The 72,089-nt window shown below is 46.2% G+C and overlaps 1 long non-coding RNA gene across 2 annotated transcripts; it reads right to left on the bottom strand.

Annotated features, from left to right (window-relative positions):
- Nucleotides 1-15,309: 15,309 nt before the first annotated feature.
- On the bottom strand, nucleotides 15,310-54,312 carry LOC136794800 (uncharacterized). 2 transcript variants are annotated; one of them, XR_010842013.1, is made up of 3 exons: nucleotides 54,036-54,312; nucleotides 22,258-22,350; nucleotides 15,310-15,415 (listed from the first exon to the last, which is right to left on the bottom strand). It is a non-coding gene; the product is annotated as an uncharacterized lncRNA (long non-coding RNA). The 2 variants fall into 2 exon arrangements; XR_010842012.1 differs by lacking the exon at nucleotides 15,310-15,415 and adding an exon at nucleotides 17,370-17,449.
- Nucleotides 54,313-72,089: the final 17,777 nt, after the last annotated feature.

The raw sequence follows: 72,089 nt of genomic DNA, 5'->3' as shown, positions 1-72,089 counted from the left end.
TTCCTTGGCCAATATTCCATCTGTACATGTCCCAGTTCTTCTTTGTTCAGTCATCTGGTGATGGACTTTTTGGGTGCTTCCGTGTCTTCGCTGTTGTAATACTGCTGCAGTGCAGATTTGCCTGCCCGTGCCTTTACAATTGTGTCTTCTTAGGTTACAGGCCCAGGAGTGGGCCTGCTGGATCATCTCGTCGCTCAATGTTTACCTTGTAAAGGCACCTCCATTCTGTTCTCATTAGTGGCTCTTACCAGGTTAAGTGCCACTTTAGGTTGAGGGTATGCACTTCTCCACAAGCCCTTCAGCATTTATTGTTTGTAGTTTTGTTGCTGATGGTGCCTCTGACTGGTGTGAGCTGATACGTCTTTGTGGTTGGACTTGCATGCGTCTCACAAACCCTTGAAGTTGAGCTTTTAGGGATGTCCTTTTTTTCTTCAAACTGCGTGTACAGCTTACATCATCAGATTCTTTTCTTGAAATATGTGTCACATTTTGAAATATTTTGGCCAATACCTCTCTGAAGACCTGTTGAGGGCAGGTTTCATTTCGAGCCCCCCACTACTTGTGCATATGAAGTGACCATTAGCACAGGTTTGCAAGCTGCTGTTGCAGGTAACGGTCAGAGGGCGGCAGCATTTCTGCGTCTCCACTCTGGTAACTAGTGAAACAGACCTTCCTGCCAGTGGCGTTCCTCGGTTCTAAATTACAGTGGAATGTGTCTGGGGAAATCCCCCAAAGCTGATGTCTCCTTACTTACATTTGGTTTTAAAATCGAATTTATATTTTTCAACGGAGTACTATTCCATTGTGTACATGGACCCCTTCTTCTTGCTGCATTGTTCTGTGGATGGACATTTTGGTTTCGTCCTAGCCTTGCCTACGGTACATGTTGCTGCAGTGCAGGATGGCCAGCCTGTGTCTTTTTGATTTTGTGCTACTGAGGGGATAGGCCCATTAGTGGGCCTATCCGATCACATGGTAGCTCAATTTGTACCTTTAAACGCACCTCCATTCGGTTCACACTACTGGCTGTTACCGGGTTACATCCCACGAGCAGCTAGAGAGTACAGAGTTCCCTAAAATCCCCTCAGCACTTACTCTTTGTGGACTTTGTTGCTGATGGTCATTCTGACGGCTGTGGGTGAACGTTTCTGTAGACTGGATTGGCATGGCTTTATTCATTCCTGAGGTGGAGCATTTTTCCATGCCCTTTTATTTCACACAAGAAAAAGAAAGAAACAGAAGACAAAGTGTGCATAAATTATGCCTCTTGAAATTGTCGTTTTCAAAGGTGCAACTCTTTTGAGTTTTTTTCTCGATTTACGACCCAATGATTTGTTTTGAGGGCAGGTGTCCTTTACAGGCCTGCAATTATGTGGAACATCAAGTGACCATCAGCGCCGGGTTAAAAGCTGCTGTTTTGAGAAACGGCCACAAGGCGGCAGCAGTTCTCCTTTACCAATTCAGCTAACGAAGGCAACAGAGCCTCCATGGAAGTCGTGTTCTAGGTTGTAAATTAGAATGGAGTGTGCCAGGAGAAAGCCCCTTAGGTTTGTGTCTCACTACTTCTCGCTGGTTTTTTAATTTAATTTTTCTTTTTTATCACAGCAAGTTTGATTACAATGTTATGCTTGTTGTCGGTGTGAAAGGTGTGGCTCTTTTACACAGAAACATATATCTATTCTTCTTTGGATCCTTCTCCCGTGTAGCTTATGACACAATGTTGAGTACTCTTCCCTTGGTATTCCGTAGGTTTTTGGTGATTATACCTTTCACCTGTGTTTGTATAGCTCCGTTAAACCCGATTTGCTGATGTATACAACCCTCACACCTTTCCATTGGTGAACCACAAGTCTGTCTATTGAATCTGTGATTGCGTTTTTCTGTGGAAATATCTTCAGTGATATCCATTTGGAGGTAACACCTACAAGTGATATCATAGGATATGTGTCTTTTGCTTTCTGACTTACTGCAAGTTCCGTGTTTAACTCTAGCCTCACCTGTGGTGCTGCTAATGCCATTGTTTCATGTTTTTCCTTGGCCAATAGTCCATCTGTAAATGTCCCAGTTCTTCTTTGTTCAGTCACCTGGTGATGGACTTTTTGGGTGCTTCCGTGTCTTCGCTGTTGTAATACTGCTGCAGTGCAGATTTGCCTGCCCGTGCCTTTACAATTGTGTCTTCTTCGGTTACAGGCCCAGGAGTGGGCCTGCTGGATCATCTCGTCGCTCAATGTTTACCTTGTAAAGGCACCTCCATTCTGTTCTCATTAGTGGCTCTTACCAGGTTAAGTGCCACTTTAGGTTGAGGGTATGCACTTTCTCCACAAGCCCTTCAGCATTTATTGTTTGTAGTTTTGTTGCTGATGGTGCCTCTGACTGGTGTGAGCTGATACGTCTTTGTGGTTGGACTTGCATGCATCTCACAAACCCTTGAAGTTGAGCTTCTAGGGATGTCCTTTTTTTCTTCAAACTGCGTGTACAGCTTACCTCATCAGATTCTTTTCTTGAAATATGTGTCACATTTTGAAATATTTTGGCCAATACCTCTCTGAAGACCTGTTGAGGGCAGGTTTCATTTCGAGCCCCCCACTACTTGTGCATATGAAGTGACCATTAGCACAGGTTTGCAAGCTGCTGTTGCAGGTAACTGTCAGAGGGCGGCAGCATTTCTGCGTCTCCACTCTGGTAACTAGTGAAACAGACCTTCCTGCCAGTGGCGTTCCTCGGTTCTAAATTACAGTGGAATGTGTCTGGGGAAATCCCCCAAAGCTGATGTCTCCTTACTTACATTTGGTTTTAAAATCGAATTTATATTTTTCATCGGAGTACTATTCCATTGTGTACATGGACCCCTTCTTCTTGGTGCATTGTTCTGTGGATGGACATTTTGGTTTCGTCCAAGCTTGCCTACGGTACATGTTGCTGCAGTGCAGGATGGCCAGCCTGTTTCTTTTTGATTTTGTGCTACTAAGGGGATAGGGCCATTAGTGGGCCTATCCGATCACATGGTAGCTCAATTTGTACCTTTAAACGCACCTCCATTCGGTTCACACTACTGGCTGTTACCGGGTTACATCCCACGAGCAGCTAGAGGGTACAGAGTTCCCTAAAATCCCCTCAGCACTTACTCTTTGTGGACTTTGTTGCTGATGGTCATTCTGAAGGCTGTGCGTGAACGTTTCTGTAGACTGGATTGGCATGGCTTTCTTCATTCCTGATGTGGAGCATTTTTCCATGCCCTTTTATTTCACACAAGAAAAAGAAAGAAACAGAAGACAAAGTGTGCATAAATTATGCCTCTTGAAATTGTCGTTTTCAAAGGTGCACATCTTTTGAGTGTTTTTCTCGATTTACGACCCAATGATTTGTTTTGAGGGCAGGTGTCCTTTACAGGCCTGCAATTATGTGGAACATCAAGTGACCATCAGCGCCGGGTTAAAAGCTGCTGTTTTGAGAAACGGCCACAAGGCGGCAGCAGTTCTCCTTTACCAATTCAGCTTACTGAGGCAACAGAGCCTCCATGGAAGTCGTGTTCTAGGTTGTAAATTAGAATGGAGTGTGCCAGGAGAAAGCCCCTTAGGTTTGTGTCTCACTACTTCTCGCTGGTTTTTTAATTTAATTTTTCTTTTTTATCACAGCAAGTTTGATTACAATGTTATGCTTGTTGTCGGTGTGAAAGGTGTGGCTCTTTTACACAGAAACATATATCTATTCTTCTTTGGATCCTTCTCCCGGGTAGCTTATGACACAATGTTGAGTACTCTTCCCTTGGTATTCCGTAGGTTTTTGGGGATTATACCTTTCACCTGTGTTGGTATAGCTCGGTTAAACCCGATTTGCTGAAGTATACAACCCTCACACCTTTCCATTGGTGAACCACAAGTCTGTCTATTGAATCTGTGATGGCGTTTTTCTGTGGAAATATCTTCAGTGATATCTATTTGTAGGTAACACCTACAAGTGATATCATAGGATATGTGTCTTTTGCTTTGACTTACTGCAAGTTCCGTGTTTAACTCTAGCCTCACCTGTGGTGCTGCTAATGCCATTGTTTCATGTTTTTCCTTGGCCAATATTCCATCTGTACATGTCCCAGTTCTTCTTTGTTCAGTCATCTGGTGATGGACTTTTTGGGTGCTTCCGTGTCTTCGCTGTTGTAATACTGCTGCAGTGCAGATTTGCCTGCCCGTGCCTTTACAATTGTGTCTTCTTAGGTTACAGGCCCAGGAGTGGGCCTGCTGGATCATCTCGTCGCTCAATGTTTACCTTGTAAAGGCACCTCCATTCTGTTCTCATTAGTGGCTCTTACCAGGTTAAGTGCCACTTTAGGTTGAGGGTATGCACTTCTCCACAAGCCCTTCAGCATTTATTGTTTGTAGTTTTGTTGCTGATGGTGCCTCTGACTGGTGTGAGCTGATACGTCTTTGTGGTTGGACTTGCATGCGTCTCACAAACCCTTGAAGTTGAGCTTTTAGGGATGTCCTTTTTTTCTTCAAACTGCGTGTACAGCTTACCTCAGCAGATTCTTTTCTTGAAATAGGTGTCACATTTTGAAATATTTTGGCCAATACCTCTCTCAAGACCTGTTGAGGGCAGGTTTCATATCGAGCCCCCCACTACTTGTGCATATGAAGTGACCATTAGCACAGGTTTGCAAGCTGCTGTTGCAGGTAACAGAGAGAGGGTGGCAGCATTTCGGCGTCTCCACTCTGGTAACTAGTGAAACAGACCTTCCTGCCAGTGGCGTTCCTCGGTTCTAAATTACAGTGGAATGTGTCTGGGGAAATCCCCCAAAGCTGATGTCTCCTTACTTACATTTGGTTTTAAAATCGAATTTATATTTTTCAATGGAGTACTATTCCATTGTGTACATGGACCCCTTCTTCTTGCTGCATTGTTCTGTGGATGGACATTTTGGTTTCGTCCAAGCCTTGCCTACGGTACATGTTGCTGCAGTGCAGGATGGCCAGCCTGTGTCTTTTTGATTTTGTGCTACTGAGGGGATAGGCCCATTAGTGGGCCTATCCGATCACATGGTAGCTCAATTTGTACCTCTAAACGCACCTCCATTCGGTTCACACTACTGGCTGTTACCGGGTTACATCCCACGAGCAGCTAGAGGGTACAGAGTTCCCTAAAATCCCCTCAGCACTTACTCTTTGTGGACTTTGTTGCTGATGGTCATTCTGACGGCTGTGGGTGAACGTTTCTGTAGACTGCATTGGCATGGCTTTCTTCATTCCTGATGTGGAGCATTTTTCCATGCCCTTTTATTTCACACAAGAAAAAGAAAGAAACAGAAGACAAAGTGTGCATAAATTATGCCTCTTGAAATTGTCGTTTTGAAAGGTGCAACCCTTTTCAGATTTTTCCTCGATTCACGACCCAAGGAGTTGTTTTGAGGGCAGGTGCCCTTTACAGGCCTGCAATTATGTGGAACATCAAGTGACCATCAGCGCCGGGTTAAAAGCTGCTGTTTTGAGAAACGGCCACAAGGCGGCAGCAGTTCTCCTTTACCAATTCAGCTTACTGAGGCAACAGAGCCTCCATGGAAGTCGTGTTCTAGGTTGTAAATTAGAATGGAGTGTGCCAGGAGAAAGCCCCTTAGGTTTGTGTCTCACTACTTCTCGCTGGTTTTTTAATTTAATTTTTCTTTTTTATCACAGCAAGTTTGATTACAATGTTATGCTTGTTGTCGGTGTGAAAGATGTGGCTCTTTTACACAGAAACATATATCTATTCTTCTTTGGATCCTTCTCCCGGGTAGCTTATGACACAATCTTGAGTACTCTTCCCTTGGTATTCCGTAGGTTTTTGGTGATTATACCTTTCACCTGTGTTTGTATAGCTCCGTTAAACCCGATTTGCTGATGTATACAACCCTCACACCTTTCCATTGGTGAACCACAAGTCTGTCTATTGAATCTGTGATTGCGTTTTTCTGTGGAAATATCTTCAGTGATATCCATTTGGAGGTAACACCTACAAGTGATATCATAGGATATGTGTCTTTTGCTTTCTGACTTACTGCAAGTTCCGTGTTTAACTCTAGCCTCACCTGTGGTGCTGCTAATGCCACTGTTTCATGTTTTTCCTTGGCCAATATTCCATCTGTACATGTCCCAGTTCTTCTTTGTTCAGTCATCTGGTGATGGACTTTTTGGGTGCTTCCGTGTCTTTGCTGTTGTAATACTGCTGCAGTGCAGATTTGCCTGCCCGTGCCTTTACAATTGTGTCTTCTTCGGTTACAGGCCCAGGAGTGGGCCTGCTGGATCATCTCGTCGCTCAATGTTTACCTTGTAAAGGCACCTCCATTCTGTTCTCATTAGTGGCTCTTACCAGGTTAAGTGCGACTTTAGGTTGAGGGTATGCACTTCTCCACAAGCCCTTCAGCATTTATTGTTTGTAGTTTTCCTGCTGATGGTTCCTCTGACTGGTGTGAGCTGATACGTCTTTGTGGTTGGACTTGCATGCGTCTCACAAACCCTTGAAGTTGAGCTTTTAGGGATGTCCTTTTTTTCTTCAAACTGCGTGTACAGCTTACATCATCAGATTCTTTTCTTGAAATATGTGTCACATTTTGAAATATTTTGGCCAATACCTCTCTGAAGACCTGTTGAGGGCAGGTCTCATTTCGAGCCCCCCACTACTTGTGCATATGAAGTGACCATTAGCACAGGTTTGCAAGCTGCTGTTGCAGGTAACGGTCAGAGGGCGGCAGCATTTCTGCGTCTCCACTCTGGTAACTAGTGAAACAGACCTTCCTGCCAGTGGCGTTCCTCGGTTCTAAATTACAGTGGAATGTGTCTGGGGAAATCCCCCAAAGCTGATGTCTCCTTACTTACATTTGGTTTTAAAATCGAATTTATATTTTTCAACGGAGTACTATTCCATTGTGTACATGGACCCCTTCTTCTTGGTGCATTGTTCTGTGGATGGACATTTTGGTTTCGTCCTAGCCTTGCCTACGGTACATGTTGCTGCAGTGCAGGATGGCCAGCCTGTGTCTTTTTGATTTTGTGCTACTGAGGGGATAGGCCCATTAGTGGGCCTATCCGATCACATGGTAGCTCAATTTGTACCTTTAAACGCACCTCCATTCGGTTCACACTACTGGCTGTTACCGGGTTACATCCCACGAGCAGCTAGAGAGTACAGAGTTCCCTAAAATCCCCTCAGCACTTACTCTTTGTGGACTTTGTTGCTGATGGTCATTCTGACGGCTGTGGGTGAACGTTTCTGTAGACTGGATTGGCATGGCTTTATTCATTCCTGAGGTGGAGCATTTTTCCATGCCCTTTTATTTCACACAAGAAAAAGAAAGATACAGAAGACAAAGTGTGCATAAATTATGCCTCTTGAAATTGTCGTTTTCAAAGATGCAACTGCTTTGAGTTTTTTTCTCGATTTACGACCCAATGATTTGTTTTGAGGGCAGGTGTCCTTTACAGGCCTGCAATTATGTGGAACATCAAGTGACCATCAGCGCCGGGTTAAAAGCTGCTGTTTTGAGAAACGGCCACAAGGCGGCAGCAGTTCTCCTTTACCAATTCAGCTAACGAAGGCAACAGAGCCTCCATGGAAGTCGTGTTCTAGGTTGTAAATTAGAATGGAGTGTGCCAGGAGAAAGCCCCTTAGGTTTGTGTCTCACTACTTCTCGCTGGTTTTTTAATTTAATTTTTCTTTTTTATCACAGCAAGTTTGATTACAATGTTATGCTTGTTGTCGGTGTGAAAGGTGTGGCTCTTTTACACAGAAACATATATCTATTCTTCTTTGGATCCTTCTCCCGTGTAGCTTATGACACAATGTTGAGTACTCTTCCCTTGGTATTCCGTAGGTTTTTGGTGATTATACCTTTCACCTGTGTTTGTATAGCTCCGTTAAACCCGATTTGCTGATGTATACAACCCTCACACCTTTCCATTGGTGAACCACAAGTCTGTCTATTGAATCTGTGATTGCGTTTTTCTGTGGAAATATCTTCAGTGATATCCATTTGGAGGTAACACCTACAAGTGATATCATAGGATATGTGTCTTTTGCTTTCTGACTTACTGCAAGTTCCGTGTTTAACTCTAGCCTCACCTGTGGTGCTGCTAATGCCATTGTTTCATGTTTTTCCTTGGCCAATAGTCCATCTGTAAATGTCCCAGTTCTTCTTTGTTCAGTCACCTGGTGATGGACTTTTTGGGTGCTTCCGTGTCTTCGCTGTTGTAATACTGCTGCAGTGCAGATTTGCCTGCCCGTGCCTTTACAATTGTGTCTTCTTCGGTTACAGGCCCAGGAGTGGGCCTGCTGGATCATCTCGTCGCTCAATGTTTACCTTGTAAAGGCACCTCCATTCTGTTCTCATTAGTGGCTCTTACCAGGTTAAGTGCCACTTTAGGTTGAGGGTATGCACTTTCTCCACAAGCCCTTCAGCATTTATTGTTTGTAGTTTTGTTGCTGATGGTGCCTCTGACTGGTGTGAGCTGATACGTCTTTGTGGTTGGACTTGCATGCATCTCACAAACCCTTGAAGTTGAGCTTCTAGGGATGTCCTTTTTTTCTTCAAACTGCGTGTACAGCTTACCTCATCAGATTCTTTTCTTGAAATATGTGTCACATTTTGAAATATTTTGGCCAATACCTCTCTGAAGACCTGTTGAGGGCAGGTTTCATTTCGAGCCCCCCACTACTTGTGCATATGAAGTGACCATTAGCACAGGTTTGCAAGCTGCTGTTGCAGGTAACTGTCAGAGGGCGGCAGCATTTCTGCGTCTCCACTCTGGTAACTAGTGAAACAGACCTTCCTGCCAGTGGCGTTCCTCGGTTCTAAATTACAGTGGAATGTGTCTGGGGAAATCCCCCAAAGCTGATGTCTCCTTACTTACATTTGGTTTTAAAATCGAATTTATATTTTTCAACGGAGTACTATTCCATTGTGTACATGGACCCCTTCTTCTTGGTGCATTGTTCTGTGGATGGACATTTTGGTTTCGTCCTAGCCTTGCCTACGGTACATGTTGCTGCAGTGCAGGATGGCCAGCCTGTGTCTTTTTGATTTTGTGCTACTGAGGGGATAGGCCCATTAGTGGGCCTATCCGATCACATGGTAGCTCAATTTGTACCTTTAAACACACCTCCATTCGGTTCACACTACTGGCTGTTACCGGGTTACATCCCACGAGCAGCTAGAGGGTACAGAGTTCCCTAAAACCCCTTCAGCACTTACTCTTTGTGGACTTTGTTGCAGATGGTTATTCTGACGGCTGTGAGTGAACGTTTCTGTAGACTGGATTGGCATGGCTTTATTCATTCCTGATGTGGAGCATTTTTCCATGCCTTTTTATTTCACACAAGAAAAAGAAAGAAACAGAAGACAAAGTGTGCATAAATTATGCCTCTTGAAATGGTCGTTATCAAAGGTGCACATCTTTTGAGTGTTTTTCTCGATTTACGACCCAATGATTTGTTTTCAGGGCAGGTGTTCTTTACAGGCCTGCAATTATGTGGAACATCAAGTGACCATCAGCGCCGGGTTAAAAGCTGCTGTTTTGAGAAACGGCCACAAGGCGGCAGCAGTTCTCCTTTACCAATTCAGCTTACTGAGGCAACAGAGCCTCCATGGAAGTCGTGTTCTAGGTTGTAAATTAGAATGGAGTGTGCCAGGAGAAAGCCCCTTAGGTTTGTGTCTCACTACTTCTCGCTGGTTTTTTAATTTAATTTTTCCTTTTTATCACAGCAAGTTTGATTACAATGTTATGCTTGTTGTCGGTGTGAAAGATGTGGCTCTTTTACACAGAAACATATATCTATTCTTCTTTGGATCCTTCTCCCGGGTAGCTTATGACACAATGTTGAGTACTCTTCCCTTGGTATTCCGTAGGTTTTTGGTGATTATACCTTTCACCTGTGTTTGTATAGCTCCGTTAAACCCGATTTGCTGATGTATACAACCCTCACACCTTTCCATTGGTGAACCACAAGTCTGTCTATTGAATCTGTGATTGCGTTTTTCTGTGGAAATATCTTCAGTGATATCCATTTGGAGGTAACACCTACAAGTGATATCATAGGATATGTGTCTTTTGCTTTCTGACTTACTGCAAGTTCCGTGGTTAACTCTAACCTCACCTGTGGTGCTGCTAATGCCATTGTTTCATGTTTTTCCTTGGCCAATATTCTATCTGTACATGTCACAGTTCTTCTTTGTCCAGTCATCAGGTGATGGACTTTTTGTGTGCTTCCGTGTCTTCGCTGTTGTAATACTGCTGCAGTGCAGATTTGCCTGCCCGTGTCTTTCCAATTGTGTCTTCTTAGGTTACAGGTCCAGGAGTGGGCCTGCTGGATCATCTCGTCGCTCAATGTTTACCTTGTAAAGGCACCTCCATTCTGTTCTCATTAGTGGCTCTTACCAGGTTAAGTGCCTCTTTAGGTTGAGGGTATGCACTTCTCCACAGGCCCTTCAGCATTTATTGTTTGTAGTTTTGTTGCTGATGGTGCCTCTGACTGGTGTGAGCTGATACGTCTTTGTGGTTGGACTTGCATGCGTCTCACAAACCCTTGAAGTTGAGCTTTTAGGGATGTCCTTTTTTTCTTCAAACTGCGTGTACAGCTTACCTCATCAGATTCTTTTCTTGAAATAGGTGTCACATTTTGAAATATTTTGGCCAATGCCTCTCTCAAGACCTGTTGAGGGCAGGTTTCATTTCGAGGCCCCCACTACTTGTGCATAAGAAATGACCATTAGCACAGGTTTGCAACCTGCTGTTGCAGGTAACGGTCAGAGGGCGGCAGCATTTCTGCATCTCCACTCTAGTAACTAGTGAAACAGACCTTCCTGCCAGTGGCGTTCCTCGGTTCTTAATTACAGTGGAATGTGTCTGGGGAAATCCCCCAAAGCTGATGTTTCCTTACTTACATTTGGTTTTAAAATCGAATTTATATTTTTCATCGGAGTACTATTCCATTGTGTACATGGACCCCTTCTTCTTGGTGCATTGTTCTGTGGATGGACATTTTGGTTTCGTCCAAGCTTGCCTACGGTACATGTTGCTGCAGTGCAGGATGGCCAGCCTGTGTCTTTTTGATTTTGTGCTACTAAGGGGATAGGGCCATTAGTGGGCCTATCCGATCACATGGTAGCTCAATTTGTACCTTTAAACGCACCTCCATTCGGTTCACACTACTGGCTGTTACCGGGTTACATCCCACGAGCAGCTAGAGGGTACAGAGTTCCCTAAAATCCCCTCAGCACTTACTCTTTGTGGACTTTGTTGCTGATGGTCATTCTGAAGGCTGTGCGTGAACGTTTCTGTAGACTGGATTGGCATGGCTTTCTTCATTCCTGATGTGGAGCATTTTTCCATGCCCTTTTATTTCACACAAGAAAAAGAAGGAAACAGAAGACAAAGTGTGCATAAATTATGCCTCTTGAAATTGTCGTTTTCAAAGGTGCAACTCTTTTGAGTTTTTTTCTCGATTTACGACCCAATGATTTGTTTTGAGGGCAGGTGTCCTTTACAGGCCTGCAATTATGTGGAACATCAAGTGACCATCAGCGCCGGGTTAAAAGCTGCTGTTTTGAGAAACGGCCACAAGGCGGCAGCAGTTCTCCTTTACCAATTCAGCTTACTGAGGCAACAGAGCCTCCATGGAAGTCGTGTTCTAGGTTGTAAATTAGAATGGAGTGTGCCAGGAGAAAGCCCCTTAGGTTTGTGTCTCTCTACTTCTCGCTGGTTTTTTAATTTAATTTTTCTTGTTTATCACAGCAAGTTTGATTACAATGTTATGCTTGTTGTCGGTGTGAAAGGTGTGGCTCTTTTACACAGAAACATATATCTATTCTTCTTTGGATCCTTCTCCCGTGTAGCTTATGACACAATGTTGAGTACTCTTCCCTTGGTATTCCGTAGGTTTTTGGGGATTATACCTTTCACCTGTGTTGGTATAGCTCGGTTAAACCCGATTTGCTGAAGTATACAACCCTCACACCTTTCCATTGGTGAACCACAAGTCTGTCTATTGAATCTGTGATGGCGTTTATCTGTGGAAATATCTTCAGTGATATCTATTTGTAGGTAACACCTACAAGTGATATCATAGGATATGTGTCTTTTGCTTTCTGACTTACTGCAAGTTCCGTGTTTAACTCTAGCCTCACCTGTGGTGCTGCTAATGCCATTGTTTCATGTTTTTCCTTGGCCAATAGTCCATCTGTAAATGTCCCAGTTCTTCTTTGTTCAGTCACCTGGTGATGGACTTTTTGGGTGCTTCCGTGTCTTCGCTGTTGTAATACTGCTGCAGTGCAGATTTGCCTGCCCGTGCCTTTACAATTGTGTCTTCTTAGGTTACAGGCCCAGGAGTGGGCCTGCTGGATCATCTCGTCGCTCAATGTTTACCTTGTAAAGGCACCTCCATTCTGTTCTCATTAGTGGCTCTTACCAGGTTAAGTGCGACTTTAGGTTGAGGGTATGCACTTCTCCACAAGCCCTTCAGCATTTATTGTTTGTAGTTTTGTTGCTGATGGTGCCTCTGACTGGTGTGAGCTGATACGTCTTTGTGGTTGGACTTGCATGCGTCTCACAAACCCTTGAAGTTGAGCTTTTAGGGATGTCCTTTTTTTCTTCAAACTGCGTGTACAGCTTACCTCATCAGATTCTTTTCTTGAAATAGGTGTCACATTTTGAAATATTTTGGCCAATACCTCTCTCAAGACCTGTTGAGGGCAGGTTTCATATCGAGCCCCCCACTACTTGTGCATATGAAGTGACCATTAGCACAGGTTTGCAAGCTGCTGTTGCAGGTAACGGTGAGAGGGTGGCAGCATTTCGGCGTCTCCACTCTGGTAACTAGTGAAACAGACCTTCCTGCCAGTGGCGTTCCTCGGTTCTAAATTACAGTGGAATGTGTCTGGGGAAATCCCCCAAAGCTGATGTCTCCTTACTTACATTTGGTTTTAAAATCGAATTTATATTTTTCAACGGAGTACTATTCCATTGTGTACATGGACCCCTTCTTCTTGCTGCATTGTTCTGTGGATGGACATTTTGGTTTCGTCCAAGCCTTGCCTACGGTACATGTTGCTGCAGTGCAGGATGGCCAGCCTGTGTCTTTTTGATTTTGTGCTACTGAGGGGATAGGCCCATTAGTGGGCCTATCCGATCACATGGTAGCTCAATTTGTACCTTTAAACGCACCTCCATTCGGTTCACACTACTGGCTGTTACCGGGTTACATCCCACGAGCAGCTAGAGGGTACAGAGTTCCCTAAAATCCCCTCAGCACTTACTCTTTGTGGACTTTGTTGCTGATGGTCATTCTGACGGCTGTGGGTGAACGTTTCTGTAGACTGCATTGGCATGGCTTTCTTCATTCCTGATGTGGAGCATTTTTCCATGCCCTTTTATTTCACACAAGAAAAAGAAAGAAACAGAAGACAAAGTGTGCATAAATTATGCCTCTTGAAATTGTCGTTTTGAAAGGTGCAACCCTTTTCAGATTTTTCCTCGATTCACGACCCAAGGAGTTGTTTTGAGGGCAGGTGCCCTTTACAGGCCTGCAATTATGTGGAACATCAAGTGACCATCAGCGCCGGGTTAAAAGCTGCTGTTTTGAGAAACGGCCACAAGGCGGCAGCAGTTCTCCTTTACCAATTCAGCTTACTGAGGCAACAGAGCCTCCATGGAAGTCGTGTTCTAGGTTGTAAATTAGAATGGAGTGTGCCAGGAGAAAGCCCCTTAGGTTTGTGTCTCACTACTTCTCGCTGGTTTTTTAATTTAATTTTTCCTTTTTATCACAGCAAGTTTGATTACAATGTTATGCTTGTTGTCGGTGTGAAAGATGTGGCTCTTTTACACAGAAACATATATCTATTCTTCTTTGGATCCTTCTCCCGGGTAGCTTATGACACAATGTTGAGTACTCTTCCCTTGGTATTCCGTAGGTTTTTGGTGATTATACCTTTCACCTGTGTTTGTATAGCTCCGTTAAACCCGATTTGCTGATGTATACAACCCTCACACCTTTCCATTGGTGAACCACAAGTCTGTCTATTGAATCTGTGATTGCGTTTTTCTGTGGAAATATCTTCAGTGATATCCATTTGGAGGTAACACCTACAAGTGATATCATAGGATATGTGTCTTTTGCTTTCTGACTTACTGCAAGTTCCGTGTTTAACTCTAGCCTCACCTGTGGTGCTGCTAATGCCACTGTTTCATGTTTTTCCTTGGCCAATATTCCATCTGTACATGTCCCAGTTCTTCTTTGTTCAGTCATCTGGTGATGGACTTTTTGGGTGCTTCCGTGTCTTCGCTGTTGTAATACTGCTGCAGTGCAGATTTGCCTGCCCGTGCCTTTACAATTGTGTCTTCTTCGGTTACAGGCCCAGGAGTGGGCCTGCTGGATCATCTCGTCGCTCAATGTTTACCTTGTAAAGGCACCTCCATTCTGTTCTCATTAGTGGCTCTTACCAGGTTAAGTGCCACTTTAGGTTGAGGGTATGCACTTCTCCACAAGCCCTTCAGCATTTATTGTTTGTAGTTTTGTTGCTGATGGTGCCTCTGACTGGTGTGAGCTGATACGTCTTTGTGGTTGGACTTGCATGCGTCTCACAAACCCTTGAAGTTGAGCTTTTAGGGATGTCCTTTTTTTCTTCAAACTGCGTGTACAGCTTACATCATCAGATTCTTTTCTTGAAATATGTGTCACATTTTGAAATATTTTGGCCAATACCTCTCTCAAGACCTGTTGAGGGCAGGTTTCATTTCGAGCCCCCCACTACTTGTGCATATGAAGTGACCATTAGCACAGGTTTGCAAGCTGCTGTTGCAGGTAACGGTGAGAGGGTGGCAGCATTTCAGCGTCTCCACTCTGGTAACTAGTGAAACAGACCTTCCTGCCAGTGGCGTTCCTCGGTTCTAAATTACAGTGGAATGTGTCTGGGGAAATCCCCCAAAGCTGATGTCTCCTTACTTGCATTTGGTTTTAAAATCGAATTTATATTTTTCAACGGAGTACTATTCCATTGTGTACATGGACCCCTTCTTCTTGCTGCATTGTTCTGTGGATGGACATTTTGGTTTCTTCCAAGCCTTGCCTACGGTACATGTTGCTGCAGTGCAGGATGGCCAGACCTGTGTCTTTTTGATTTTGTGCTACTGAGGGGATAGGCCCATTAGTGGCCCTATCCGATCACATGGTAGCTCAATTTGTACCTTTAAACGCACCTCCATTCGGTTCACACTACTGGCTGTTACCGGGTTACATCCCACGAGCAGCTAGAGGGTACAGAGTTCCCTAAAATCCCCTCAGCACTTACTCTTTGTGGACTTTGTTGCTGATGGTCATTCTGACGGCTGTGGGTGAACGTTTCTGTAGACTGGATTGGCATGGCTTTATTCATTCCTGATGTGGAGCATTTTTCCATGCCCTTTTATTTCACACAAGAAAAAGAAAGAAACAAGACAAAGTGTGCATAAATTATGCCTCTTGAAATTGTCGTTTTCATAGGTGCACATCTTTTGAGTTTTTTTCTCGATTTACGACCCAATGATTTGTTTTGAGTGCAGGTGTCCTTTACAGGCCTGCAATTATGTGGAACATCAAGTGACCATCAGCGCCGGGTTAAAAGCTGCTGTTTTGAGAAAAGGCCACAAGGCGGCAGCAGTTCTCCTTTACCAATTCAGCTTACTGAGGCAACAGAGCCTCCATGGAAGTCGTGTTCTAGGTTGTAAATTAGAATGGAGTGTGCCAGGAGAAAGCCCCTTAGGTTTGTGTCTCACTACTTCTCGCTGGTTTTTTAATTTAATTTTTCTTGTTTATCACAGCAAGTTTGATTACAATGTTATGCTTGTTGTCGGTGTGAAAGGTGTGGCTCTTTTACACAGAAACATATATCTATTCTTCTTTGGATCCTTCTCCCGTGTAGCTTATGACACAATGTTGAGTACTCTTCCCTTGGTATTCCGTAGGTTTTTGGGGATTATACCTTTCACCTGTGTTGGTATAGCTCGGTTAAACCCGATTTGCTGATGTATACAACCCTCACACCTTTCCATTGGTGAACCACAAGTCTGTCTATTGAATCTGTGATTGCATTTTTCTGTGGAAATATCTTCAGTGATATCAATTTGTAGTTAACACCTACAAGTGATATCATAGGATATGGGTCTTTTGCTTTCTGACTTACTGCAAGTTCCGTGTTTAACTCTAGCCTCACCTGTGATGCTGCTAATGCCATTGTTTCATGTTTTTCCTTGGCCAATATTCTATCTGTACATCTCCCAGTTCTTCTTTGTCCAGTCACCTGGTGATGGACTTTTTGGGTGCTTCCTTGTCTTGGCTGTTGTAATACTGCTGGAGTGCAGATTTGCCTGCCCGTGTCTTTCCAATTGTGTCTTCTTAGGTTACAGTCCCAGGAGTGGGCCTGCTGGCTCATCTCGTCGCTCAATGTTTACCTTGTAAAGGCACCTCCGTTCTGTTCTCATTAGTGGCCCTTACCAGGTTAAGTGCCATTTTAGGTTGAGGTTATGCACTTCTCCACAAGCCCTTCAGCATTTATTGTTTGTAGTTTTGTTGCTGATGGTGCCTCTGACTGGTGTGAGCTGATACGTCTTTGTGGTTGGACTTGCATGCGTCTCACAAACCCTTGAAGTTGAGCTTTTAGGGATGTCCTTTTTTTCTTCAAACTGCGTGTACAGCTTACCTCATCAGATTCTTTTCTTGAAATATGTGTCACATTTTGAAATATTTTGGCCAATGACTCTCTCAAGACATGTTGAGGGCAGGTTTCATTTCGAGCCCCCCACTACTTGTGCATATGAAGTGACCATTAGCACAGGTTTGCAAGCTGCTGGTTCAGGTAACGGTGAGAGGGCGGCAGCATTTCTGCGTCTCCACTCTGGTAACTAGTGAAACAGACCTTCCTGCCAGTGGCGTTCCTCGGTTCTAAATTACAGTGGAATGTGTCTGGGGAAATCCCCCAAAGCTGATGTCTCCTTAATTACATTTGGTTTTAAAATCGAATTTATATTTTTCATCGGAGTACTATTCCATTGTGTACATGGACCCCTTCTTCTTGGTGCATTGTTCTGTGGATGGACATTTTGGTTTCGTCCAAGCCTTGCCTACGGTACATGTTGCTGCCGTGCAGGATGTCCAGCCTGCGTCTTTTTGATTCTCATCCTCTCAGGTGATAGACCCAGCCGTGGGTATGCTTGATTGAATGGTAGCTCAATGTTTACCCTTTCCAGGCAACTCTATTGTGTTTTCATTAGTGGCTCTTACCGCGTCCCACTTAGAACCGCGGGGACGCATTTCTTTACCAGCCCTTCAGCATTTATTGTTTTCAGAATTTTGCCTGATGGCCATTCTGAATGCTGTGACCCGATAGGTTTTTGTATCGTGTATTTGCATGTCTTTAATAATTCCTAATGTTCAGCATTTTTCCACGCCTTTTTTTATTCTGTTAAACAAAAACAGAAAAAACTGTAAGTACAATAAACCTCTTGAAATTGTCTTCTTGGAAGGTTGCCCTCTTTTGAATTTTTTGGTTGATTTTCGACCCCAGGATATTTTTTGCAGAGCAGGTGTCATTGACAAGCCTGCAATGCGTGTGAATATTGAGTAACCATTAGCACTGACTTCAAAGCTGCTGCTGTGGGAAACGGCCACATGGCGTCAGCATTGCTACATTCCCACACCTGGTTTCTAGGGCAGCAGAGCCCTTCTGTAAGTCCTGTTCCCAGGTTGTAAATTAGAATGGAATGTGCCAGGAAAAAACCCCAGAAATTTATGTCACATTACTTCTTGTTCGCTCTTTTAATTCTTTTAATCGGGGTAATGATTAGAATATTGCTTCTCCTAGGTGTACACAATCTGGTTCATTTGTACATTTTATGTGTATATATATATATATATATATATATATATATATATTCATGTACAGATCCTCTTCCCATGTAAATTATTGCAGAGTGTTCTGGTGACCTCCCTTGCTATATGGTCGGTCTGTTTGATATATGTATTTAATACGTATTTGTAGACATATGGTCAACTTAATTTTAATTTATCCATTCCCCCCACGTTTCATTTTACATAAGCTTAGTTTGTTTTCTATGTCTGTGAGTGTCTTTCTTTGTGAAAATATGTTCATTTGTGTCAATTGTTAAATAACGCCTATAAGTGATGTTATACAATATGTCTTTTGCTTTCCAACTTATCTCATGTTCTGTGATTATCTCTAGGCTCATTATGGTTCCTCAAAGAGCAGTGTTTCATTGTTTTCCATGGCTAATATTCCACTGTGTAGATGGACCAGTTCTTCTTATCCATTCATCTGTTGATGGACATTTTGTTTTCTTCGGTGTCTTGGCTACTGTGAAAATTCGTGTAGTGCAGCTCTTGTGGCCTGTGTCTTTTCGACTCTGGTCTTCTCAAGTGAGAGGCTCAGCTGTGGGCCTGCTGGATGGAATGGTGGCTCAATTTTTATTATAAAGCGCAGCTCCTTTCTGTTCTCATTATTGGCTCTTACCACTTTACATCTTACCAGCAGCTAGAGAGTACAGAGTTCACTACAACCCCTTCAGCATTTATTGTTTGTAGTCTTTTTGCTGTTGGTAGTTGACTTGTGTGAGTTGAAACATTTTTGGAGGTTAGATGAGTCTAATAATTCCTGATGTTGAGCTTCTAACCATTTTCCTTTTTTTTGATAAAGAGTGAGTAAAACTTACCTCTTCATACTATCTCTTTGACACATTTGCGTGCTTTGAATTTTTTTGGCCATTGCCTAGCTCAGGACATTTTTTGATGGTAAGTGTCTTTTACAGCCCTGAGCACTTGTAGATGTAAGTGACTTTTAGCTGTGGATTTAAAGCCGCTCTTGCGGGATACGGCCACAAGGCGGCAGCATTTCTCCATTTCCAACTCTGGGTTTGGGGGCAACAGAGCCTTCCTGGAAATCGTGTTAGTAGGCTGCAAGTTAGAGTGGAATGTGCCAGGCAAACCCCCAAGAGCTTATATCTCCCTACTTCTTGTGTGTTTTTTAAAATTAAATGGTTATTTATGATCACAGCAAATTTGATAAAAATGTTGTGTGTGTTCTAGGGGTACAGCATCTGGTTCATTATATGTATGTATCGATCTATTCATCTTTGGATCCTTTCCCGTGTAAGTTATTACAGAGTGTTGAGTCGACCTCTCTTGGTATTCCTTAGGTATTTTGTGATTATATATTTCATATGTATCAGTACTTGTCTGTTAACACACATATCCTAATTCATACATTCCTTACAGATGTAAGGAACACCTCATAAAATGAGAATGCTACACATTGTGCTGGCCGTTTCAGGGAGTGGGAAGGGATGGCAAGTGGTAAAATATTATCTTTTCCCTTCATCTTTTGAAATTTCACTTGTTACAAAGAACTTGAATTTTATTTTTTAAAATGTAACAATAGAAATTTAAAAGAGAAAGTATATATATACTGTGTGTTTAATTACATTTCATAGAATTATTATCCCTGAATCATAATTCTGTTAGTACACCAGTATAGAGATTATTTCTTAATATTTAGGTGAGAACCCTTTCCTTCTGTTTCTGAGAAAAATTCTGTAAACTCATTTCCAGTAATGGCACTCTTCCCCAAATCAAAGGTTTAACAAGGGAGATGCAAGCAGAATAATCATGAAAATACAAAGCAATACAACAGCAAGAGAAAATTTCTAACTTCCAATAACAGCTCAATTTAGAAGAGGGTTTTTATCTTCAGAACAAAAGCATGCCTCCTTGACTTGCTAACCAGTCAAAATCTGTGTATTCTACAGAAAATCTGTGATGTTATTCCCATAAAACTACCCTTTACTGATTCTGCCTCCAATAGATTTCCTAAGCACTAGTGTTTTAAAGTACAGGTTACAAACAAAATCCTAATGAGATGTATTTATAATGTGTGTGTTATTTGTCTTATCCTACTGTCTATATTCTTCTCCATTCCTGTAGCTGAAATAATATTACTTTACCTGCTAAGTGATATCGGGAGAGTGGGAGAGGTTTAATAAATACCCCAACCCTAAAGCATACCCTAAACCTAACCCTAACCTGTACCCTAAGCCTAACACATACAGTAACTCTAACCCGTAGTCATACCCTAAACTGTACCCTAATCCTAACCCGTGCCCTAACCCTACGCTAATCCTAACCCATACAGTAACACGTATACATACCCCAATCTTTACCCTAATCCTAACCCATGCCCTAACAGTAACCAGTTCCCTAACCCATACACTAACCCTAACCCGTAGCCACAGCCTAATCTTTACCCTAATCCTAACCCATGCCCTAACACTAACCCTAACTGACGCTTTCCTAAGTAAGTCCTGACACTGTCCCTAAGTGAGGCCCTGAGGCTGTTCCTAACTAAGGCCCTGAAGTTGTCCCTCACATCAGCCTTGCTGCCGTCAATAACTAATGTGCTGACACTATCCTGAGCTAATATCTTGATCCATCTCTTACCATGGTCCTGACACTGTCCCTACTAAAGTCCTGATGCCATCCCAAAGTGTGGCCCCGAGGCTGTCCCTTTGAAGCCCTGTTGCTGTACCTAACTCAGACCCTGATAATGTCTTTAACTAAGGCCCTGATGCTGATCCTAGCTAAGACCCTGACACTAGGCCTCACTCAGTCCCTGACGTTGTCCCTAACTCAGGTCCTGACTCTGTCCCTAACTAAGGCCCTGAAGCTGTCCTTAACTCAGGCCCTGCCACTTTGCTAACTCAGATCCTGGCAATAAATTTAACTAAGACCGTGATGCTGATCCTAACTACAGTCCTGATGCTGGTCCTACATCATGCCCTGACACTCTCCCCAACTCAGGATCTGATGCTGTCTGTAATATCTTTGTGTGTCCCTCCCTAATTCCTTGAGGCTTTCCATAACTATAGACCTGACACTGTTTCTAACTAACTGCCTGACTCTGTACCTAACTGATACTGAATAATCAGCCTCTATGCACCAGTTCTGATTCAAATCTCAAGAACAGTGTTTTGGAAAAATGGAAAAGATTAGTTTTATCACTCTGCCAGCCCATGGAGGACACAGCAGGCTTGTGCCCTCAACAGCTGTGTGTCCCAATGCGGGAGGATATGGTGTTTTATAGCAGTGGTTCAAGGGTGTGGTTGCTCATAAGGATCAGTGTGTATGCAGGGCCTGCACTCCTTTAATCTTGTCTCAGATAGTTTCTGGATGAGCTTCTCTGGAATGAAGAATGCTAACATCTTCCATTTGTTGGGGGTTTTAGTTCTTTAAGGAGCTCAAAGATATTGTTATGTGTATCCCTTGAGGCAGCACCAGGACCCTGTCACAAGGCTGCACTATTGTTTCTTGACTGTTCCTCCCTGTCTCTGCATCTCCTCACTTCCTTGATTAGCAATTGTTCGAATTTGCCCTTTGGAACTCAGGGAAGGTCCTGGAGTCTCTAGTCTATTCCCTACAAAAAAAGTTAGGAGGCACACAGAAAGTCTTCTGTGCCCAGGAGACCACAGAGTCCCTCTCAGTTTCACTCCTCTTCTGGATACTCCTCAATCTTGAGGAGAGCAGATTTTTGACAACAAAAGGAATAATCATTTCAGATGGAGACATTAATCATAAACTTGGCACAGGAACTCGGTTATTAAGGGGACTCGGTTTTAATCCCCACTTCCCTTTTATCTTTCCCCACATCTTTCAGGGAACAGGGTGATGACCACTCTGGCTACTTCCTGCTGAAATGGGGCACAGTCCTGCCTAAATCTAGGGGAATGGATACCAAGTTAGAAATATTTGAGTTCCAAGTCCTGTACCTGAGACTCCCTTGGTCCCCGATTTTGGTGCAACCAATCCAGTTAAAATAGGAGGGGTAACAACTGAACATTTAATAGGAAAAATAGATCTCATCCCCTTAGGAATTCAGCAGAATAAGTCTGAAACCTGGTCTGGAACTGGCACTTCAGAGAGACTTCATAGCCAGTTGTCTAATTCTACCTAAGTAGGTTTTAACTTCTGACGTAGTATTGACATATCCATAACAGGAGCTACTGAACACTACACATATGTCTCATCTTTCTATTAGTATCTGATCTAAAGTCATTGTTTGAAATTTAATAGTTAAGAGAGGAGTCCTTGAAAACATACAGTTGCAGCTACCAGTAGACATTGTTTTCAGAATGGCTAGTGGCATCCTGAGTCTGATGTAGCTCAGAAATTCAATTTCAACAATACAGGAATGTGGGGACTTACCTGGTGGCTCAATGGTTAAGACTTTGCCTTCCAACACAGGGGGTGCCAGTTTGATCCCTGGGCAGGGAGCTAAGATCCCACATGCCTCATGGCCTAAAAACCAAAACATGAAACAAACAATATGGTAACAAATTCAATAGACTTAAAAAATGGTCCACATCAAAAAAAAACTTAAAAAGAAAACAGAAAAAGAATACAGGAATGCATCTAAATCACATCGACAAAGGTCACTTAGGTTTATCTTGGATGTCTGAACCATAGTTACTCCTTGACTGTAAAATGCATTCCCCTCCTCAATGCCAAAGCAGATGTACAATTTGTATCCAAAAGGCCACAAAACAGGCCACTTTGGTCAGTAAAATTTAAGTTAAACCATGTACAAGCCAGAGTGACTTCCTCACATCTCAATACATGAAGAGTTTTGTTCCCTTTTGATTCCAAGTCTTTCAATAGAAAGCATTGATGATCAAAATGTCAATTCCTCAGTGCCAGAGTGATTCAGCTGTTTGGCCCAGGTGTAGATCATGTTCCTCATCGCTAGGCCTCCTTTATATCTGCCTAGTTAATCCACTTTGGGGGAATACTGATCAGGTATTGTGAACATGCTCAGAGGTATGTTAATGACAAAATGCTTTATATAAGCCATATATTTTATTATTCATACCCAATTGTCACACAAGCGTTGTACATGTGCTTTTAGCAGTAGACCTAAAGCACACAGTGATACATCATGAGTAATTACATTCTGATAACTTCACTAGGTAATTTTCCTTTCCTCTTAAACATCAGGGCAAAATAAAGTCAACCCAGTAACTTTCATAAATATACACTTCGATACAGAGGTGTCATTTATCCAATTGCTCCAAGTCCTAAGTAGCTTGAGGGAAACGACTTCCTTGTGTCTGGAAAACACAGATCAAAGCCAGTAACAAAAAAACAAAAACATTATAACCATATTCACCAGTTCACTCAGTAACCAATCCTTTCAAATTTTTATGAAGCCATCCAATTCTCCATTAAGATTTTTCATTTCTTACCCAGTTTGGATTATGATATGAAATTTATCAGAGACCTGTGCTTGCCAAAACATCCTTCACATAGATCTTCTTGAAGATGGAGCACTTTTGCAAAGTGTTAGAGCACAACAGTAACTATCTATAAATCACATAAAGGCTTAAAAGGTCATGGTTAAACCTTGGATCACACTGTAAATGACAAAAGAAACCATGATTGCTGTTACATAAAACATTTAATAATAACTAGAATTATGACTGATAAAATTTTACCAGGACATACTAGATTTTTAGGAATTCCATGTAATTTAACATACTAATCAAACATTTCTCTCTGAGATGGCTCAAGGGCCTTCTAAAGCATCCCAAAGTTAGCTGGAGATCAAAAGAACTGTTAGAATTGGCCAAACAACGCTTATTCACTGAACCAAAGTAAAGAGATTTCAAACAAAAATACGGATCACAGACACAGGCAAAGGAACTCACCAGCTGTTCACAATCAAAAGCAGCATTCCAGGAAAACTTTGGAGGGAGAAACCAAATGCAGGCTTGCCCTAACCCACTTCCAACAATATCCATCTTAGAAAGTCATGGTCATGCACAACTCTTCCCTCAGTGTTCCCTTTGCACAAATGTTCATCACCTTCTGTATCCATCTTATGTTGTCCCTTATTTTTTTCTGCATTCAGACACAACGAGCTCTAGTACAAAGTGACTTTCTTTTCTCTTTGTACCATCAGCCTGTTACCTAGTTGCTCACCTTCTTTATTACGTAGTTTCATAAATGCTTGAACATATGGAATTTCTTTTGTCTTTCTCCTCCTGTGACAAAATAACTCTAGCTGAAGGATAGTATAGTCATTTAGGCTTCCATTCAAAGACCACCTTTCCTCATTTTTCAAGAATGTATCCATACATTGGCCAGACAAAATTACAATAGAATTTCATTCTTTTCTTACTCTTAGGTTTACAACTATAGGTTGACCAGTCTGCCAGGATTTTGCCCATTGGCTATCAGATGGAACTGAAGAAGAAGCACTTCTTATGTTTGAACCATAGAACACTCACCACACACGGACTAAGAACAAAACAAAACCCTAAACACCAACGGAAGCCTCAAACCAAAGGAACCAGAAACCAAAGAGAAACCAACAACCAAACAGCACAAGACTCAAATCAGCTTCCAATTCTCAACTTAGCCTGTGACCTCTGTCCAAGTGGTTCACCTTCCAAATGAGATTTCCTGGAATGAAAAGTCACCCAAATGGGAACCAAGGTTCCCCCAAATGTACAGGGCTAAAAGGACCTCAGACTGCATGCCAGGGGAGTTACCACATGCTGGCTGAGGTGCTGCAACATCCCAAATGCTATTTTTCTGGTTCCCCAAAATAATCCCTTGGAATAGGACATTCGGGACAGTCCAGGCAGGAGGAAGAGAGGAACGTCCTCAAGGCAAAGACGACCTCGGCAGCTGCTAGGGTGGTCTCTCTTCCACCATTTACTCCTGCCCCAGAGTTCTAACTGCTGGGATGACTGGGGCTCGGCCTTTCCAGGCAAGGGTCCCAAGTGGTTTGGCCTCTAAAGGAATTCTCCAACCCTACACTCTCTCGAAAGAGGCTAGTGTGGAGAAAATCTCAGTGTCCGATCAAGTCAGGGGACCCACAGGGGCCATCCCCAAGTCAGCCCCACACTGGGTACTAAATTTGATGTTGAAAACTCGACCTCTATGCACCAGTGCCAAATCGAATCTCAGAGAGAGGTTTGCAGTAAGTAGAAAAGAATAGCTCTTTACTCCTTTGGCAGCCAAAGGGGGACACAGAAAACTCCTACCTTCAAAAACCGTGTGTCCCAATGCAGGAGGATCTGGTGAGGAGTTTTACAGCAATGGTTTAAGGACACAGGTGATCCTAAGGATTAGTGTGTGTACAAGGCCTTAACTCACTTTAATCTGACCTCAGATGGTCTCTTGAGGAGCTTCTCTGGAATGAAGAAGACTAAAATCTTCTATTTTGTGGGGGTTTAAGTTGCTAAACAGCCCAAAGATACTCTTAACTGTATCCCTTGAGGCAAAACCAGGATCTTGCCCCAAGGCTGCTCTGTTGATTCTAGTCTGTTCCTCCTTGGTCTCTGCATCCCCTCCCTTCCCTGATTAGCAACTGTTCAAATCTGCCCTTTGGAACTCAGGGAAGGTTCTGGAGTCTCTAGCCTAACTAAGGCCCTGACTACACTTAACTCAGACCCTGACATTCTCCCTAACTCAGTCCCTGACACTGTACCTAACAAAGGCTCTGATGCTACTCCTAACTCAGGCCCTGACACTCTCTCTAACTAAGGCCCAGCTGCCGCCAATATCTAAAGTCCTGACATTATCCTGAGCTAATATCCTGACCCACAGAGGCCCTTATGCTGCTCCTAAGTCATGCCCTGACACTTTCCTTAACTCAGGACCTGAAGATAGGCCTCACTTAGGCCCTTTGGCTATACTTTACATAGACGCTGACGCTGTCTGTATATGAAGCGCTAGAAGTGGTCCTGATTTAGGTCCCTGGCACTGGCCCTAAGGCCCTGATGCTCTCAATAATTTCCTGACACTATCCCTGGCATGGAACCTGACTCTGTTCCAAGCTAATGTACTGCATCTTTTCCTACCTGAAGCCCTAATACTCTCCCTAACTAAGGCCCTGACTAATCTTAACTAAGGCTTTGACACTATCTTTCACTAAGGGCCGGAATCTATCCCTAACATTGGACCTGAGGCAATCAATAACTGAAATCCAGACACTATCCTGAGCTAATATCCTGACACATTTCTATCCAAGGTCCTGTCAGTGTCCCAAAGAAAGCCCTGTCGCTGTCCTCAAGTGAAGACCTGAGGCTGTGCCTAACTCAGGCTCTGAAGTTTCCCTAACTGAAGCCTTGATTCTGTGACGTACTCAGGTCCTGCTCATGTCTTTAACTATGACCTGAATGCCGACACAACAAAGGCCCTGATGCTGCTCCTAAGTCATGCCCTGACAGTGTCTGACCATCCACTGGGCCTCACTCAGGCCCTGTCGCTCTCCCTAAGTCAGGCTTGGATGCTGTCCCTACAGGAAGCCCTGACACAGGTGCTAAATAAGGCCCTGATACCCTTAGTAACTAAGGTCTTGACAGTATTCCTAGGTAAATTCCTGACGACCCCTAGACTTTACCCTATACCTCCCAGAGCAAAAGTCCTGAATCTTATGCTAACTTAAGCCTTTATGCTGTGTCTAACAAATGTCCATAATTTAATCTGAAGGCCATAACACTGTCCTAAATGGAGACCTAGATGCTCGTCCTAAATGGGGCCCAGACAGTGTCTCTAACTAAGGCCCTGACACTACTCCTAACTCAGTCCCTGACACTGACCCGCAGTAAAGCCTGGATGTTCGTGCTATATCAGGGACTGAGCCTCTCCCTAATTAACGCCCTGATACCGTCAATATTTAAAGTCCTCACACTGTCCTGAGCTAATTTACTAACACATCTCTTAACAAAGTCCTGAAAATGTCCCTAAGTAAGCCGTGAAACTGTCCATAAGACAGTGCATAATCATGTCTTTAACGAAGACCATAATGCTGATCCAACAAAGGTACTGCTGCTACTCATGTGTCATGCCCTGACAGTGTCTCCAGATAACGGACTGACACTAGGCTTCACACAGGGCGTGTCACTCGCCCAAAGCCATTTTTACCTGAATACCTGATATTGCTTCTAAAGGAGGTCCTGATGCTCTCAGTAACTAAGGTCTTGACAACTATCTCTCACTAAGGCCCGGAATCTGTCCCTAACATGGACCCTGCTGCAATCAATAAGTAAAATCCAGACACTATCCTGAGCTCATGTTCTGACCCACTTCTCTCCACGATTCTGACACTGTCCCACAGAATGCCCTGTTACTGTCCTTAAGTGAATACCGGGGCTCTGCCTAACTCAGGGCCTGAAGCTTTCCCTGACTGAGGCCTGGATTCTGTGACTCACTCAGGCCCTCTTGATGTCTTTCATTATGATGCGAATGCTGACCCAACAAAGGCCCTGCTGCTGCTGCCAGGACACGCCCTGACGGTGCCTCCAGCCAGGGGGCCTGACACTGGGTCTCACTCAGGCCTTGTTGCTGGCCCTCTGTCCGGCCCTGATGCTGGTCCTAAATAAGCCCCTGAGGTTCTCAGTAACTCAGGCCTTGACGCTATCCCTAGGTCGTTTGCTGACACGATCCCTAGAGTTTACCCCCACCCTGTACCTAGCTAATATCTTGCCTCTTATGCCAACTGAAGCTCTTATGCTGTGCCGACTTCAGGACCTGAATTGAGTCCCAACGCCGTGACACTGTCACTAACTAAGGCCTGGATGTTCGTCCTGAGTCAGGGCCTCACACTGTCCCTGACTAGGGCCCTGTTGCCCTCAATATCTAAAGTCCTCACACTCTCCTGAGCTAATTGACCAACCCATCACTTACCAAGGTCCTGAAAATGTCCCTAAGTAAGCCCTGACGCTGTCCCTAAGAGAAGGCCTGATCATGTCTTTAACGAAGACCATAATGCTGATCCAACAAAGGCACTGATGCTGCTCCTGTGTCATGCCCTGAGAGTGGCCCCAGCTAACGGACAGACGCTGGGCCTCACTCAGGCCGTGTCACTCGCCCCAAGCCAGTCCGTGATGCTGTTTTCATCTGAAGCCCTGACATTGCTTCAAAACGGAGGCCCTGATGCTCTCAGTAACTAAGGTCTTGACAACTATCTCTCACTAAGGCCCGGAATCTGTCCCTAACATGGGACCTGTTGCAATCCATAACTAAAATCCAGACACTATCCTGAGCCGATATTCTGACGCACTTCTATCCACAATCCTGACACTGTCCCAAAGAAAGCCCTGTTACTGTCCTTAAGTGAATACCGGAGGCTCTGCCTAACTCAGGCCCTGAAGCTTTCCATAACCGAGGCCTTGCTTCTGTGACTCACTCAAGCCCTGCTCATGTCTTTCACTATGACCCGAATGCTGACCCAACAAAGCCTGTGATGCTGCCCCTAAGTCACGCCCTGACAGTGTCTGCAGCTAGGGGGCTGACGCAAGGCCTCACCCAGGCCCTGACGCTCTCCCTATGTCAGGCTCTGACGCTGTCCCTACCAGAAACCTTGACAAAGGTCATAAATTAGGCCCTGATTCTCTATGTAACTGAGGCCTTGACACCAACCCTAGGTCATTTTAACTGACACTAGCCCTAGACCTTAACCTAACCTTGTCCTTAACTAATGTCCAGTTTAGCTAAAGAGATTCTTCTTTAGGATGAAATTCTTGCAACTCGTGAATATTGTTTCCTTAAAAAAATAATTTTTAAACTCTTGTTAACCTTAAAGAAAATGTACTCAACTGCTGTGGAATATTCCTTCACAGCAGCGTGCATGGTTCACTTTTGCATTTGCGTGTGTCGGCTTTCAAGGTGCTAGCAGGAATGGCTCCTCTCATGCTAACTAAATCCCTGATGCTGTCCCTAAATAAGGCCCTGAAATTACTCCCGAGGCTGTGAAACTCTCCCTAACTAAGGCCTGGAGACTTATCCTAACTCAGGCCCTGACACTACACCGAACTCAGACCCTGAAAAAACTCCTAGCTCCGTCTCTGACACTGTACCTAACAAAGGCCATGATGCTAGTCCTACCTCAGGCCCTGGCACTGTCGCTAACTAAGGCCCAGCTGCCGGCCATATCTAAAGTCCTGATAGTATCCTGAGCTAATATCCTGGACCCAGGTCTTACCAAGGTCCTGAAACTGGCCCAAATTAATCCTTGATGCTGTCCATAACGGAGGCCCTGAGGCTCTGCTTAACAGAGGCCCTGATAATGTCTTTAATGAAGACCCTAACGTTGATCCCACAGAGGCCTTTATGCTGCTCACAAGTCATGCCCTGACACTTTCCCTAACTCAGATCCTAAAGAGAGGCCTCACTTAGGCACTTGGGCTGTACCTCAGTTAGGCTCTGATGCTGTCCGTATATGAAGCCCTGGCAGTGGTCGTGATTTAGGGCCTGGCTCTGGTCCTAGGCAAGGCCCCGATGCTCTCAATAACTCAGGTTTTAACCCTTTCCCTTGGTCGTTTCCTGACACTATCCCTGGCCCGGAACCTGACTCTGTCCCAAGCTCATGTCCTGCATCTTATCCTAAATGAAACCCTAACACTCTCCGTAACGAAGGCCCTGACTAATCCTACCTAAGGCCTTGACACGACCTCTCGCTAAGGCCCGGAATCTGTCCCTAACATGGGACCTGCTGCAATCAATAAGTAAAATCCAGACACTATCCTGAGCTCACGTTCTGACGCACTTCTATCCACGATCCTGACACTGTCCCAGAGAGTGCCCTGTTACTGTCCTTGAGTGAATACCGGAGGCTCTGCCTAACTCAGGCCCTGAAGCTTTCCCTAACGGAGGCCTGGATTCTGTGACTCACTCGGGACCTGCTCATGTCTTTCACTATGACCCGAATGCCGAACCAACAAAGGCCCTGATGCTGCTCCTCCGTCGTGCCCTGACTGTGTCTCCAGCTAGGGGGCTGACGCTAGGCTTCACTCAGGCCTAGATGTTCTCCCTAAGTGAGGTTCTGATGCTTTCCCTACACGAAGCCCTGACACAGGTCCTCAATTAGGCCCTGATTCTCTAAGTAACTAAGGTCTTGACAGCAACCCTACGTCATTTCCTCACACTATCCCTGGCTCGGAACGTGACTCTGTCCCAAGCTGATGCCCTGCATCTGATCCTAACTGAAACCCTAATACTCTGCCTAACTAAGGCCCTGACTAATCCTAACTAAGTCCCTGACACTATCTCTCACTAAGGCCTGCAACTTGTCCCTAACATGGGACGTGCTACAATCAATAACTAAAATCCGGACACTCTCCTGAGCTAATATCCTGACACATTTCTAACCAGGGTCCTGACCCTGTCCCAAAGAAAGCCCTGTCGCTTTCCTGAAGTAAGAGCTGAGGCTGTGCCAAACTCAGGCCCTGAAGCTTTCCCTGACTGAGGCCTGGATTCTGTGACTCACTCAGGCCCTCTTGATGTCTTTCATTATGATGCGAATGCTGACCCAACAAAGGCCCTGCTGCTGCTCCCAGGACACGCCCTGACGGTGCCTCCAGCCAGGGGGCCTGACACTGGGTCTCACTCAGGCCTTGTTGCTGGCCCTCTGTCCGGCCCTGATGCTGGTCCTAAATAAGCCCCTGAGGTTCTCAGTAACGCAGGCCTTGACGCTATCCATAGGTCGTTTGCTGACACGATCCCTAGAGTTTACCCCCACCCTGTACCTAGCTAATATCTTGCCTCTTATGCCAACTGAAGCTCTTATGCTGTGCCGACTTCAGGACCTGAATTGAGTCCCAACGCCGTGACACTGTCACTAACTAAGGCCTGGATGTTCGTCCTGAGTCAGGGCCTCACACTGTCCCTGACTAGGGCCCTGTTGCCCTCAATATCTAAAGTCCTCACACTCTCCTGAGCTAATTGACCAACCCATCACTTACCAAGGTCCTGAAAATGTCCCTAAGTAAGCCCTGACGCTGTCCCTAAGAGAAGGCCTGATCATGTCTTTAACGAAGACCATAATGCTGATCCAACAAAGGCACTGATGCTGCTCCTGTGTCATGCCCTGAGAGTGGCCCCAGCTAACGGACAGACGCTGGGCCTCACTCAGGCCGTGTCACTCGCCCCAAGCCAGTCCGTGATGCTGTTTTCATCTGAAGCCCTGACATTGCTTCAAAACGGAGGCCCTGATGCTCTCAGTAACTAAGGTCTTGACAACTATCTCTCACTAAGGCCCGGAATCTGTCCCTAACATGGGACCTGTTGCAATCCATAACTAAAATCCAGACACTATCCTGAGCCGATATTCTGACGCACTTCTATCCACAATCCTGACACTGTCCCAAAGAAAGCCCTGTTACTGTCCTTAAGTGAATACCGGAGGCTCTGCCTAACTCAGGCCCTGAAGCTTTCCATAACCGAGGCCTTGCTTCTGTGACTCACTCAAGCCCTGCTCATGTCTTTCACTATGACCCGAATGCTGACCCAACAAAGCCTGTGATGCTGCCCCTAAGTCACGCCCTGACAGTGTCTGCAGCTAGGGGGCTGACGCAAGGCCTCACCCAGGCCCTGACGCTCTCCCTATGTCAGGCTCTGACGCTGTCCCTACCAGAAACCTTGACAAAGGTCATAAATTAGGCCCTGATTCTCTATGTAACTGAGGCCTTGACACCAACCCTAGGTCATTTTAACTGACACTAGCCCTAGACCTTAACCTAACCTTGTCCTTAACTAATGTCCAGTTTAGCTAAAGAGATTCTTCTTTAGGATGAAATTCTTGCAACTCGTGAATATTGTTTCCTTAAAAAAATAATTTTTAAACTCTTGTTAACCTTAAAGAAAATGTACTCAACTGCTGTGGAATATTCCTTCACAGCAGCGTGCATGGTTCACTTTTGCATTTGCGTGTGTCGGCTTTCAAGGTGCTAGCAGGAATGGCTCCTCTCATGCTAACTAAATCCCTGATGCTGTCCCTAAATAAGGCCCTGAAATTACTCCCGAGGCTGTGAAACTCTCCCTAACTAAGGCCTGGAGACTTGTCCTAACTCAGGCCCTGACACTACACCGAACTCAGACCCTGAAAAAACTCCTAGCTCCGTCTCTGACACTGTACCTAACAAAGGCCATGATGCTAGTCCTACCTCAGGCCCTGGCACTGTCGCTAACTAAGGCCCAGCTGCCGGCCATATCTAAAGTCCTGATAGTATCCTGAGCTAATATCCTGGACCCAGGTCTTACCAAGGTCCTGAAACTGGCCCAAATTAATCCTTGATGCTGTCCATAAAGGAGGCCCTGAGGCTCTGCTTAACAGAGGCCCTGATAATGTCTTTAATGAAGACCCTAACGTTGATCCCACAGAGGCCTTTATGCTGCTCACAAGTCATGCCCTGACACTTTCCCTAACTCAGATCCTAAAGAGAGGCCTCACTTAGGCACTTGGGCTGTACCTCAGTTAGGCTCTGATGCTGTCCGTATATGAAGCCCTGGCAGTGGTCGTGATTTAGGGCCTGGCTCTGGTCCTAGGCAAGGCCCCGATGCTCTCAATAACTCAGGTTTTAACCCTTTCCCTTGGTCGTTTCCTGACACTATCCCTGGCCCGGAACCTGACTCTGTCCCAAGCTCATGTCCTGCATCTTATCCTAAATGAAACCCTAACACTCTCCGTAACGAAGGCCCTGACTAATCCTACCTAAGGCCTTGACACGACCTCTCGCTAAGGCCCGGAATCTGTCCCTAACATGGGACCTGCTGCAATCAATAAGTAAAATCCAGACACTATCCTGAGCTCACGTTCTGACGCACTTCTATCCACGATCCTGACACTGTCCCAGAGAGTGCCCTGTTACTGTCCTTGAGTGAATACCGGAGGCTCTGCCTAACTCAGGCCCTGAAGCTTTCCCTAACGGAGGCCTGGATTCTGTGACTCACTCGGGACCTGCTCATGTCTTTCACTATGACCCGAATGCCGAACCAACAAAGGCCCTGATGCTGCTCCTCCGTCGTGCCCTGACTGTGTCTCCAGCTAGGGGGCTGACGCTAGGCTTCACTCAGGCCTAGATGTTCTCCCTAAGTGAGGTTCTGATGCTTTCCCTACACGAAGCCCTGACACAGGTCCTCAATTAGGCCCTGATTCTCTAAGTAACTAAGGTCTTGACAGCAACCCTACGTCATTTCCTCACACTATCCCTGGCTCGGAACGTGACTCTGTCCCAAGCTGATGCCCTGCATCTGATCCTAACTGAAACCCTAATACTCTGCCTAACTAAGGCCCTGACTAATCCTAACTAAGTCCCTGACACTATCTCTCACTAAGGCCTGCAACTTGTCCCTAACATGGGACGTGCTACAATCAATAACTAAAATCCGGACACTCTCCTGAGCTAATATCCTGACACATTTCTAACCAGGGTCCTGACCCTGTCCCAAAGAAAGCCCTGTCGCTTTCCTGAAGTAAGAGCTGAGGCTGTGCCAAACTCAGGCCCTGAAGCTTTCCCTGACTGAGGCCTGGATTCTGTGACTCACTCAGGCCCTCTTGATGTCTTTCATTATGATGCGAATGCTGACCCAACAAAGGCCCTGCTGCTGCTCCCAGGACACGCCCTGACGGTGCCTCCAGCCAGGGGGCCTGACACTGGGTCTCACTCAGGCCTTGTTGCTGGCCCTCTGTCCGGCCCTGATGCTGGTCCTAAATAAGCCCCTGAGGTTCTCAGTAACGCAGGCCTTGACGCTATCCATAGGTCGTTTGCTGACACGATCCCTAGAGTTTACCCCCACCCTGTACCTAGCTAATATCTTGCCTCTTATGCCAACTGAAGCTCTTATGCTGTGCCGACTTCAGGACCTGAATTGAGTCCCAACGCCGTGACACTGTCACTAACTAAGGCCTGGATGTTCGTCCTGAGTCAGGGCCTCACACTGTCCCTGACTAGGGCCCTGTTGCCCTCAATATCTAAAGTCCTCACACTCTCCTGAGCTAATTGACCAACCCATCACTTACCAAGGTCCTGAAAATGTCCCTAAGTAAGCCCTGACGCTGTCCCTAAGAGAAGGCCTGATCATGTCTTTAACGAAGACCATAATGCTGATCCAACAAAGGCACTGATGCTGCTCCTGTGTCATGCCCTGAGAGTGGCCCCAGCTAACGGACAGACGCTGGGCCTCACTCAGGCCGTGTCACTCGCCCCAAGCCAGTCCGTGATGCTGTTTTCATCTGAAGCCCTGACATTGCTTCAAAACGGAGGCCCTGATGCTCTCAGTAACTAAGGTCTTGACAACTATCTCTCACTAAGGCCCGGAATCTGTCCCTAACATGGGACCTGTTGCAATCCATAACTAAAATCCAGACACTATCCTGAGCCGATATTCTGACGCACTTCTATCCACAATCCTGACACTGTCCCAAAGAAAGCCCTGTTACTGTCCTTAAGTGAATACCGGAGGCTCTGCCTAACTCAGGCCCTGAAGCTTTCCATAACCGAGGCCTTGCTTCTGTGACTCACTCAAGCCCTGCTCATGTCTTTCACTATGACCCGAATGCTGACCCAACAAAGCCTGTGATGCTGCCCCTAAGTCACGCCCTGACAGTGTCTGCAGCTAGGGGGCTGACGCAAGGCCTCACCCAGGCCCTGACGCTCTCCCTATGTCAGGCTCTGACGCTGTCCCTACCAGAAACCTTGACAAAGGTCATAAATTAGGCCCTGATTCTCTATGTAACTGAGGCCTTGACACCAACCCTAGGTCATTTTAACTGACACTAGCCCTAGACCTTAACCTAACCTTGTCCTTAACTAATGTCCAGTTTAGCTAAAGAGATTCTTCTTTAGGATGAAATTCTTGCAACTCGTGAATATTGTTTCCTTAAAAAAATAATTTTTAAACTCTTGTTAACCTTAAAGAAAATGTACTCAACTGCTGTGGAATATTCCTTCACAGCAGCGTGCATGGTTCACTTTTGCATTTGCGTGTGTCGGCTTTCAAGGTGCTAGCAGGAATGGCTCCTCTCATGCTAACTAAATCCCTGATGCTGTCCCTAAATAAGGCCCTGAAATTACTCCCGAGGCTGTGAAACTCTCCCTAACTAAGGCCTGGAGACTTGTCCTAACTCAGGCCCTGACACTACACCGAACTCAGACCCTGAAAAAACTCCTAGCTCCGTCTCTGACACTGTACCTAACAAAGGCCATGATGCTAGTCCTACCTCAGGCCCTGGCACTGTCGCTAACTAAGGCCCAGCTGCCGGCCATATCTAAAGTCCTGATAGTATCCTGAGCTAATATCCTGGACCCAGGTCTTACCAAGGTCCTGAAACTGGCCCAAATTAATCCTTGATGCTGTCCATAAAGGAGGCCCTGAGGCTCTGCTTAACAGAGGCCCTGATAATGTCTTTAATGAAGACCCTAACGTTGATCCCACAGAGGCCTTTATGCTGCTCACAAGTCATGCCCTGACACTTTCCCTAACTCAGATCCTAAAGAGAGGCCTCACTTAGGCACTTGGGCTGTACCTTAGTTAGGCTCTGATGCTGTCCGTATATGAAGCCCTGGCAGTGGTCGTGATTTAGGGCCTGGCTCTGGTCCTAAGCAAGGCCCCGATGCTCTCAATAACTCAGGTTTTAACGCTTTCCCTTGGACATTTCCTGACACTATCCCTGGCCCGGAACCTGACACTGTCCCAAGCTCATGTCCTGCATCTTATCCCAAATGAAACCCTAATACTCTCCGTAACTAAGGCCTTGACTAATCCTACCTACGGCCTTGACACGATCTCTCGCTAAGGCCCGGAATCTGTCCCTAACTAGGGACCTGGTGCAATCAATAAGTAAATCCAGGCACTATCCTTAGCTGATATTCTGATGCACTTCTATCCAGGATCCTAACACTGTTCCAAAGAAAGCACTGTCATTGTCCTTATGTGAAGACCTGAGGCTCTGTGTAACTCAAGCCTTTAATGTTTGTATAACCGAGGCCTTGATTCTGTGACTCACTCAAGCCCTGCTCATGTCTTTCACTATGACCTGAATGCTGACCCAACAAAGGCTCTGATGCTGCTCCGGAGTCATGTCCTGACAGTGTCTTCAGCTAGGGACTTGATGCAAGGCCTTACTCAGGTCCTGACCTTCTCCCCAAGCCAGGCTCTGATGCTGTCCTTACTGGAAACCCTGACAGTTTAAAAATTAGGCCCTGATTCTCTCAGTAACTAAGGTCTTGATACGATACCTAGGTCATTACCTGACACTAGCCCTAGCCCTTAATCTAACCTTCTCTTTCCCTAATGTCCAATTTAGCTAAAGAGATTTTTTAGGATGAAATTCTTTCATCTTGTGAATATTGGTTTCTTAAAAAAATAATTTTTAACTCTTGGTAAACTTAAGCCAAATGTATTCAACTGTTGTGGAATATTCCTTCATAGCAGCATGCATGGTTCACTTTTGCATTTGCGTTTGTTGGCTTTCAGGGTGCTTGCAGGAATGGCCTCTCTTATGCTAACTAAATCCCTGATGCTGTCCCTAAATAAGGCCCTGAAATTGCTCCAGAGGCTGTGAGCTTGTTCCTAACTAAGGCCTGGAGTCTTGTCCTAACTCAGGCCCTGACACTGTCCCTAACAAAGGCCCTGACACTACAGCTAACTCAGACACTGACAAAACTCCTAGGACCGTTCCTGACACTGTACCTAACAAAGGCCATAATACTATTCCTAACTCAGGCCCTGGCAATGTCTCTAACTAAGGTCCAGCTGCTGGCCATATCTAAAGTCCTGATATTATCCTGAGGTAATATCCTGACCCAGGTCTTACCAAAGTCCTGAAACTGGCCCAAAGTAATTCTTGATGCTGCCCATAAATGAGGCCTTGAGGCTCTCCTTAGCAGAGGCCCTGATAATGTCTTTAATGAAGACCCTAACGTTGATCTCACAGAGGCCCTTCTGCTGCTCCTAAGTCATGCCCTGACACTTTCCCTAACTCAGGTCTTAAGGAGAGGCCTCACTTAGGCACTTGGGCTCTACCTTAGTTAGGCTCTGACGCTGTCCCTATATGAAGCCCTGGAACTGGTCGTGATTTAGGCCTTGTTGCTGGTCCTAACTAAGACCGTGATGCTCTCAATAACTAAGGTTTTAACGCTTTCCCTTGGTCATTTCCTGACACTATCCCTGGCCCGGAACCTGACTCTGTCCCAAGCTAATATCCTGCATGTTCTCCTAAATTAAACTCTAATACTCTCCCTAACTAAGCACTGACTAATCCTAACAAAGGCCTTGACACTATCTCTCACTATGACCCAGAATCTTTCCCTAATATGCGCCCTGCTGCAATCAATAACTAAAATCTGAACAGTATCTTGAGCTAATATCCTGATTCATTTCTCACCAAGTTCCTGACTCTGTCTCAAGGAAAGCCCTGTTACTGTCCTTAAGTGAATATCTGAGGCTGTCCCTAACTCAAGCCCTGAAACTTTCCCTAACTGAAGCCTTGACGTTGTGACTAACTCAGGTCCTGATCATGTCTTTCAGTGAGACCATAATGCTGGCCCAGCAAAGGCCCTGATGCTGTTCCTAAGTCATTCCCTGACAGTGTCCCCCGCTGAAGGCCTGTTAATGTACACATTCAAAGACATCCCTACCAAAAGTCCAATGATATTTTCCATAGAAACAGAATGAACCATCTTAGGTTGTGTGTGGAACCACAAAGGACTCAGAAGAGCCAAAGCGACCCTGAGGCAGGAGAACGAGCTAGAGGCATCTTGCTCCCTGACTTCACACTTTGTTATGAAGCTAGTCCCGAAAAAGTGTGGGAGTGGCACAAAAACTGGCACACAGACCAGAGGAACAGAGCAGAGAGCCTAGGAATCAACCTACAGGTATGTGAGCAGTTAATTCACAAGAAAGGAACGAAGAACATTCACCAGGGAAAGGACAGGCCCCTCAATAAACGGTGCTGGGAAAACAAGACGCCACATGCCAAAGAACACACTGAACTGTCTACACCCCACACAAAAGGGGTCAAAAACCCAGTTTTCCACATCAAGCCCTTCCTCTCCTGGGTCCTCTGAAGACAGACACCCACAGCGGTCAGCCATGCATAAGAACCTTCTCCCCACTTTCCCTCACCTTCTCCCTCGGCGGCATTACCTCCCGGCAGGTCCTGAGGAGACCAGGCTCATGTCAGCATGAACTGGACCCCCCAATGTCCCAGAGCTGAAGCCCCAGCGGGTCCTGAGGAGACCCAGCTTCCGTTAGTGTGGACTTGACCCCGGGTTGTACCGAAGCCCGGCCATCAGCGTGGACTCAGCCCCGTGTGTTCCAGAAGCCAAAGCCCCAACAGGTCCCGAGGAGACAGGGCTCCTCCCAGCATGAACATGAACAGCATGATCTGAACAGACATCCCGCCAAAAAAGATACAGATAGTAAAAGTCATACAGAAACAAGCTCAACATCATATACCATTAGGGAATTACAAATTAAAATCATGAGATACCACAGCACACCTATTACGACTGCTAAGCTCCAAAAATATGACAATACCAATTGCTAGAGGGCGAGGAACAAAAGGAACTCACCCTCATAGCTGGGAGGATGCATGTGCAGCCATTTTGTAAGACAATGACAGTTTTCTCCAAAGTTAAACAAGTCTCACGTTGGGATCCAACAATCATACTTCCAGTATTTAGGCAACTGCTTTGAAAATCTATGTCCAAATGCAAACAAGGATGCAATTATGCATAGCAGCACTTCCATAATGGCTAAAAACTTGAAATCAGGATATCCTTCAAAAGATGAATGCATAAGCAAATTGGGGTACATCCATGTCAAGGCGAGTAGAATATGCCACCCCAAAATATGTCTCTCTGGCATAAGGATTATTGGTCTGTTTTAAAAAAATCAATAGGGCTTCCCTGGTGGCTCAGTGGGTAAGAGTCCACCTGCTGAGTCAGGGGACACAGGTTCGAGCCCTGGTCCGGGAAGATCCCACATGCCACAGAGCAACTAAGCCTGTGCACCACAACTACTGAGCCTGCGCTCTAGAGCCAGAGAGCCACAACTACTGAGCCCGTGTGCCACAACTACTGAAGCCTGCAAGCCTAGAGCCTGTGCTCCGTGACAAGAAAAGCCACCACAATGAGAAGCCCGCGCACCCCTGCTCGCCACACCCAGAGAAAAGCCTGCACGCAGCAACAAAGACCCAATGCAGCCAAAAATAAAATAATACATTTATTTTTAAAAAAATCTCAGAAAACTGAGATTGCCATTTTATGAAGGACATTTACAATGGAGAAATCTCCATTTATAAGAGTATGTCCCTCTTTGCACCGAAAATAGAAGGATAATTAAATCTTAAGTAACTCTTTTCAATGGGGAAGTCCTGACTTAAATGTGCAAACAGCCATACGTTTGTTTACTGTGCTTTGCATGATAACCTGCCATAACTGGCCTTCCCCCCTTCCCCAACATCGTTCTTCTGTTTTTAGCTGAAGGTGGTATTGAAGGGGATGGTTTTGGTCATTTCAGGGAGTGACTCAGTTTTCCGTGGTATCCCCCCTGTATTCAGAAGGTATACATGTTATTAAACTTCTGCTTTTCTCCTGGTAATCTGTCTTTTATTACAGGGGCAGGGGGGGGCCTCAACCAAGAACCTAGAAAAGTAGAAGGAAAATTGTTTTTCCTCCCATACACATGCAGTGGAATACTACTCAGCAGAAAGGAATGCACCATCCACCTATGGAAAGACATCGATAAATCTTCAGTATATACTGCTAAGTTAAAGAATCCAGTCCGAGCAGGCTGCACACAGTATGACCCCACTGATGACATTCTGGGAAAGGCAAAGCTACATAGATGACAAGCAGATCATGGGGTGGGGGGTTTGAAGTAGTCCATGTGATACTCTAGGATGGATACCTGTCACTATGCGTTTGTCTAAGCCCATAGACATGTGTAGCCCAAGGGGCCAATCATAATCTATTCAAATTTAGTTATTTATGGTGTAAGAGTGTTGCAGGATGGATTACATAATATGACAGAATCTAACTGTATTAGAAATATGTGGAAACAACTCACTGTAGGGGATGGGGTAAAAGCTGCTGACTTAAGTTACCTTTGGAAATGAATGGAATCTGTAGGCTAAAGGAAAAATGGCCCATATATAAACAGTGGGCTTTATTTTACGAAGTTCTTTCCAGGGTGTAGTAGCTAACAATTCTGAAACCTCTGCACATGTAACGTGGAAAGGAGCAATGCATAGATAAATGGCATGTGGTGGGAGCCAGGCTCCTTGCTGTGGGAGTGCGAAGTTACAGGTACGCAAGGGGAGAGCCTCTGCCTTCATAATCCTGAATCTGGGCTTCCTGGGAGGATGCTGACTGGCCGGGGGGAACACACAGATCTTCACGCTGGGAAGACCCTGCAGACATAGGAACTTCACACCCCATCTTTCCACCCATACCTGCTGGAAACACTCGGCCCTCCATAATCAGTCAACTGCAGCGTTTAAGACATTCTCACCCCTAAGCAGATAAAGGAGCGTGAGGGTGTTGCTTACCCCTAAGCTGTCCCAGAATCTAGGTCCTGCGTGAAGCCAGGTTGGGGGCTCCTGGGCCTCTGAATCCAGGCCCTGGGGGTGGAGCCAGGTTGGGGGCTCCTGGGCCTCTGAATCCAGGCCCTGGGAGTGGAGCCAGGTTGGGGGTTCCTGGGCCTCTGATCAGCAGGTGAGAGGAAGGAGGAAGACCAGTCCTGAGGACAGAGGTGCCGTGAAGTCTGTGAGCCCAGGAGCCCCGATGGGACTCATTCCCAGTGAGGACATGGGCGGGGCCTGCAGTGGTTCTGTGTTCCCCCTGGGCCCTTTGATGAAGCCATGGCAGCACTGGGCCCAGACATCTCCTGGCGGTGTCTCAAACTCTGACACAGTGGTTTTACAAAGGAACAAGAGAATGGAGCTGAGCCCCTGATGGCCACTCCTTTCTGGCTCTGAGTTGTTTCCAACAGGACTGCAGTCACCTGCATTAATCTGCTGTGACCCATCTGCCCCCACTTTGCCTTTCCTCTCCCTCCCTGCGATGATTCCAGTGACATTTCCAGCCCGGACCCCTCTCCCAGGCCAGATGCCTCCGTCCAGTCACTGCACACCCATCTCACCTTGGGGGCTAGCAGGCCCCTCAGAGGACTGGGATCCTGCAGCTCCCCACACCCAGAAGCAGCCCCCCCTTCCCAGGATGCTGAGCCCAGGCACCAGGTGTAACCGAGCAGGACCGTGTGGGGCCTTCCCAGGACAGACCCCCTCCCCCACATCCTCTGCTGTAGCTCCTCTCTGAAGTACCTGGATAACAGTATCTGATGCATGTTTCCTCCACCACCAAGTGGAAGAAATTAACTACTTGCTGATCATGAACAGGTAGCCCCAGAGCTTCTGGTGCCTAAGAATTTATAACATTAACCGCCCGTTACCTCACCATCAATCAGAGAATCGTGCACCAGCTGATCACATACCCTGCGACCCCCCCCTCCTTCACTTGGCCTTTAAAATTGCTTTGCTGAAATCCTTCAGGGAGTTCGGGGTTTTAGAGCACAGGCCACCTGGCCTCCTTGTATTGGCACTTTGACAATTAAGGCTGCACCTTCCTCCACCACACCCCGTGTCAGTAGACTGGCTCTGCTGCACTCGGGCGAGCGGACACACGTTCGGTTCGGTAACACTGGGGCCTCCCAGCCTCCCACTTGCCTTGTGCCCCAGTGACTGTCAGCTCCTCCTCCACAGTCTTGTGGCAGCAAAAACAGAAATGAAGTTTCCCTGCCCTGAGAACAAGGGAAACAAGGGGACAGCGAACAGGCTAGAGAAGAAACATAACCTGGCCTGAAAGAGCTCATCACTCCTTGTTTCACTTTGTCACTCATTTGTAGTAACTAGATTTGTACTTTACAAAGCTAACCTCACTCCCTGACACTATGGAATTTACCTTCGGCACCCATCACCCCTAACTGTGTGTGTTACAGCCCCTGCCTCTCACTCCCTAACCTCATTATGTAACGCACTTAGATTCTATACGCCCCTCATAACAAATCACCCCCTAGTTTTTCATTTCAAAAACAAGGTCACCGGCCGATAAACCAGAGGCAAATAGATGCAATTACCAGTCTGCTGGACCCCAATTACCAGGCGACCTGATGCCAGCTATGACTGTTTTGAAATAATGCAAAGGAAAGGAGGAATGCAAGACCTTCACTACTTTGATCCTTATCCTCTACCCCGGACTGCGGGAGCCCCACATATCTTCCCTGATTCTCAAACAGGGGTGCCCAGTTCTTGAGGTGATAGCCAGCTGTGTCTTCCCTGCTGCCTGGCAGAAAAATAAAGCCATCTTTCTCTTCCTCCAAAACCCCTGTCTCCATATTTCTGTTCAGCCTCGGTGCACAGGGAAGCAGATACTTCGACAATAGTCTGTGGCCAGTTCCCACACTAATTCCCCTCTATGCCCACAGCCATGGCCCAAGCCCGATCTTGTGCCTGGTTCCTCCATCAGGCCTGACAAACCTCCCTGCCCCACGGTGCGTATCACATCCCACCCCAACGTGGACTTTCTGAAGCATAAACGACACTGTGACTCTCTCCCACCTGTAATCCCCCAAAGTTTCCCCACTTTCGCTAGGGTATCTGCTGGGAGAGACATCTGCCAAGACCCTGAGAGTCTCCGGCATCCCCACTAGGCTGCTGGCTCCTGGGTTCCCAGACACTGAGCACCTCAGCAGGCCAGGTGACATGGCAGGAAACCCCAGAACTGCTCACCTCAGGAGGGGGCTGGCACTGCCACTGCCTGATCAGAGAGAGCAGAGAAGGTTTCCCCAGCTGGGATATAAACTCTGCACGAGTGGCCTCTCCTTGAGCCATTACATCACCTCGTATGACTTGAGGGAAGGAAGGACCGAGGCACACTTGGTTCCTAAGGAGGATGGCATAGACTCAGTCATGACCCCCAAATTCACATGCTGAATCCCTAACCCCCAGGACCCCAGGATGTGTCTGTATTTGGAGATGGGATTTTTAAAGAGATGATCAAAGTAAAAATGAGGTCACTAGGGTGGATCTTAATCCAATCGGATTGATGTCCTACAAGAAGAGATTAGGACACAGATAGGCACAGGGGGAGACCCTGTGAGGACCTGGGGAGAAGATGGCTGTCTAAGCACCAAGGAGAGAGGCCTCAGGAGAAGCCAGCGTGCAGACACCTTGATCTCCGACAGCATCCAGGACTGGGAGATAGGCCTGTTATTCAAGCTGCCCAGTCTGTGGTACTTGTTACTGTGGTCCCGAGCAGACTCACAGGGTAACTCAGGGCTCAGACTGGACAGAGCCCACTCTCCACCCCCCTGTACCTGAGTTACAGGAGCCCCAGGCACTGAGGAGGGGGTCCCTGAGGAGGCACAAGGTAGAAGATGCTAGGCATTAACACGACTGCATTCACGTTAAACGTGCCTGAAGTCCATTCACGTGAGATGGTTTTGTCCTGCATGTACATCGGTACCTTCAGTCTGAACCGCAGACCTTTGGCTTCACCACCTCCACTGTGAGCATTAGCTTCACCTGCTGTGGACCGTCTCCTATAGGATTTCCAGAACCACAAAACATCGAAGCTTCACAGAAACCATAATCTGTGCGCTAGTGTCTGGGAGACCTTCACAACAGAGCCGCACAGCTGCCCATCAGAACCCATTTCCCTTTTTCCTGTACAGAGCTACCCTGCATCTCCCAGCCTTCCCACCCCTTACAGCTGGGGCGCAGTGTCTCGTGTTACCAAGGGGAAGGGGTGGAGGTGTTGAGGGCCTTGCCCAGCCTGCATCCTAGGACGGAGGGCACGATGCCCCCGTGGTCACCCCACCCTGCTGGTTGAAGCCCTCACCTGGAAGCAGGGAGGAGAAACAAAGGGGGGGGGGCAGAGCCTGGGACCTGACACCCACCTGCCCTGGACTCTCACAGGAAGGGGACAGAGACATCTTGAGCTTCAGCCCAGTTTTGGAAGACACTTTGTTCCAGCAACAAACTTTGCCTTAAAAGCCAAGGTGCTTTACAAACCCCTCCCCAGCTGTCACAGAAAGTCAGGCTTAATCTCATCACACTTTTCTCAAAGCCCAGCTCACGCTGAGACCACCTCTCAGGTGATGGTGCTTCAGAGCAGCCCCTTTAAAATATCCCTGGATTTCAGCTCTCCCAGCCCTGCCTTCAGTTTAAGCGAGAAGTTTCCTTGACAACCTTGACAAACCTGCTCAGTTTCCTTAACAACCAAGCTTCGCAATCTCCCAAACTCTTCTCCTTCAAACATTCCTATTCTAGGCTTGATGAGCCTAAAGTGACAGTGCTGTCATCACGTGCCAGAGTGACTCCTCCAAGCCCGTAGTTACTGGTTACATGATGCTATTGATGATGAAATCCCAGAAGAGCCAGCTTTGCAATATAACCATTTCTGGACTCAGCACTGGGTCCCTTTCCACGGACAGAGTGGAGGGACTGTTTCCATGGGCCCCGTGGTGGAAGAGCTCACCTAATGCAGCCAGGATTTCATCCTTCCCAGGTGATTCCAGGGTCCTCATTCTCCCCAGACCCCCACCCACATGGCTGCTGGCTGCTCTCTGTGCCAGTCTATACGGGACCTTGGTAATCTCCTAAAATGAGGGTTATTTTATACACAGGTGATGGGTTGAATGCTGGCCCCAAAAGATGTGCCCCCCAGAACACAGGAACGGGACCATATCTGGGGAAAGCGTCTTTGTATATGTAGTTAAGGATCTCGAGGTGAGGTCATCTTGGGTTAGGATGGCCCTCAATCCAATTGAGAGAGTCCTTAGGAGACAAAAGAGGAGAAACACAGACAGAGAGGAGGAGCCACGTGAAGGCAGAGGCAGAGACGGGAGGGCTGTAGCCGCAAGCCTGGGGATGCCTGGAGCCCCCCAAAGCTGGAAAAGGCAGGAAGAGCCCTATCCTGGAGCCTCTGGAGGGACTTCCATCCTGCAACACCTGGATCTCAGATGTTTGGTCTCCAGGACTGGGGGAGGATGAATTCCTGTTGTTTTAAACCACCCAGCTTGGGGTCATTTGTTACAGAAGCTACAGAACAGTCACACGGACCCTGCTCTGTAGGATCCTGGAAGTGCGGGTCTCATTAAAGGCCAGCAGAGGCTGGGTTACAGAACCCTTAGAGTTAGCACTGGGCCCCAGAAATTCTAAAGCAGTGCCTGGACACCAGACCGTTGAGGGGTCAGTCGGAAGCCCATCCCTAAGGGTGCCGGCTGCACGCGGCCTCCCCAGGTTTTTATGCCTGTACAAGTTGGGGATAAGTATTTCCATCCCGATTCAGGACCTCTGATATCACCGTTCACGTTGCTAATGAAGAACCCACTAGTTACACAGAGGAAAACCCTATCAGGACACTTGCTCCAGTTGTAAACAATTCTGAAGTTGGTCAGAGGTGGGGAATCATCTCCCATGCAGCCAGCAGCCCCCCCGCAAGGAGCGTCCTCATTACAAAGCTGGGGGACCGTGCCGAGGCGTCCCTGAGTAAACGTGAGCTGACCCCCAGGCCAGCTGCTGCTGAACTGTTCCCACCCTTCCCAGGTAGAACACCTGAATGTGTGCAAGGACTTGGAAACCTAGAGGAAAGGCCGTGGAGCCACACCAGCCACAGCACGCAGGCCGACGTGGGGCCTGCAGGCCAGCCAGGATGGTCCTGGCCCCGGGCGCTCTTCTGGAAGCTTTCCATCTCCCTGCCTGACGTACCCCTCCTGTCCGGCCCCCACTGCTTTTTTCCTTCCTCACCTCTGCCCGGGGAGAAATTCCAGCGGCAGGTATGGGTGACACATCCTCTTCTTTAGCAGGTGGCAGCCCGGCAACTCCTGCAGAAAGTCCAGCAGAGCCCCACTCACACCGGGCCACCCACAGAGCCCTACTCCCTCCCACCAGCCCAGCCCCGAGACTGCTGACGGGACAGAGAATATGGCATCAGGCAGAGCTGCAGGGGCTCTTGCTGCCTGGAGCGGTGTTTATACTGACCTCAGCTCAGGTACACCTGGGGAGGGCGGGCCGGCTGCGTCAGGCTGCCCAGGCCAGACAATCCTCGCCCCTCAGGGCCTCACAGTTGCAGAAAATGGACCTTGCTGCACCGGTCAGTTCCAAGGAACAGGTGTGGCATCCTGAGGGTCAGGATAGACAAGGGGCTGCAGCCCTGGCTTGTTTTCTAATCATTTTATCTGGCCCATGAGTGGGAGACAACTTCAAGAAGACCCTCTCCTAATGAGAGGAACCCAGGAGTCAGGGAGAAGAGGGGTGGTGGGTGGAGACAGAGGCCTGGTGCCCCGGCTGCAGTGCAAGTCTCTGGAAGACCAGGCGAAGGGAGGCCACACAGAGTAACGCCCAGGGTCACAGACCTGTCGGAGCTGCTGTTTGTTAGTTCAAGTCCTGCTCTGAGGTTCTCTGTGTCAGCTCTGAGTGACAGGTGAGATGGGGGTGCTCTGCAATGAGGGCTATGTGCACGGTTCCTGTGTGCCCAGCCCTGCCGTGGTACCTGCACAGGGGTGTTCCGTATCCAAGGAGGGGCCTGACCACAAGAGCCCCGTGGGCTGCTGGGTAGCTGCACAGGTGAGCTCCATATCCTGGGAGGGGCCTGACCACGAGGGCCCCGTGGGCTGCTGGGTAGCTGCACAGGTGAGCTCCATATCCTGGGAGGGGCCTGACCATGAGAGCCCCGTGGGCTGCTGGGTACCTGCCCAGGTGAGCTCCATATCCTGGGAGGGACCTGACCACGAGAGCCCCGTGGGCTGCTGGGTACCTGCCCAAGTGAGCTGTATATCCTGCAAGGGGCCTGACCACGGGAGCCCCGTGGGCTGCTGGGGAACTGGTAAAGATGTCAGGACAGTCAGTGAAGCCACTGAGGATATACATCCAGTAGTTCCTAATTCCTACACCCTGCTGGTCATTCTACCATCCACCAGGATATGGTATTCTGTATTAGACTTACATGTTGCTTTCTTCTGTATTCCATTAGTCCCAGAGGTCACAGAAATTTTGGCTTGTGATTGGCAGGACTCAACATACAACAAAGACAATACTGCTGGGACCGTCCTGTCCCAAGGGTTCAAAAATTCCCACACCACCTTTGGAGAAACTTAACTAAAACCTCAAAGATCTACCTCTGGAGAAGGGAACCCTCCTTCAATATGCAGACAACATTCTGATCACCAGCCCTACTAAGGAGGCCTCTGAACTACCTAGCCAATAAAGGATAGAAGGTGTCCAAGAAAAAGGCTCAAATATCACAGACTAAGGTGACCTGCCTGGGCTTCATTCTCACAGAAGGTCGGAGAAGCCCATCCCAGGAAAGAGAAGAAGCCATTTGCAGCCTTACCCCTTCTAAAACTAGAAGACAGCTTAAGGGTTCCTGGGGAGGTCGGGGTTTGCTGCATCTGGATCCCTAGCTACAGTCTAATAGTTGGGCCTCTATATGAAACATTGAAAGGAAAAGATGATGATCCGTTCGAATAGAATGCAGAAGCGGTCTTTCAAGAATGGAAAGAGCAGTTAATTCAGACCCTTGCTCTGGACCTCCCGAATTTAGCTAAACCCTTTAACCTTTACATTCCCGGTAGAAGGTGAATCGTCCTTGGAGTATTAGTGCAAAAACTGGGACCACTTGAAATGGAACAATGCAAGAATGCCCTCCAGGTAGGAGAAAGTACGGTCACCAAGGGCTTGGCCCGCCGCCCCATCCGGCCAGGATACTGGGGGTATCTAAAAACCTGGAAATCAGCAGCCCGCAAGGCCAGCTCCCTCCTAAGGGAAAAGGACCGCACGCGGTGAACCTAACCACCCACCATGCCCTGAAGTTGCAGGGGTCGCTCCGTGGGCACACTGACCTCGAGTGAGGAAACCCTCCAACTCCAACCTCCAGAGGGACAACCGGGGGCAACGGGTCCCCATGATGACTCGTGTGACCATCACTTGACGTGGATCTTCTCTCAGAAAACAAGAGCGTGCCCCCAAAGAGCAGACTACTGCTTGCAGGACTTACTGCACCCAGAGCGGAGCTAATAAGCTTGGCGGGGGAACCGTAAATAACGCTGTCACCATAGAAAAGCCTAAAGACAGCGCGGTGACGGTGGCCGATGAGACCGGCTGGACTCCTGGCTACTTGAAAAGGCCGTTGACTCAGTGGCCGTCATGGGTCTGGATCACCACCGGCCCTGGACTGTCTGGGAGTTGAGCAGGCACGGTTCTGACACCTGGTGCTGTTTGTACGTTAATTCAGGGGCCTAACTGAAGAAAGCGCAGACTACTGGTCAGAGCATCTAGGCTGGCAGAAACCATCAGCCTAAGGTGGCCGAACAAATGTGGGCGGGGTACAACCGGCTCCCCCAGCGTCTCTGCGCATCTCTTTCCTGCACCCTTAAAGGTCATTAGAATCTATAACACTTCAAATGCTGGGGCTCAGGCAGAGGAGGAGTGAGGGAGGAGCCCTGGGGACAATCAGCATCACCTGGAGGCTGCTGGGGAGAAGTTCTGCCCCTCCCCCCGGGTATGAGGACTCCCTACTCAGCACGAAGCAGTTACAGAAGCGGGGTCTGCACCCTCAGCGCCTCAACAATGAGGAATGGGACAAAAGGCAGAGGAGGGGTTTCTCACCAGCAGAGCCCATTAAAAATTCCTGGGAGATCAACATAGAATCTGGGCAATAAAATAAAGTCTAACCTTTATTCCTTTGTGCTTTGTCTAATTTCACTTGCTCCTAGGTTTCCACATGCAGAGGTCCCACAGCCGGCACTTCAGGACCTATTTCCTGGTGCAAAATGGCTGGGCCGACACCTCAGCTCGCGGGGCCCCGTGCAGACTCCGCGACATGGAGCCTGAGCTCCAGCCAACCCGGCCCTCGAGAGCTCCGCCCCTTCCGTCCCGCTGACTCTGCCGGGATCCCTACACAGCAGCCCGGCCCACAGCCCACGGGGGAGCGCACGCTCTCACCTCTCCGTTCCCTGATCAGAATATAAAGCTTCCTTTGCTTCTGAACCAAACTCAGTCTTGTTCTCTTGGCTCCAATGACACGGGGCAGGGGACCCTTGTTGGGGCCCACTCTGCAGGATCAGTGACAGAAATTGAGAACATTGTAACTTCAAAGAACAGATGTGTGAGCCAAACTGTAATTAACCTAGAGCAGTGTATAAGGCTTGGGTAAAATAAGATGTTTCCAACACTTCCATTTGATATTTCCATCACTTTAGTTAAGCAAATTCAGTGAAGGGGTTTGTCTTATTTTTCAGGTCAACATTAGAGAAATGAAGTGATTTCTTTCCAAGGGTGTACATCTAATAATCTTGGCTGAAGCTTCAATATTGTTTTGAACGCCTTTCCATTGAAAATGATACCTCTCTTTCGGCTCCCCCATTTCTGAGAAGCATAAAACCTTATAAGTTTTTATTACCAAAGGGGAAAGGTTCAGGGAGGGATAAATTAACAGTTTGGGATTAACACGTACACACTGCTATGTATAAAATAGATCATCAGCACAGAACTACTGTATAGCACAGGGAACTACACTCAATATTTTGTAATAACCTATAAGTGGAAATAATCTGAAAACGAATAGATATTTTTATTGACATCATCTATCAATGACAGATAAAATGTAACCTAAGGGAGGCCGATGGTCAGCACTTCTGACCCTGAAGACTTCAATCATCTTAAGTTCGGACTCTGCCTACTGCCCAAGGCCCTTAATGAACATACGTGTAGCCGTAGCGTAAAATTCCCCAGTTTGGGGGTCGGGGAGACACTGATTTGGAAACATCCCTGGTGTTCTCTTACCATGCACGGGACGCTTCCTACAACTAAAACATGCCTGTGACACCCAGAAGGTGGTACACCGTTTGGTCGGGAAGAGTTTGGAAAAAGCATCTCATCTCCTCATCTCCTGGTAGTCGGGTTCACCCCTCCAGCGTCTTTCCTAACAATCTCCCCACCTGGGGATGTCAGCACCTTCAACATCCTGCTGCGCACAGTTTGTAATTTGTCCAGAGGATGAAGCGGAAGGATGACAAACAATGAGAGAAAAGTCCTAGGTGTTCGGACAGGCACATGTCACTCTAATTTCCAATCAGGGAGACGAATTGACCAAAGGCTAAGATTGCCCATGGAAAAAGAATACGGCTTGAGGAAACCCCACTGTTTTGTGGCCAGTTCCCAAAAACACAAGTTGAAAAATAGAGCTCACGATCACTAAAATTCACGAAACTGCAGAGTTGAAAATATCTATCATTGAAAAATGTCTTGAGGGAAGTCACCGAAAAGGAATTGTAAGCAAGGGAGAATGGCAGGAAAGGGATTTGAAGAGGTAGAAAGGACTCGCCATGAAAGCACAAAAAAAGGCGCTGAACATCGCCAATGGTGCAGTTAGCCAAAAAGGGCGTATGCTTTTTTCCTGAATATATTCAAGAAAAGGGCATACACCATTTTTAGCCAACCAAACAGGTGGGCATTGCAAATCAATACTACAAAAGGTATCACTTCGCATCAGTCAGAAGAGCCATCCTCATAAAGTGTAAATACCAGAAATTCAGGACAGGGCGAGGAGAGAAGGGAGCCCTGTGAGGCTGATAGTGGAAATGTAAATTGCCAACGGGCACACTGAAGAAGTGTACTGTGTTTACTAAAACATCTAAACAAATGAGCTACAGAGCATAGGGCCCTTGCACTCATGGGCGAATATCTTGGGAAAGACAAAAATCGACAGGACACAGGCACCCCAACGTTTACCGCCTCTCTGTTTAAAAGAGCCTCGACTTGGATAAAACCTAAATACACCTGGAAGGAAAAAATGGATAAAAGAGATGTGGTACGTATGTAGAGTGGAATATAACTCAGCCAGGAAATCAATGAAATAAGGCCAGTTGCATCAACTCAGGAGGAGTTATGTAAGATCATTCTAGGTAACATAAGTCAGAAAGAAAAAGACACATATCATAAGATATAACTTAAAGGTAGAATCAACAATGGCTACACATGAAATAAATTACAAAACAGAAACATAGTCAAATATGTAGAAAACACACATAAGGCTGCTAAAAGGGAAAGGTGGGGAGGGGTGAGGCATTATCCAGGAGGTTGAAATTAGCAAAGATACCGTTCCAAATACCAAATTGATAATAGACAAGGTCTACATGGTACCTCAAAGAACTGAACTCAGCACACTCAAGTCACCAGAAAAAGTTATGTAAGGTAAGGACCTGAAAAAGAATTTATTGATGTCTGTTTCTACGTGAATCAAGTGGATGTAGAACAGCAACAAACAGCATTGAAAATCAGCTGTAACCAATATAATAATAATAAAAAAGACAGTGACAGACATAAAGACCCTTATAACTTTTGCTCAGGGGCTGTGATGCAACATGGATTGAACACATCTAGACACACAGCAGGATGAGACATAAGGCTGGACACTCTTGGGACTGAGAGGATTGGTGAGGTTGAGTGAGCAAATGCAGATCCTTTAAAGTAATACTGCGTACTACCCATTCCTTGGGTCCCAACTCTCCATGTTCAAGGGAATCTTCCTATAGCTAAAAGATGCATGGGAAGCCCAGAGGATGGTACACCGTGTGATCATGAAAGGTTTCTACAAAGCACCTCATTTTTCATCTCCTGGTGCTCGGGTTCACCATTCCAGCCGCTTTACTAACAATCTCCCCACTTGGAGAGTCAGCACCTTTAACCTCCTGTTTCGCACAGTTTGCAATATGTGCGGAGGATGAACGGGAAGAGGGGGAACCAATGAGAGACTAGCTGTAGGTGTTTGGACAGGCACATGTCACTCTAATTTCCCATCACGAAGAAGAATTAACCAAACGCTCAGCCTCACGCCCCGGAACCAGAATAGGGCCTGAAGCGATCCTGTGGTTTTCCGGCCAGCTAACAAAAAAAGCGAGTTGAAACATGGAACTCAGGGGCACTGCAACTCACAAACCTACACAGTTATAAATGACAACTTCCTTCCAAAAATACATTGAGTTAAGGGAACGAAGAGAATTTGAAAGTAAGGCAGAATTGCAGGAAACAGATTTCAAGAGGTAGATCGGACTGGCCCTGACAGCACATGAAAAGCGGCAGAACGTGGACAATGATGCAGTTGGCCAAAAAGGGCGAATGCGTTCTTTCCTGAATATATTCAGGTAAAAACGCATATGTCCTTTTTGGCCAACCAAGCAAGCGGGCAATGCAAATCAGCACTACAAAAAGTCTGACTTCCCTCCGGTCAAAACGGCCATCCGAAAAAAGTGTAAAAACCACAAATGCAGGACAGGCCATGGAGAACAAGGGAACCTTGTTATGCTGACGTGCGGGATGAAAATTGCCGACAGACACTCTGCAAAAGTGTATGGTGTTTCCTAAAACATCTAAAAAACAGAGCTACAGAGCATAGGGCACTTCCACTCATGGGCGTATATCTTGCGAAGACTAAAAATCAACAAGACACAGGCACCCCAAAGCTTAGGCCTGCTCTGTTTACAAGATCCTCGACTTCGGTACACGTTCAATATCCCAGGAAAGAGCAAAATGGATACAGAAGTTGTGGAACTTATGTACAATGGAATATCACTCAGCCATGAAATCAATGTCATAAGGCTAGTAGCAGCATAATGAGTGGCTTTAGGTACAATAATTCGAAGTGAAATAGGGCACACAGAAAAAGAAACATCATGACATATCACTTATAGAGGGAATGTAAACATGGCTACACATGAACTGAACTAAAACAGAACAGAGTCACACAAATAGAAAAAACACTTACGCCTGCTTCAGGGGAAAGGTGATTTGGGGTTATTCATAAAACAAGACTTTGAAATTAGCACAGATACCGTTCCAAAAACAAATATGTAGTAGACAAGACCTACTCCTTGCTCAATGAACGGGACTCAACAGCTCCTATTCATCGCAGAAGAAAAATTCCAGCCCTTGATTCTCAGGAGCTCTGAGGGCTACCTGTGATGTAAACTTAACTCACCTGGCACAGGGGGGCCATCCCTGGTTTCACATCACCATGATCTCAGGCACAAATCTCCTTGTTTTTCCATTTTGTCTTTCAGTTACTTGTTCAAACAACTGCACAAATATGACAAAGATATAAAATCAGGCATCTTCTGCCCCAGTGCCTACTAATAAATGATTTTCTGCCACTTTAATGATAAAGATAGAACATTTCAACATTCTGCTGCCCTTATTATTTGTCATTTTTGTTGATATTTCTATTGAATATTCTTTCAATATTTTAACAATGGAACATTTATTTAGGCTGTTCCAGACCCAGCCTTTAGTGGTAAAGGTTTTGTTGTTATATTTCTATTATGTTTCCTTTTAAAATCATTATCCTATTTAACTGGATTAACTCAATTCTATAGGCATTTATCTTATGATATTGATGACATTAATACATAGAGGGCAGTAGTACAAGTTGATTGTACTCGAGAGCCTCTATTAGCACAGTTAAGTATAAATATTATCTATACGTAAACCAAAGTACATGCCAAGTGAGATTCTCCGACTCTTTTTCACTGTCTGCCCCTAAAGCCTGTGAGAAATGGAATATTTCTTGCCATCTCAGTAAACCTGCAAATCCAGAATGCAGGCCCCAGAGAGCTGAGGTGCATATCAACGGAAGGAATTCGGTGAGCCCAACTCTGGCATCTGCCTATGAAAAGGAAAGCCCTGCATTCCTCACCTTGGGAGAGCTGGTTTTCCTTAGCTGACAATCACCTTTTCACGTCCCCCAACACCTGCGCCAGCCCCCCGCCCTGTCCCCTCCCCCCGGTACTTTAGCTCAGGGAGGAAGGGGCGCAGAGGGGCTCGGCTGAATAAGAGGCCTGCGAGCCTCGGGAGGAACTTTCGGGCGCTTTCCCCGCCGTCGGGAGGAGGGGTGCTGACGCTGCGGCCGGACCCTGCGCCTCCCTTGCCCGTGTCCCCTCAGACCGCTCAGGCCGCCCCCTCTCCACGGCCCTAGGCCCCGCGAGCCAGGCCGAGGGCAGGGCCGAGAGGAGGGGCCGAAGTTCCCTGGGACCAGACCCCGGCGCCGCTCGTTCTGAACAGCAGCGGCGGGTGGCAGCGAACCCCTGCCCCTCAGAAGCTGCTCTTGCCCTGCCGCCCGGGCACCGGACTCACGTACCCGGCCCGCCGTCCCGAAGTCTGTCGCGGCTTCGGCCGCCGGGGCCCCTCCGCAGCCGGCAGCCTCAGTGAGGCCGCCCTCCCCACGGGCCCCGTGGCAGCTCCGTGACGGCGGAGGGAAGAGACCCCGAGCGGGGAGTTCCAGCTCTGCGGAAACGCGGGCTCTGTTCTGGGCGCAGCGGGTGGGGCCGCTCTGCCCCGAGGCCTTCCGGGAGGGAGCGGGGCGCCAGGAGAGGAGCCGCCACGAGCGCAGGGCCCTGTCGGGGGTCCTGGAGGGGCGGCCCGGCCTGGGAGCCCCGCCCACTGTGGCCGCAGCGCAGACCTTTTTCCTGGAATCCTACACAAAATGTCGGAAAGATCCACGGTCTACAGTAAATGTTCACAAATGATTGTTGCTGCTGTGCTTACTATCGTATTAAACGTGTGAACTCCATAAAACACTTGAAGTTAAAAGTTAACTATGAATTTTTACCTTGCCTTATTATGTCTCTGCTATTCACAATTGTCGTTAATGAATCAGAGACTGTGGCATCACTAGTTAAAAATGAGCTTGTTAAAAAAATAGAACTCAGGCCCACCGGACCTACTGTATCAGAATCTGCAATTTTACAATCTCCCCAGTGTACTTGTGGACCCATGAATAGTTGAAAGGTACATTTCTATCTCAACATGTCTTTTCTGTCTGAGAAATACACACATTTTATCCAGTTTGATATAAATAAAACACTCAAAAATGCATATGCCAGTGTTGAAACCATCATTTTATCATTTCTTTTCCAGATAAGTATAGTCTCCAGTATACTGGTTTTGTGGATCACATGACATACTCCTTTTTTGTAGTTAGAAATAGAGAAAGTTACTTTGTAAAAAAAATTATATATATATATATATATATATATATATATATATATATATATTAGTGGATAATTGAAGACACTGTTCTAAATTAAAACCAGTTCTCTTAATTTGCTGTTTTCTTCTTGGGTCACATTATGAACTCTTCCCGTGGCCACATGCCATGTGTACTTTTAATTTCAGGGATTGCTCACATTCCAGGATGTGCCCATAGATTTCTCTCAAGAGGACTGGGAATGCCTGGACCAAGATCAATGGGAATTGTACAGGGATGTGATGTGAGAAAAGTATAGGAACCATTTTCACTTTCCTTGGGTGAGGGTACCTTCCTTCCAGATTTCCCTATCCACCCACAGGGTTTAGAATCCTTCATTTGTAGAATGTCTCCTGGAATGTTCTGCTTCCTCCAGTAGGGTTTCAGATTGCAACGTTTCAGGAAATATTGGGAGTTTGTGGGTAAAATTTATCTTATTCTTTGAAAATTGCAGCCTCCTTTTTAATATACTTTGTAACTGCTTGGGATGTGTCTATATGAACAGTGTACTATATGCTTCTGTTATAGTCCTTCCAATATTTTATTCTCTTATTTTCTGTAACAATCTTCCATGGATTCTTTGGGCTGAAGGTGTATTAAAATGGCGACTGCGATTCTGGGACTTCCCTGTGATGCAATGGTTAAGAATGCACCTGCCAATTCAGGGGACACGGGTTCAATCCCTGGTTCGGGAAGATCCCACGTGCCACGGAGCAACTAAGCCAGTGTGCCACAACTACTGAGCCTGCGTGCCACAACTACTGAAGCTGGTGCGCCTTGAGCCCGTGCGCCATTTGTTTTGGAGAATAAAACCTCCTCTGAGTGATTACAATTTAGACCAGCTAGTCAAAATTCTTTATCACCTGTTCTTCTAAAACACTGATAAATGGAACAAGTTTTACTAGGGATAACGGTGTAATTGTATTCTGGAGTTCATATCGACAATATGGTTTATGACCTTGATATACTGGATCACGACATTTCAATGGTATAACTGCTATTAATTGTCACTTTGTTCAACGATTAAAGTCTCACGTGATCTGAGTTCAGACTGGAGTCATCCTGGTTGGTTTCTGTCTATTGCAGATTTCTTCCAGTATGAAAGGACAAGAGCAATACGGCTTACTTTACAAAATGTCTTCAAAATAAATGATGATATAATCTACATTCAATTAATTTATACATACCCTACTGTAGAGCAGGGTTTGTCACGGTGGCAGAGCCCGGTAATTATGTAAAACTGAAACTTTTATCTGCACTGGTTCAAATTCTCTTCCTAAGAATATGTTTATAATCAACATTCTTTCACAAATTACCCAATTTAATTCACCATAGTATCCCTCATATTAACTAAATGGAAAATCCTAAGCTATATACAAATCCAGAAAGGGCCAAAAATCATCAGCTCACATGGATTATTACAACCTATTGCTGAGGCATTCAAATTACTTATTAAAGAACCACTATGTCCATCAACATCAGCAATTTATATATTATTGCCCCAATGCTAGCCTTAACCCTGGCTCTCACAACATGAATTCCTCTTCCCATATCTTATCCACTAATTCATATAAATGTAGGCATACTATTTATATTAGCCATATCACACCTAGCCATTTATTCCATCCTCAGTTCTGGATGAGCTTCACATTCAAAATACTCACACACTGGAGCTCTAGGGACAGTAGTATAGACAATCTCATAGGAAGTAATGTAGCAGTTATTCTATTCTCAGTCTTACTGATAAATGGATCATTTACACTTTCAACCATAATTATTACACAAGAACACCTATGACTAATTTTCTCCTGACCACTACCCAGAATTTGATTATCTCCACAGTAGCAGAAATCCAATGAAGCCTCACTTGATTTAACAGAAGTAGAATCAAAACCTGTAATTGTCAAAATTTATAAGCAACTCAGGCAGCTCAATAACAAAAAAACAAACAATCCAAAAATGGGCAAAAGAACTAGATAGACATTTTTCCAAAGAAGATATACACACACTGCCAACAAACACATGAAAGAATGCTCAACATCATTGATCATTAGAGAAATGCAAATCAAAACTACAATGAGATATCATCTCACACCGGTCAGATTGGCCATCGTCAAAAACTCTAGAAACAATAAATGCTGGAGAGGGTGAGGAGAAAAGGAAACACTCTTGCACTGCTGGTGGGAATGCAAATTGATACAGCCACTATGGAGAACAGTATGGAGGTTCCTTAAAAAGCTACAAATAGAACTACCATATGACCCCACAATCCCACTACTAGGCATATACCCTGAGAAAACCATAATTCAAAAAGAGTCATGTACCAAAATGTTTATTGCAGCTCTATTTACGATAGCCAGGACATGGAAGCAACCTAAATGTCCATCAACAGATGAATGGATAAAGAAGATGTGGCACATATATACAATGGAATATTACTCAGCCATAAAAAGAAATGAAACTGAGTTATTTGTAATGAGGTGGATAGACCTGGAGTCTGTCATACAGAGTGAAGTAAGTCAGAAGGAGAAAAACAAATACCATATGCTAACACATATATATGGAATCTAAGAAAAAAAATGTCATGAAGAGATTAGTGGTAGAACGGGAATAAAACACAGACCTACTAGAGCATGGACTTGAGGATATGGGGAGGGGGAAGGGTAAGCGGTGAGGATGTGAGCGAGTGGCAGGGACATGTACACACTACCAAATGTAAGTTAGATAGCTGGTGGGAAGCTGCCGCATAGCACAGGGAGTTCACCTCTGTGCTTTGTGACCACCTAGAGGGGTGGGATAGGGAGGGTGGGAGGGAGGGTGATGCAAGAGGGAAGAGATATGGGAACATATGTATATGTATAACTGATTCACTTTGTTGTAAAGGAGAAACTAACACACCATTGTAAAGCAGTTATACTCAAATAAAGATGTTAAAAAAAAACAACCTGTAATTGTCTTCATTGTAGAAAATCTAGCAGGCCCATTCACCCCATGCTTCCTAGAGAATATGTCAATTTCCTTATAATAAACATTTCCACAACAATCCATTTTTAGGAGCATTTGACAATCCCTAGGTGCCAGAATTATATGCACCCTAAGTCATCATTAAGACACATCTAACAATCTCCTTTCTATGAATTTGACCATCATACCCACAATTTTGACATGATCAATGTATACATCTCTTATAAATTTTTTTTTTTACTACTAACATTAGTCCGACGTATATGAGAGTTTTCAATACCTGTCATCATACCAGGCAACCCACCACAAACTTAAGAAATATGTCTGAAAAAAGAGTTACTTTGATAGAGTAAATCATAAAGGTTTCAATGCTCTTATTCCTGGAATTGAACTCTTTCTAAGAATTTTATATTCTCCATGTTACCACATTACACCACATGCTATATACTAAGGTTCTCTAAGTAAGCGTCAGGCCCATATCCCCAAAATGTTGTCGCATATCCTTCCTCTATTAATAAACACTCATTGTTTTTACTCTCATTCTACTGACTATTATCTCAGGAAATATAATTGTATAAGAAGCTCACACTGGTTAATGGTATCCCCATTCTAATAAAAAACACGAACCCATAAGCTACAGAAGCATCCAACAAATATTTCCTAAAACAATCCACCACACCAATACTACTTATAATGGCTATTATCATTAATCTAATACACTCTGGTCAAGGAACACAATGAATATCAAAAATCTTTAATCCAGCAACATCCACCCTCATGACAATCGCCTTTGTCACAAAAGTAGGACTTTCCCCATTTCACTTCTGAGTGCCTGAAGTCACACAAGGCGTCCCATGAACAGCAGCCCTGATGCTATTAATATGATGAAAGTGCAACCCTATCAGTTTTATACCACATGTCACCATCCATCAACCTAAATATACTATTAATCATAGTGATATTATAAATCATAGCTGGAGGCTGAGGGAGATTTAGCCAGACTCATCTGGAAAAAATTACACCCTCCTCATCAATTGCCCATATAGGATGAATAACAGCTATTATAAAGTATATTCCAATTATAACGATCCTAAACATACTAATTTATATCATAACAACACTATCTTCTTATTATTTATGCCCAGATCATGTGCTACAAGAGTATCATTATCACACACATGAGATAAGACAACTCCCATCACAATCCTTTTCCTCACCATTACAGTATCATTAGGACATCACCCATCACTATCAGGGTTTTTACCCAAATGAATAATTATCCAAGAGATAACAAAAATGATAACCTCATTCTACCAACATTAATAGCCATCATAGCAGTCCTCAGCATATATTTCTACTCGCAGCTAACATACTCCACATCACTAACTGTATTCCCTTCCTTAAACAACACAAACACAAAGCAATTTGCACATACAAAGAAATAACCTTCCTATCATTACCAATCATAACACCCAGACGATTACTACACCTAACACCCATTCTGTCAGTGCTGGACTAGGAATTTAGGTTAGTTCAGACCAAGAGCTTTCAAAATCCAAAACAAGTAAAATTTACTTAGTTTCTAAAAATAAGGATTGCAAGACTTCATCCTACATCAATTGAGTGTAAAGCAAACATTGTAATTAAGCCAAATCTTTATGATATTGATGAGTTTTAACCCCAGGAAACTTTAGTTAACAGGCAAATCCTTTAGTCAACTGGCTTCAATCTGCTTCTCCTTCATTTGAGAAAGAAAAAAACAAAAAGGCAGGAAAATCTCTGGCAGAATTGAAGCTTCTTCTCTGAAATTACAATTCAATTTGTTGATTCACCACAGGATTTGCAAGAAAGAGGGCTCAATCTCTGTCTTCAGATTTACAGTCAAATGCTAATTCAGTCATTTTACCTCTGTTCATACACTGCTGATTATTTTCAACAAATCACAAAGATATCGGCATTTTATAATTACTATTTGGTGCTTGAGCTGGAGTAGCAGGCAGCACCTTAAGAATATTAATCCAGGCTGAGCTATGCTAACCTGGAGCGCTACTTGGAGATGCACAAATCTGTAACGTGGTCATAACAGTCCCTGCACTTGTAATAATTTTCTTTATTGTTGTACCCATTATATTGCAGGGTTTGACAACTCACTTGGGCCACTAATAACTCAAACACCTGAGGTAGCATTTCCCCCAATAAATCAAGTAAACTTTTGACTACTTCCCCCATCCTTCTCACTCCTACTCATATCACCAATAGTAGAAGCTGGTTCTGGTACCAGTGGACCGTGTATTCAGCTCTAGCCTGCAATCTGGCCCACGCAGGAGCCTCTGTTGACCTAACCATTTCCTCCTTGCATTTAGCAGGTGTCTCTTCATTTCTTGTTGCTATTACTTTTATTCCTATAGTCTTTCATACGAAACCAGCAGTCATACCCCAATATCAAACACAATTATTTGTTTAATCTTCCCCAACTATAGCCATATTACTATAATTACCACTCTCAGTCCGAGCAGCCAGAATTGCCATACTGTTAAGAGATAGAAATCTCAACACTACTTTCTTTGACCCTGTAGGAGAAGACCAAATCCTATAAAAACACCTATTTTGATTCTTTGGTCACCCTGAAGTCTGTATTCATGGCCTACCAGGGATTGTTATAAACTCACACATCATTACATACTATTTAGGACAAAAAATGCCTTTCAGCTATTTGGGAATAGTATGAGTCATGTCCACTGGTTTTTTAGGATTTCTCTTGTGGGCCCATCATACATTTACCATAGGGATAGCTGTCCACTCAGGAGCATACTTTGCAAAAGCTACCGTAATTACTTCTATCCCTACAGGAGCAAAAGTATCCATCCAGTTGATTAGCAACTCTTTCTTTAATTTTTCTTTTTTCTTGTTTTATTTTGGCTGTGTTGGGTCTTGGTTGCTGCACATGGGCTTTCTCTGCTTGTGGTGAGTGGCAGCTACTCTTCGTTGCGTTGCACGGTCTTTTCACTGCAGTGGCATCTCTTGTTGCAGAGCACGGGCTCTGGCGCATGGGCTCAGTAGTTGTGGCTCACGGGCTCTAGAGGGCAGGCTCAGTAGTTGTGGTGCAAAGGCTTTTTACTCCGCGGCATGTGGAATCTTCCCATACAGGGGATCGAACGTGATTCCCCTGCATTGGCAGGCCAATTCTTAACCACTGCATCACCAGGGAAGTCCCTGGTTAGCAACTGTTCATGGAGGTAATATTAAATATTATACGACCTCCCACTATATTATGAGTTTTAGGCTTTATTTTCCTTTTTACAGTAGGAGGTTTGACAGGAATCATCTTAGCCAACTGATCCCCAGACATTGTCCTCCAGGATGCATACTATGTAGCAGCACACTTACATGATGTAGTGCCCATGGGAGCAGGTTTCACTATTATAGGAGGCTTCCTACAAGCATTCCCACTATTATCAGCTTATACACTAAACTCAGCAGTAGCAAAAACTCACTTCACAGGTATATTTGTAGTAGTAAATATGATTTCCTGCAGCACTTTCTGGCCTCTCAGGGACGTCACTACGTTAGTCTGAGTACCCTGAGGCACACACCACATGAAAAATTTTGTCTTTAGGCTCATTCATCTCAGTAGCAGCAGTAATGCTAATAATCTTCATACTGTGAAAAACATTTGTGTACAAATGAGAAGTGTCAGCAGTAGAAACTGCTACTCTTAACCTAGAATGATTGCACGAATACCCTGCACCATATTCTGTGTTTCAAGATCCTACCTATGTAAATGTAAAAAAAGGAAGGACTCAAGTCCTTTTCAACCACTTTCAAGCCAACACCATAACAATTATGTCTTTCTCAATAAATGAGATAAAAGTAATAAGTGATGTAAATTTTTCAAAGTTAAATTATAGGCTAAAATACTGTATATCACGAAGGCATATCAATTTCATCTAGGCCCTCAAGATACAACATCACCGATTATGGAAGAACATTTACATTTTCATCATCACACATTAATAGTGACTTTTAAAAGAAGTTCTCTAGTCCTCTATATTATTTCACTAATATTGAAAACTAAACTAACTCATATACATACAATAGATGCACAGGTAGAGAAAATGTGAACAATTTACCAGCCATTATTGTAATCTGAATTGCCCTATCATCATTGTGAATCCTTTACATGATACGTGAAATCAATAACTCTTCCCAAACCATAAAAACTATGGGTCAGTAATGATACTGAAGCTACAAATACACAGATTATGAAGATTTAAATGTTGACTCCTCTGTAATCCCCACATCAGAGCTAAAACCAGGAGAATAATGACTAATAGAAGTCAACAACCGCGGAGTTAGAGATACTCACTGAATATTAGTTTCATCTGAAATTGTTGTACACTCTTGAGCTGTTCCTTCTCAGGCCTAAAAAGGGCTGCTATCCCAGGACGCCTAAATTAAAGAATCTTAATACCAACAGGACCAGGCCTATGTTGTGGACAATGATCAGTAGAGGTCACTTTCCTGAGTTCAAAGACAGGACAGAAGGATATGGCTGAGATATGGGGTGAATCTGGAGCCCATGGGCATGCACTCTCCAAGCTCCAGGATAGGAATGAGGCCTCTGGGGTCCCAGGCCACCCCACACCCTCCCAAACAGGATCTTGGCAACATTCTTTGTCAGAGATGAGGCAACCTAACACTTGTCATGCCACGATATTGTGACCTATGTGGGCCCCATGCGCTGGGAACCACACCCACACTCTTCAGGTCCATGCTACAGGATGCTTCGTGCCTCAGGAGTAGAGACCACACAGCAAGCAGTTCCCTCCCCAACCAGCAGGAGGAGGGGAGGAGGGCAGTGGCACCAGGGGAATCTCACTCAGACAACAACACCCAGGGGTGCCAGCAGGGATAGTGATGATGCAGATGAGGCACAGACCAAGAGATGGGACCAGAGGACGCAAAAGGCAGCTGGTCAGGTCCTGGCCCAACTGCAACACAGATACCTTTGTCCCTCATACACCCCTTCCTCATATACCCCCTCCTTAAATGCAGATTCTTCAGATGCAAACAGGCAGAGCTTCAGACTGAAAGTCAGCTCTTCTAAAATGACCCATCAGCAAACACTGCAGGATTCTACTCCAGTGGGGACCCCTGGAGTTGACAACTCAGGGACTGAAGTGGACATCGGGGCCAGGGCCAGTGTGAGGGGATGGGGAGTGAGACTTTCATGGTTGTGGAATTTTGGTTTTGCAAGGTGAAAGTTCTAGGCATGGTGTTGATGGCTCCACGAGAAAGTGAATAGATCGGATGCCACAGAAACGTGCACTTAAAATGGTGACGATGGTAAAGGGTATGTGACATGTGTTTTATTTCACTGAAAATAAATTCATAAAATAATGTCTTTTTAAATGAGATTCCATTTCGACTGCCGTTCATCACAAATGTCGGAGGCCCAAACACAGTCCCCTACCTTAGGGACCATCACGGTACCCTCACATGACACATGGGAGACCATTCTCAGGGTGGCCTAGTCTGTGCTCACCTGACCTCTGTCCAGGGGGACCCAGGCAGTGGTGACCCCCATAGAATAGACATATGATATGCTATGATATTAAAATGACACCACCAAACGTTGTCACTCACCAGAACAGCAACCCACTCAAACATGCATGACCTCATATGAATGTGACAAGGTTAAGGGAAGAAAAGGAACCACCGGTTAATCAGGGCAACACCCTTAATGCAGAGGTTGGAAATCTCAAAGGGGTAAAGACACACTGCAGGTAAAGAACACATATGCGGTCTCCTCATACATGTGATCCTGACCCATGCAGATGTGGTGAGACCCACAGAGTCCGCACACCCTATACCTGGGGTTACACATCCACACTCACCACGGTGACCCCACCTCCCCAGACCCTGCACCTAAAGTAACGCACTCTCTCTCAACACATGACCCCACCTCCCCAGACCCTGCACCTAAAGTCACACGTTCTCTTGCAACAGGTGACCCCTCCTACTCAGACCTCTCCACCTGGGTCACATGTCCACAGTCCCAGGGTGAAATGCCCTCCCCAGACTCCCCCAACTGGGGTCACACGTGCACATACTCCAGGGTGACCTCACCTCCCCAGACCCTGCACCTGGGGTCACACATCCCCTTGGTCAGGGCACCGTGGCTCTGCTCTTTGCTCCCTAATGTGGAAACAAGCTGGATTCCTTGGACCTCCTGGGATGGGAAAAAGTGTAGGGTGGGTCTCCTCTCCCCACACTTGTCCCAGAGAAGTCCTCCTCTTTTCACTTTGGTTCTGTGTGATTTTACCTCTTTTTAAAGCTTTCATGCTAGAGTTGAACACATTACTTGGTTCTGGCAGGCGCAGTCCTTTCTTGTCTCCCTTACTTGTTGAGAAAACTCACAGGACAGCAGGGCTGAAAGCCGAGAGGCAGCTCTGGACGCTGCTGAGTAGGGATGGGAGACTGGAAGGAGAGTTCAGCAGCAGTCTCAGCTGTTGCCCATCGGCCTTTTGCCCGATCTGCGTGCCCTGCAATCAATTCACCAGCTAAACCTGCCTCCCTACGCACAATGCACGTGCTGGTAAATTGGAATAATCGACAGGTAGCCCTCCTGAGGATTCTCCACGGGCCCCAAGGAAGGTGAACCTTGCAGGAATAAATACTAAGGCCCCAACCATAGCACTGACCCTTGGGAGGACCAGGTCACCACACTCAGAAGAGAGGCTGTTACCTAGACAAGCCCACCTCAGCTCCAGACCCCAGACATCTAAGCACTGACTTTCATATGCAGGCACAGAGCTTCCCAGTACTGAGGCCAGGCTGGCTCTCTTCCCACCTCTCCATACTCCTAGCGTACACAGAACATGGTCTGTTCTAAATCTTCTTATTATAGACAACACATGGTCAGCTCTAAAGATAAACTGTAGATAGGACATGGAGAGGTCTAAATTTATCGTGTAGACAGAACTTGATCATGTTTAAACTAGCTCAGGGCTGATCTCATAGGAGGTACAGATCACACATATGAGTCTCTCATCTTTGGACACCCACATCAGGAAACTGAACAATATCATTGTCATTAAACATTTCAACAGGCAAAATGGAAATATTACCAGTGTCTCTGGCCACTTTATGGTCAGGATCCACGTGTGATCCAAGATCTTCTTAGAGTGCAGCCCAGTCTGCTGCCAGGCCAGACAAGAAGTGGCCTGATTCCAGCCTCCCAGGCTTCCAGAAGGAGGAGGCCACACTGGAAGCCCAGGCAGGACAGTAGTTCAGGGTCTGGGCTGGGAGATCCGGTCTGTCCATTCCACTGGCCGATTCCGGGCGGGGTGCTCAGGGCAGCTGAGAGCCTGCACTCATGTCCTGCTTCCCTGCAGCATGTGTGTGTGCATGTGTGTGTGTGTGTGTGTGTGTGTGTGTGTGTGTGTGTGTGTGTGTGTGTAGAGGAGACAGTGGCTGACCGCTCCCATGTCTCCCATCCCAGGCACCGCGCTATCTTCGAGGGGAGACATGGGGAGAGATAGGGGCACAGAAGCCATTGAAGAGGAGTACCCACTGCGGAGCTCCTTGCACACTGGCTCGCTCCACCCGGGGACCGGCCTACCCATCGTGGGTCGCATGCCACCCCCCACCCCCAAAGGCAGGGCACCTGCTCTTTCAACAGCACAGCGTCTCACATGAAGGAGACTCAGTGGGGACTGTCACCCACTCCTCCACTCCTGATGTTCATTTTGGGGAGAATGAACACCCTTGACTGGGCGATGGGAGCCTGTGAGGAAAGAGGTGGTGGCCCCATCCAAGTCGAGGTGAGCCTGAGAGATGGGAACACAGGAGCCAAGTGCAGGGCCTGGAGGCCAGGCCAACAGGATGAGCACCTCCAGCCTTGGTCTGGCTCTCCAACTGTGACATTGTAGCGTTAAGGGACCTGGGGCAGGTGACTGAATGTAATGGGGTCTAAACTGGACCCTGAATGGGGCTTAAAGAACGTGTGAAGGATGTTACTGAGACAGTGACAGTCATTGGAAGACAGACCCTGTGTCAGGACATCCTTCTCCATCCATCTAACTCCCTGAGATCTCTGCACTTTATGTGGCTATGCAGGATTGTTAGAGCAGGTGCGTGCAGACATATCTGGGGCACAATTCAGTCTGCAACCAACTTGCAAGTGGTTCCAGAAAACACACAGGTGTGCACACAGGTAGACACAGCACACACACAAACATATGCACGTGCACAGCACAAATATATTCACACACTAGCATATGAACACACATGCACGCATATGCCTATGCATACACTAACGTGTGCAAGTGCACATACCTATGCACAGCATATGTATGCAAACAGGCACATGCACACACGTAGAACACACACATGGAATAAAGTGAGTTCTTAAAGCATTAATTCCTGAAAGCAAGTGAAGCTGACATATATTTTTCCCTTTTTCTTAGCTTTGATGTTTTTCACAATAAAAACTTTAAGAAAAGAGTTAATGGCAAATGACTTTTTTTTTTTGGACAGGTGCTGCAGACTCCTCAGAGGCAATGACCCAGGACTGAGGCCCCCGAGCGTCCTTCTGAGTGTCGTGGCCCCGGTGCCCCTCTCACAGGAGTTGCTGTCAGACTTGATGGTTGAAGCAGCCATGGTATCGAGATTTCACTGGTAGAAACTATTCCTTTTTTTCCCTGGGAGAAACAGGGCTCCTTCTACTTTGTTGGGGAGACTCCCTTTTTACTAAACAAAAATGATAAGCTGAAAGTACATATTAAGGATTAGGTTATATACATGTAAAGAATAATCATAAAGATCAAGAAACAGAACATGATGAGTGGACACCCAGGAGTGCCTTTCCCTCGTCACAGCCTCCTCCCCACCATGAGGTAGCTGTTCTCCTGATTTTGTGCCAGTGACTTGTCCTCAGAGTTTTCACCCAGAGATGCATCTCTGCACAACGCAGCCCAGCTTTGCCTAGTTCCAAGTTGGTAAGTGCGTGTACCATGCATGCTGCTTTATTGCTCTTGATGGCTCAGCATTGTGTCCATGGGATCCTTTCATCTTGTGAATAGCGTTTTTTTTTTTTTTTTTTTTTTTTTTTTTTTTTTTTTTTTTTTTTTTTTTTTTTTTTGTGATACGCGGGCCTCTCACTGTTGTGGCCTCTCCTGTTGCGGAGCACAGGCTCCGGATGCGCAGGCTCAGCGGCCATGGCTCACGGACCCAGCCGCTCGGCGGCATGTGGGATCTTCCCGGACCGGGGCACGAACCCGTGTCCCCTGCATCGGCAGGCGGATTCTCAACCACTGCGCCACCAGGGAAGCCCAATAGCGTTTTTTTAAAAATATAATTTTTATAGTTTTACGAACTTCAAACAAAATGTACTCCATTGCTGTGGAATATTCCTTCATAGGAGCGTGCATGGTTCATTTCTGCATCTGCTTGTGATGGCCTTCAGGTTCCTTCAGGTTTGGCTCGTGTGGCTGCGGAGCCCATGTCCGTGTGTCCTGGTGCAGGGCCGTTGGGTTTGTGTTCAGCTGGGAGGAGCCCTGCGGGTCTGTGTGCAGGGACTTCACTCTCTGAGGCCCGATTGTTTCAGAAGTGGTTGCATCCCCCCGCTGCGTACCAGGCTTTCCATTGCCCCACAGCCTGCTGATATTTGATACTATGTCTTTCACGTCTGCCATTTTGGTAGGTGTCTGCACAGTATTTTTCTTTTGCTTTTAATCCCTCGGTGGTTAGTGAAGTTGTGCATCTAGTGGTATTCATGGACTATTTCCTGTTGGTTTTAAAAAGTTTTAAAACTTGTGGTCCAAAACACATAACATAAAATTTAGTATCTTAACCATTTTTAAGTGCACATTTCAGGGTGAAGAAGTAATTGGCACTGTTGTGCAAATCTGACCGTCATCGTCCTCCAGAACTTTCTCATCTTGCAACATTGAAACAGTCCCCATTAAACACTCACTCCCCATTCTCCCTCCCTCAGCCCCTGGCACTCAACATCCTACATTCTGTCTCTATGTTCCTGACTGCTCTAAGGGCCTTGTGTGAATGGATCCAGCCTGTGTGTTGTTTTGTGTCTAGCTTACATCACTGAGCATAATGCCCTCAAGGCTCATCCCTGCTGAAGGCTGTGTCAGAATTGCCTTCCTTTTTAGGCTGAATAACATTCTCTTGTATTGATGGACCGTGTTTTTCTTCTCCATTCATCCATTAGTGGACACATGTAATATCTACATTCATTTCTCATGTCATAATAATTGTGGAATAACGTCAGAAAGTCCTTTGAATCTAAAGTCATTTGCCATCAACTTTTTTCTTAAACTTTTTATTGTGAAAAACATCAAAGCTAAGAAAAAGGGAAAATACATGTCAGCTTCACTTGTGTTCAGGAATTAATTCTTTACGGATTCACTTTTTTCCCTCTGTTTGTGCTACGTGTGTGCATGTGCCTGTTTGCCTACATATGCTGTGCATGTCCATAGGTATGTACACTTGCACACGTTAGTGTCTGTATGGGTATATGCGTGCATGTGTGTTCATATGCTAGTGTGTGAATATATTTGTGCTGTGCACATGCATATGTTTATGTGGGAGCTGTGCCTGCCTCTGTGCACAACTGTGTGTTTTCTGAAACCATTTGCAAGTTGGTTGCAGACTGAATTGTGCTCCAAGATATGTCTGCACACATCTGCTCTAACGTTCCTGCTTTTCCACGTAAAGATCAGAGATCTCAGGGATTTAAATGGATGGAGCAGGATGTCCTGACACAGAATCTGTCTTCCAATGACTGTCACTGTCTCAGTAACATCCTTCACAGCTTCTTTAAACCCCATTCAGGGTCCATCTTAGGCCCCCATTACATTCAGTCACCTGCCCCGGGTCCCCTATAAGCTACAAAGTCACAGTTGGAGAGCCCGGCCAGGGCTGGGGGTGCCCCTCCTGTTGGCCTGGCCTCCAGGCCCTGCACGTGGCTCCTGTGTTCCCATGTGTCAGCCAGGCCCCGACTTGGATGGGGCGCCACATCTTTCATCACAGGGTCCCATCGCCCAGTTAAGGGGGTTCGTTCTCCTCAAACTCAGTATCAGGAGTAGGGGGGGGTGACAGTCCCCACTGAGGCTACTTCATGTGAGACCCTGTGCTGTTGAAAAGGCAGGCACCCTGCCCTCGGGGGTGGAGGCTGAGGGGTGACATTCGGCCCACGAAGGCTCTCGGGTCCCCGAGTGGGGTGTGCCAGTGTGCAATTGTTTCCGCAGTGGGTTCTCCTCTCCAATGGCTTCTGTGCCCCTACCTCTCCCTATGTCTCCCTTCGAAGACAGTGTGGTGCCCGGGATGGGAACCATGGGAGCCGTCAGCCACCGCCCCCTCTACACACACACACACACACGCACATGCTTCAGGGAGGCAGGATCTGAGTGCAGGGCTCTCAGCGGCCCTGAGCGCCCCGGCCGGAATCGGCCAGTGGAATGGACAGACCGGATCTCCCGGCCTGCACCATGCAGAACTGTCCTGCCTGGGTCTCCTGTGCGGCCGTCTCCTTCTGGAAGCCTGGGAGGCTGGAATCAGGCCACTTCTTGTCTGGCCTGGCAGCAGACTGGGCTGCACTCTGAGAAGTTCTTAGATCACACGTGGATCCTGACCATCAGGTGGCCAGAGACACTGGTAACATTTCTGTTTTGCCTGTTGAAATGTTTAATGACAACGATATTGTTCAGTTCCCTGATGTGGGTGTCCAAAGATGAGAGACCCATATGTGTGATCTGTACCTCCTATGAGATCAGCCCTGAGCTAGTTTAAACATGATCAAGTTCTGTCTACACGATAAATTTAGACCTCTCCATGTCCTATCTACAGTTTATCTTTAGAGCTGACCATGTGTTGTCTATAATAAGAAGATTTAGAACAGACCATGTTCTGTGTACGCTAGGAGTATGGAGAGGTGGGAAGAGAGCCAGCCTGGCCTCAGTACTGGGAAGCTCTGTGCCTGCATATGAAAGTCAGTGCTTAGATGTCTGGGGTCTGGAGCTGAGGTGGGCTTGTCTAGGTAACAGCCTCTCTTCTGAGTGTGGTGACCTGGTCCTCCCAAGGGTCAGTGCTATGGTTGGGGCCTTAGTATTTATTCCTGCAAGGTTCACCTTCCTTGGGGCCCGTGGAGAATCCTCAGGAGGGCTACCTGTCGATTATTCCAATTTACCAGCACGTGCATTGTGCGTAGGGAGGTAGGTTTAGCTGGTGAATTGATTGCAGGGCACGCAGATCGGGCAAAAGGCCGATGGGCAACAGCTGAGACTGCTGCTGAACTCTCCTTCCAGTCTCCCATCCCTACTCAGCAGCGTCCAGAGCTGCCTCTCGGCTTTCAGCCCTGCTGTCCTGTGAGTTTTCTCAACAAGTAAGGGAGACAAGAAAGGACTGCACCTGCCAGAACCAAGTAATGTGTTCAACTCTAGCATGAAAGCTTTAAAAAGAGGTAAAATCACACAGAACCAAAGTGAAAAGAGGAGGACTTCTCTGGGACAAGTGTGGGGAGAGGAGACGCACCTTACACTTTTTCCCATTCCAGGAGGTCCCAGGAACCCAGCTTGTTTCCACATTAGGGAAGCAAGCAGCAGAACTATGGTGTCCTGACCAAGGGGACGTGTGACCCCAGGTGCAGGGTCTGGGGAGGTGAGGTCACCCTGGAGAATGTGCACGTGTGACCCCAGTTGGGGGAGTCTGGGGAGGGCAGCTCACCCTGGGACTGTGGACATGTGACCCAGGTGCGGGGGTCTGGCGAGGAGGGGTCACCTGTTGCAAGAGAACGTGTGACTTTAGGTGCAGGGTCTGGGGAGGTGGGTTCACCGTGGTGAGTGTAGATGTGTGACCCAGGTATAGGGCGCGGGGACTGTGTGGGTCTCACCACACCTGCATGCGTCAGGATCACATGTATGGGGAGACCCCTATGTGCTCTTTGCCTGCAGTGTGTCTATTCCCTTTTGAGATTTCCAACCTCTGCATTAAGGGTGTTGCCCTGATCAACCGGTGGATCCTTTTCTTCCCTTAATCTTGTCACATTTATATGAGGTCATGTATGTTTGAGTGGGTTGCTGCTCTTTGTTCTGGTGAGTGACAACGTTTGGTGGTGTCATATTAATATCATAGCATATCATATGTCTAATCTATGGGGGTCACCACTGCCTGGACAGAGGTCAGGTGAGCACAGACTAGGCCACCCTGAGAATGGTCTCCCATGTGTCATGTGAGGGTACCGTGATGGTCCCTAAGGTAGGGGACTGTGTTTGGGCCTCCGACATTTGTGATGAACGGCAGTCGAAATGGAATCTCATTTAAAAAGACATTATTTTATGAATTTATTTTCAGTGAAATAAAACACATGTCACATACCCTTTACCATCGTCACCATTTTAAGTGCACGTTTCTGTGGCATCCGATCTATTCACTTTCTCGTGGAGCCATCAACACCATGCCTAGAACTTTCACCTTGCAAAACCAAAATTCCACAACCATGAAAGTCTCACTCCCCATCCCCTCACACTGGCCCTGGCCCCGATGTCCACTTCAGTCCCTGAGTTGTCAACTCCAGGGGTCCCCACTGGAGTAGAATCCTGCAGTGTTTGCTGATGGGTCATTTTAGAAGAGCTGACTTTCAGTCTGAAGCTCTGCCTGTTTGCATCTGAAGAATCTGCATTTAAGGAGGGGGTATATGAGGAAGGGGTGTATGAGGGACAAAGGTATCTGTGTTGCAGTTGGGCCAGGACCTGACCAGCTGCCTTTTGCGTCCTCTGGTCCCATCTCTTGGTCTGTGCCTCATCTGCATCATCACTATCCCTGCTGGCACCCCTGGGTGTTGTTGTCTGAGTGAGATTCCCCTGGTGCCACTGCCCTCCTCCCCTCCTCCTGCTGGTTGGGGAGGGAACTGCTTGCTGTGTGGTCTCTACTCCTGAGGCACGAAGGATCCTGTAGCATGGACCCGAAGAGTGTGGGTGTGGTTCCCAGAGCATGGGGCCCACATAGGACACAACATCGTGGCATGACAAGTGTTAGGTTGCCTCATCTCTGACAAAGAATGTTGCCAAGATCCTGTTTGGGAGGGTGTGGGGTGGCCTGGGACCCCAGAGGCCTCATTCCTATCCTGGAGCTTGGAGAGTGCATGCCCATGGGCTCCAGATTCACCCCATATCTCAGCCATAT

Source organism: Kogia breviceps, chromosome 9, assembly GCF_026419965.1.
Source record: "Kogia breviceps isolate mKogBre1 chromosome 9, mKogBre1 haplotype 1, whole genome shotgun sequence".
In the NCBI taxonomy this organism is placed as follows: domain Eukaryota; kingdom Metazoa; phylum Chordata; class Mammalia; order Artiodactyla; family Physeteridae; genus Kogia; species Kogia breviceps.
Note: the sequence above shows the minus strand (reverse complement) of the source record. Positions and strands in the feature narration are given on the sequence as shown.